Below are 72,089 nucleotides of genomic sequence, written 5' to 3' on the forward strand. Positions count from 1 at the left end.
CATCAGTATGCAATAAGTTTCTAGCTTAGCCTGTGAGGGACCTATGACATGGGTCAGAAGGGGCGTCATGTCTTTTTAAGGAGAGCACCCAAAAAGTATGTGGTGACACCTAGGACCACTTTGAATTGAAGGTATGCTGCCATCCAATAGATGGCGCTGTAGAGGTATTTTTCCATCTTCCTGATTTGAATTGAATGCACATATATATGTATCTGTGCAATAAGGAAGACAATAAAAAGCTGAGGAATTGTACAGAAATTGTAATAGAGAATCTATCTCTTCAATAGACAATCTGTAATTCTAGCAAAGTTTACTGTATTAAAGAGACTTTGTCACCATCTTTCCACATCCCTCTCTGAGAGCAGAACAAGATAGGGACCGGATGATGCAAACACCCAACAAAAATTTCTGTACTTCTCTCATCAATGCAAAACTTCACTCTGGTTTCACTTCTCTTTCAGACTTCTTAGTTTTACCTATTTGACCCCTTTGTGACAAAGCCTGTTTGCGCCTTAGTAACGGAGCCAATTTTTGGAAATCTGATATGTGTCACTTTGACATAGAATAACTCCCTAAAAGTTTTGCATATCCAAGTAATTCTGACATAGTTTTTTCACCACATATTGTACTTCATTTAGGTGGTAAAAATAGACTAATAGAAGATATATATTTCCGGGGTGCTGCTCCTGTTCTACTCCTCCAGAGTGAGGGGGATTCCCTGCTACATCTGATACCTCCGGCACTGACAGAGTCAGTGAAGTCCAAACCTTCCTTCACATCTCTCTTATCTTGCAGCTGAGCAAGCCCCTGCAGAGAGCAGGGCTCTGTAAACACTAGCTCTGCAACTGAGACACAGATAAAGGCTCTGCAGCCCAGAGAAGTGCCATAGTGGGGTTCCAGAGCTCTATGGTCACAGAGCATACCATATGACAGGGCTGAAGATACAGGAAGAGCTGCTGCTGTATCACAGGCGTAAGTTACAGCTTAGCAGGGAGAGGGGCTGACAGCAGCTGCATATCACTACAAAGCACTAGGAGAAAGCCTGCTGCTCCAGCTCTGAGCAACGGAGATCCCTTTCACCCCTCTGATAGTGGTCTGCAAAACACTACTGAAACCCCTGAGAAGCAGAGCCACCATCATAGAAGGAGAGAGACTGGAACATACACACAGAGGCTGCAGCCCAGGACCACCTTACTGTGCTCACTCATCACACTCCAGAAGCAGCACATCAGCAGTTAGGAGACAGTACCTCACATTCTCCCTGTGGCATTCACCTCCCACGTGCTCTGACACTGGTATCTCTCCCTTCTTGCCCATGAAAACACAGTGGGCGACATTTGGTCTCACGGGTGACTGTAAGGCCCTAATGTAGTCTTACCTGTACCAAGTGGCTATGGATGTCGCCAACTAGAGGAGATACCAATCCCTACTCCAACCTTTTAGCTTACTGCCTCACTGCTGTAGCAATCGACATCATGAGTTTGCCAGAAATGGGGAAAAATACTCCATCTCACTCAGCGACCAAAAGATTATCAAAGCTGCTACCAACGCTGACCACCTTAGATGAATCTTCCCGCTCCTCAATGGAGGACTCTATACCCTCCCTAGACTCTGCTTCAGCACGTCCTATGGAGTTGGAAACTACTGCAGCTTCCCTTCTCGATTCACTATTACCCCAAATTCAGCTAATGCTGAAAAAAGAATTATCACAAATCTCTAACGGCATAAGCTTCAAACTCACCAAAGAAATCCGGGACCTCGGATACCGAACAGCTGCGCTGGAAGACCGCATGGATAATGCAACTACGGTCTTGGAGTCTGACTAAAAAGAAGTAGAGAAGCTACACAAGGAAATCCTCCATTACAAGTGGGAAGATGCTGAAAACAGAGCTCGTAGAGGCAACCTAAGAATACTGGGCCTCCCAGAATCCATTCAAGATCTTCAATACACCATAACGGCTATATAAATACAAGGCTGGGGGCCCACCAAGGGACGTTGTCCTGAAAATGCACTACCACCGCACTAAAGAACAACTGCTTAATATGGCTCGCTCCATCTCAAAGCTCTCCTTCCAGGGTCACGATTATCAATTATTTTCTGACCTGGGCGCTTCAACGCTTGCAAAAAGGAGAGCCCTCAAGCCCTATTTGGAAATTTTGCAGCAAAAGCGCATCCAATATAGGTGGGGCTTCCCACTTAAGTTGACATTCCCTTTCCAAGCTAAGACCTATACTATCCTATCCCCGGAAGGAGCTCAGCGCTTCTTCATGGACCTGTGCTTCCAGCTCCCGGCCCAGCAACCAGGCTCACCAGATGCATGGCAACCCTCTAGATCTTCCAAGAGACCAACAACCAACTGCGACCCATAATCTTGGGAGGTGCTCTCTCCCGCCATTCAAGTCGGACTGACCCCGGGACATGTTATGCCCATGGGTATACTTCCCTTTCTTCCAAGGCCCTTCCAACTCCTATGTTCTACGGGCACACTTTATAGCCTCCCAATTTGAACAGGATATGCATGATTGACGCAGGCAACTCGGCAGCAATACCTCTATCACTTATGGACTACCTTCAGATATCCATGTAGAATCGCCACTCCCCCAATAGAAGTAAAAAAGAATGAAGAAGGACAGGAATGAAGGAAGTGGAAGGGTCTGCCAGAAACTACACATGGACTGGAATTCCGGTCAGCTTCAGTTAATGGACTCCAGATTTTAGTTTTGGGGCCTATATGCCCTATGCGACAAACCACCTCTCCTTTTCTAACTCTTCCTCCCCTTCTCTTATTTACCTTTTTTTCCCCCTTTCCTTTGCTTCTTCCTTTCCTCTCTCTTATTTTTTATTTTATCCCCCCCACCTCTCCATGCACTTGGATCTTCTCTTTATATTTTGTGTAAAGCTTAGGAGCGCCTTTTTGGCACTGTTACGGAGTGTCGCTCCAACGTTAGTTGCTGTTATGACCACCAAAACAGCTTTTATCCGCCTCCTTGCCCATCTCACTGTGGGAGGCGCATAAGGTAGTGCTCCGCGGCGCCCTTATCCAAATTTCAGCGCAGCGAAAGAGAGAGCGCCTATCCCGACAACTAGAATTAGAGCAAAAGTTCTACAGTTGGAAGACAAGGCCAAAAAGCACCCATCTCTGGAGAATTTAAGGTTAATCTCTCAGGCTAGGACAGAACTAGACCTATGTATTCCAGAACTTGTTGACTGCAAACTAAGATGGTCCTGCCAACGCTTTTGTGTGTTAAATAACAAACTGTCTACTCCCTTAGCCTGCAAGCTATTAGCCAACTCCATGAAAAGCCCTTTTTTCAGGCTCCGCACTAGGCATAATACAATCACAGCAAACCGACTCACTATAGTATCAGAGTTCAGACAATTTTTGGATAAGCTTTACTCCCAGTCACATCCCCGTCCCTAGAACAGCTAACCTCTTACTTTCACGACATTAAATTTCCCATGCTTCCTAGCACATTCTTAGAACACTTGGCAGACAAAATCACCGCAGAAGAAGTCACAGAAGCTATAAAAACATTGAAAATTAATAAACGCCCGGGACCAGATGGCTTTTCATCTTCTTACCATAAAAAATTTTCCCCAGTTCTGCACGCACATCTTGCAAATGACTTTAACGCCATCCAAGATGGGCAACAAATAGGTCAGACTTCTCTCTGAAAGAGATTTACTGATTAAACAGAACTACTGTCCTATATCCTTAATTAATGTAGACATGAAGCTTCTTGGCCTCTCATTTAAATGCAGTTTTACCATCACTAATAGGACCAAGTAGGGTTCGTTCCCGGACAACAAGTTCCAGACAGCATATATCGAATCACCCACCGCACCCACATTTGTCAAAACAGGGGCATTCCTGCAATGTTGCTCTCCTTGGATGTGTACAAAGCATTTGACAACCTAAGCTGGCCATATATGTTTTCAGTACTGGAAATTTCCTATTGAATTGCTCACATATTACATATTTTATATTCTTCCCCCAAAGCCTTTGTTCGTTAGAAGGGCTTTTGCTCAGATAACATCTCGATCCGGTAAGGCACAAGGCAGGCCTATCCATTGTCCCCCCTGCTTTTTATTCTAGCCATTGAGCCATTAGTGATTAAAATTCAATACAACCCTGACATCAGGAAGATTGAAATTGCCTTTATTCACCATACAATTAGCATGTTTGCTGACGTTATATTGGCTGTAATATTTTATCCTCATACCACAATCCCTAACCTAATGGCAGAACTGTCCAGGTTTGAGTCTCTGTCTGGCCTTATCATCAACAGCGCAAAGTCAAAGCTTTCAACCTCACATTACCCCCAGATACTGTCTCCCTACTCCAAACCAACTTTCCCTTTAAATGGATGACAGGGACATTGGGCTACTTGAGCATTAATTTAACAAGCTTCTACACCTCGCTATATGCGCAAAATTACATGCCACTCCTCCGTAAACTCAGACTACTTCTGGAAAGCTGGGACCGATACCATATCTCATGGATTGGAAGAGTAAATTCCCTAAAAATGACACTTTGGCCTAAACTACTGTACTTTTTCAGAGCTTTTCCGGTACATGTACCTGGGCACATCCTGGAGATACTTCAGCAGATGACCCCTCCGCTTTATTTGGAATAACTCTATTCCTAGGGTGTCGCGCTCTACTTTATACAGATATAGACTGCAGGGTAGGGTTGGGACATCAACACAAAAATATCGATAGTCGATAGTATCGACTATCGCTGAACAAACAAAATTAGGTATATGCTTGATAAAGACTGTGTTTACGGTTGAAACGTTGCTATGCAGTGGAACCTATGCTCAGAATAAACAACTTGATTTGATGATCCTTGTGTGAGTATGGATTGAGCCTAGGACCTCAGCTGCTGCTCTTCAATCTTGGTATATGGACTATATACCGTATATACCGGCGTATAAGGCGACGGGGCGTATAAGACGACCCCCCAACTGTCACCTTATACGCCGGTATTCAGTGGAGAAAAAAAAAAAATTTTATTACTCACCTCCCACGGCGTCCTGTCGCGCTCCGGCAGGATGTCGCTCGCTCCGGCAGGCTGTCGCTCGCTCCTCGTCCCCGCCGCAGCATAGCTTTCTGAATGTGGGGCTTGAAATCCCCGCTTCCAGAAAGCTAATACACACGCCGGCAGCCATGACATCATTGAATGGCTGTGATTGGCTAAAGCACACGTGGCTTCAGCCAATCACACTATTCAATGACATCATTGAATGGGTGTGATTGCTAACACGTGCGCCTTCAGCCAATCACAGCCATTCAATGATGTCATTGAATAGTGTGATTGGCTGAAGCCACGTGTGCTTTAGCCAATCACAGCCATTCAATGCTGTCATGGCTGCCGGCGTGTGTATTAGCTTTCTGGAAGCGGGGATTTCAAGCCCCGCATTCAGAAAGCTATGCTGCGGCGGGGACGAGGAGCGAGCGACAGCCTGCCGGAGCGAGCGACATCCTGCCGGAGCGCGACAGGACGCCGTGGGAGGTGAGTAATAAAATTTTTTTTTTTTACACTTTTTTTTTTTTGTATTACCGGCGCATAAGACGACCCCCGACTGCAGAGCAGATTTTTCGGGGTTCAAAAGTCGTCTTATACGCCGGTATATACGGTAATTTAAAATTAGGGATATGAAAAGAAGTTTTTTTATCATTGGCCACAATAATCGTTATCTAATGAGCTGAACATGATCTCTGTGTGTATGTGTTTGTGGGGCTGCGTGTCCTGCATTTTTTTCAAGTTGCCGCTGAGGGACCAACGGTCTCCATGGCAACTTGTAAACAATGCAGGGCCTGGTAACGCGAACGCAGTGCCCTGAACACAATTGTAATTGCGTTAGATGGGTCTCCTATCTTTTTCTATGGGCACTGCGTTAACGTTAGACGCTGAATGCACGACATGTCGCGTCTCCTTTTTCTGGACGCGACCTTCGTGCGTTCAGCGCAGCCCTCCATCTTTCATTTAGAAAGCATTGCCCACAGCCATCACGTTAGACGCAAGTGTTCAGAGCCTGCGTATAGTGCGATGAACAAACACATGTGGAAAAGCAGCCTAAGACTCCACTTTTTCTGAGAGTCGTCTTGCCAGGAGCAAACCTTATTGGTGACAAAGAGTCACCTCACACTTTCCAAAAGTTTCTAGAACTTGTTTATAAGTTCATTAATGATATTTTTTCGGGAACTTGGAGGTATTTTTGATGAGCCGGACCATGCGGGGTTGGCGGTATCCCATCTCATGTCTCTACGTCAGGGGCAGCAGTGGATAGAAGACTATTGCTCTAAATTTAAACTGTATGCAGGTGAAACCTCTTGGAACGATAGCGCCCTTAAAGATGTGTTTTTGTTGGGTCTTTTTGACGTGGTCAAGGATCTACTCATTTCTTATCCCGCACCCGTGACACGCAATGATGCGATGGAATTGGCGGTCAAAGCTGACAGGAGGCTGAGATCTAGAAAAGAGGAACGTCAGGCCCGTAAGGCTAGGAAATCTGGCAGACCCGCTCCCGCTTCTCCCATGCCAACTTCTGGTGCCGAGCCTATGAAAGTGGATCACCCAAGTCCCGAGGAACGGCAACGGTTCCGGATGACTCATCTCCTCTGCCTCTATTGTGGGAAAGCCGGACATCGTGTAGCGACCTGTCCTCAGAAGCGTCTACAACATCAGTCTGAACTGGTGGAAAACTTTAGATCCTAGGCGATTTTTGGGAGGATCGCCTAGGATCACAGGTACTCCCTAAGTTGTTGGTGCCTTGTCAGATTGGCTTCTGGAATTTCACTCGGTCCGGTCAAGCTTTTATCGATTCAGGGGCTGCCGCCAATTTGATTAGTTTACGTTCTGTCAGACCTCTGACGACTGAATTCTTAGCATTAAAAATTCCCATATGCTTCACTAGTATTGATTCTACACCTTTATCTGCAGGGGTTGTACAATGGAGGACTCCCATGTTACAGTTCACTGTGGGTGTTCTCCATTCTGAGAAACTGTCGTTCTTGGTAATGGAAAGGATGTCTGTTGATGTAGTGCTTGGCATGCCCTGGTTGGCACTGCACAATCCCCGATTTGATTGGGCCACTTGGGAATTGACACATTGGGGGTTGTCCTGTCATAGTCACTTTGCTACTATATCCATGTGTTCAGCAGATACCATACTTATTCCTGAGTATTTGTCTGATTTTCATGATGTATTTTCCAAGAAACTGTCTGAGACTTTGCCTCCCCATAGGGAGTGGGACTGTAGTATTGATTTGATCCCCGACAGTCCCATCCCTAAGGGAGCCATTTTGAATTTGTCTGGGCGTGAGCTCGAAGCCCTTAAGTCCTATATTTCGGAGTCTCTGGCCAAACAACATATCAGGCCGTGCAGGTCCCCTGCCAGGGCAGGTCTCTTCTTTGTAGAGAAGAAGGATGGGACATTGAGGACTTGTGTGGATTATCTTGTCCCTGATTCCTGATTTATTGAATCAGGTGGTAGGGGCCCACTTTTTTTTCAAACTGGGGGAGACTTACAATTTAATTCGCATCTGAAAGGGAGATGAGTGGAAGACCGCGTTCACACCTTGTTCGGACATTTTGAATGTCTAGTCATGCCCTTCGGACTTTGTAATGCCCCGCTGTGTTCCAGGGATTTATGAACGCGGTCTTCCACGACTTCCTGGGGGTATTTTTGGTCATATATCTTGATAACATTCTGGCTATCCCAGACTGGGATTCGCATGTGCGGCAACTGAGGCTGGTTTTGACCCGCTTGCATGAGTACCAACTTTTTGTCAAGTTGAAGAAATGCATTTTTGGTACTAAACAAGTGTCTTACCTTGGTTACGTGATTTCAACCACGGAGATTCATATGGAGTCTGATAAAGTGGCAGCAATCTCCCAATGGGTCAGACCAGATAACCTGAAAGCTCTCTAGCGGTTTTTTGGTTTCGGAAATTTATACCATAGATTCATTAAGAATTATTCTGCTCAACCCCTTACCGATCTTACCAAGAATGGTCCTGACTTAGTAAGATGGTCGCCAGAAGCCCTAGAGGTTTTTAGTCATCTCAAAAGGGCGTTTACTGCTGCCCTGGTGCTAGTACAGCCTGGCGCGCGGCGACCGTTCTTCATTGAGGTCGATGCGTCTAAGGTGGGGGCGGGGGCTGTATTGTCTCAGGAAGTCAGCGGGAGACCTGGGTATAGTCCATGTGCGTTCTTCTCGCGGAAGTTCAGTTCGGCAGAACGTAACTACGATGTGGGTAATCAGGAGTTATTGGCGATTAAGTGGTCTCTAGAAGAGTGACATCACCATCTTCAGGGGGCAAGGCATCCCATTACCGTGTATACTGATCATAAAAACTTGGTATATCTCGCCAATGCTTAAAACTCACAGCTCATCAGGCCAGGTGGGCTTTGTTTTTCACCAGGTTTAACCTCGTCGTTACATATGTTCCAGGGGAGAAGAACGTGAAGGCAGACGCCCTCTCCCGGAGTTTCGGTTCGCCGGAAAGTGAGACAGTGGCTCCCAAGAATATCTTGGCACCTGGGGTGGTGGTGGCAGCTATAGAATCTGATCTCGTTCCTTATCTACAAAATTGTCAGCAGGACGCTCCCTCAGGGGTGCCGGAGGGCAGATGGTTTGTACCAGAGTCCTTGCGTCTCAGAGTCATTGAAGAGTCTCACTCATCTGTTCTTGCAGGCCATCCAGGGGTTCAGTGGACTCTGGATCTTTGCTCTAGACACTTTTGGTGGCCAGGCATGGCTCAGTAGATCCGCGACTTTGTTAAGGCGTGCTCTGTCTGTGCTCGCAATAAAAGCCGTTGGCGGCGTCCGGAGGAGCCTCTGAGACCATTACCGGTACCTTCTCGCCCGTGGTCGCAGGTATCGGTAGGTTTTATCACTGACCTACCAGCGTCTCAGAAGTTCACCACTATTTTAGTGGTTGTCGATCGGTTCTCGAAGATGGCACATTTTGTGGCGTTAAAGAAGCTACCTTCGGCAATAGAATTTTCTAGGATTTTTGTAAAAGAAATCATTCGCCTACATGGGGTTCACCAAAACATTGTATCTGATCGCGGGGTTCAGTTTGTTGCGCAGTTTTGGCGAGCCTTCTGCAGAAACCTGGGAACATCGCTTTCCTTTTCGTCAGCATTCCACCCGCAAACTAATGGTCAGACTGAGCTGAAGAACCAGGATTTAGTGCAATATTTATGGTTGTTTGCTAACGAAAAGGCTCATCAGTGGACAGAGTTCCTGCCGTTGGCAGAGTTTGCACTAAACAACCGTACTAGTTCTTCCACCGGGGTATCTCCATTCCTGTGCATATATCGTCATCATCCTCGCTTCCTTATAGCTATTTCTACTCCGTCTGCCTGTCCTGCAGCTGATGTTGCCACAGATGCGCTCCAGGGGGTATGGAAAGAAGTATAGAAGAACCTGGATGTAATGGGGGTTCATATGCAGTTGCGTAGTGGGAAGAGTCTGTCAGTATCTGAACCTTACAGGATGGGACAGAAGGTATATTTGTCTTCTAGAAATCTCAAATTGAAGGTTCCATCTTTGAAAGTGGCGCCGCGTTATGTGGGTCCCTTTGTCATCACGCGTGTAGTAAATCCGCTTGCTTATGAACTTGATTTGCCAGCTATATGGAGGGTTCATAGGGTTTTTCATAAGTCATTATTGAAACCTTTTGTCCCTTCTTATTCCCATTAGGTCTTGACTCTCCACTGTCCTTTGAGAGTTGGACAAGCAAAGGCATATCCAAAATACACCACTTACTTTCATTAAACGGTATAATTACATTCCCTGCCCTCCAGGAGAAGTTTGGCATACCATCTTCTGAAATATTCCACTATTTACAGCTCTAATATTTCATATCCTCTCTTCTCAAAAATACAAACTCCCCATTAAAAACAACCCCCTTTGAAACATTCTGTCTCAAATACCCACAAGCAAAAGGCCTTACCTCACAAATATATTCGAGCTTTGTGCATACCTTGTACCGTTCCCAACTACCATAAGTAGCAAAATGGGAGTGAGATATAGGCAACATTCTAGACGACGAATGGTCCCAGATTTGGAGATCAACCAATTGTGGTGCCCGCAATACACTGATGTTAGAAACCTCGTATAAAATCCTATTACTCTGGTACTTAGTCCCTACAAGAATTGCTCATGCAGTTCCAGGCCGCTCTAAAGACTGTTTCTGGGGATGCTCCTCCCCAGGAGATATGTTCCAAATATGGTGGTCCTGCGCTCGAGTAAAAAGATTAGGGTATACTTCCTCATATATACAGTAACTAATCATAACCTGCGTAAAAACCCATGGAGAGCCTTTCTAAACAAATGTATTACAAATATATCTCCAAACTCTAGAAAGCTGATTTTGTTCTTTTTCCTAGCCACAAAACTAACTATCGCTTGATCTTGGTAAAAAACCTCATTGGACTTCTCAGAGGTTAAATGCTGAATGAATTGGTAACTGATTAATGAGAAATTAACATCAATATCAGAGGATAGGTACGACAGATTTCTAAATATTTGGACCCCATGGATAGATTACACCTTCAACTGCACTATAAATACAAAGCCAGAAAGCTAAATTTTGGGATCCCTTCCCCCTTGGGTTGCTGCCCCATGAAAAGAAAAGAACCCCCCCACTTCCTGCCCCACCCTAATACCTGCTTACCTCCCTCCTTCTCCCCTTCTGCAAGTTGGCCCTGGCCAGGCCACTGAGGTTTTTGAATTGTTTCTATGACAAAAACAACAATGAAAGGCAGAGAAGAATCTGGCTATAACGAATTAGAATTATACTACTACCACTAACCCTGCCAGCCATGTACGCCTACATACATTATCTTAATGTTAATGTTATATTCGCAAAATGGAAAATTTTCTATAAAAATTATTGTTAAAAAGACAACAAAAAACTATATATTTCCATCTGTTTACTTTATTCTGGATGCACATTTGAAAAACGTTAGTTTTTTTTTAGGAGACTTACAAATTTAACATTGATTAGCAACATTTTCGGGAACACTTTGTTTTTTTGCACCAAGCCAAGATTGCAAAGGCTCATGGGTGTCAGAATGATAGATACCCCCACAATTACCCCATTTTAAAAGCTTCACCCCTTAATGTATTCCCTTAGGGGGGTCATGAGTATTTTTACACCACGATCTTTCTCAGGAATTAATGCAATTTGGAGGAGAAACAATAAAATTTCATATTTTTGCAAATACGTCATTTTAAAGGGGTTTTTTTCTATAGTGCACATAAAAATGAGGATTTACACCCCAAAAGTAATACCCCTGTTTTTCCTGTGTTTAGAAACATACCCATTGTGGCCCTAATATTATGTCTCTATGCCCAATGGGGCCCAAACCGAATGGAGCAGCCGGTGGCTTTCAGAACAGAAATTTTGCTTGAAGGGGATTTAGGCCCCATTGCCCACTTGTAGAGCTCTTGAGTGGCCAAAATGACGGAAAACCCCCACAAATTACCCCATTTTGAAACCTAGACCCCTTAACAAATTCCTCTAGGGGTGTACTGTGTATTTTTACCACACATTTTTTGAATGAATCTAAGCAAAGCAGAAGGAAAAAAATTACGATATTCATTTTTTTGGCAATTGTGTCATTTTAAAAACAGTTTTTTTGTACAGCATATATAGGAATGAAGACTCACACCCCAAAATAGATACCCCCGTTTGTCCTGTGTTCAGAAACATACCCATTGTGGCCCTAATATTATGCCTCTATGCACTACAGGGCCCAAACCAAAAGGAGCAGCCGGTGACTTTTAGAACAGACATTTTGCTTGAAGGCGTTTTAGGCCCCATTGCACACTTGTAGAGCCCTTGAACGCCCAAAACGACACAGAACCCCCACAAATGACCTCATTTTGAAAACTATACCCCTTAACAAATTAATCTAGGGGTGTACTGCATATTTTTACCCCACAGTTCTTGAATGAATCTGAGCAAAGCAGTAGGAAAAAATAATGATTTTCATTTTTTTGGTAATTGTGTCATTTTAAAAAGTTATTTTTGTACAGCACACATATGAATGAAGACTTTCACCCCAAAATGGATACCCCTGTTTGTCCGGTGTTCAGAAAGATACCCATTGTGGCCCTAATCTACTTACAGGACATATGATTAGGCCTATAATGTAGGAAACACCCATTGAATTTCAGGGCACAGCAGAAAAAAAATTGACTCCCCAAAATTAACCCCCCCCCCCTTTTTTTTGGCATTCCCTAAATCTTAGATAAGAGTAATAAATAAAGGCGTAATTATGGGGACCTGGTTGGGATGGGCACATGGGGCAATAAAACCTGGTATCCCTCCTTCTACCATGCTTTTTTGGGGGATATTTCTTGACATCAGAGGCAGGTATGGGGTGTAAAAAGTGGCACTCTGTGAGACTTCGTAAGCTTGCTGCAGTGGGGTGGTCTCACACAGAAAGCACTCAACAAGCTGTTCCTGGAACTGCAGGAAGGCGAACGTTCCCGGGGCTTCTTGTAAATTACTGATTACAGGTAGCGGTCTGAATAACGCCAGTCTTACACAGCTGTATGTGGAATTAGCTTGCTGAGGCCCGCAGCGGATCCAAGCTGTGAGCCCAGCCGTGGCCCTGCCTACGGCCGCATAATGTACTGCACAGAACTGCGTACTCACACAGGTGGTAATGCGCAGTACACCATTTTTTCTTTGTGTTTCCCACAGCGTTGCTTAGCGATGATGCGGGTACCCGCAGCCCGTACACAATGTAGTTACGTATGGGCTGCAAGTATATCCATGACCATGGAGCACAATAGGCTCTATGTTGCGGATATCCGCAGTAAAATGGAACATGCTGCTTTCTGTTTTGTGCTTGTGGATTACATAATTCCAACCTGCTAAAGTAAGCAGAATTGTGTAATCCAATACATTTGATTGAACTGCGTATTACTACGGATCAAACACATGCTGAATCTGTAATTCCTATCCGGTCATGTGAGACCGACCTAAGATAGATCGCTACCTTTTTATCATGTGACCGGAGAACGCTCAACGAGGCCACCGATCACTGTTCCAGGCTCTCGGCGGCCTTTGGTAGCTGGGAGCAAGGAAATAAAAAATTTCCTGGGCTCCCCGGCTCCTGCACATTTGTCCGGCATTTTGCCGACAGGCGCATGCACATAATGCAGGTAAGGTCCGTGGAGGTCCGCGTTGGGGTTCAAATATGGAGGCCTCCGGTGAAAAGTTTCATCTCTTCTCACCAATTGGTGAGAGCAGATGAAACTTTAATTTTTTTAAACTGTTATGTTATTGCCATTATCCATTGGATAATGGCAATCATGTGACCAGGAACCGCTCACCGCAGCCCCCCGCAACATCTCCAGGCTCTTTGCTACGATTAAACTAACTTTTAAAGCTTTTTAGTTTAACTTTTTTTAACTTTACATGATCACTGTTATCAGGTGGACAACAGTGATCATGTAACCGGGAACCTCATACAGCGGTCCCCGGTCACATCTCCATGCACTCGGCTATCTTTGACAGCCGAGTGCAGGCAGATTTTAAATTTGCCAGGTCCCCAGACCTTCTGCACATGTGCGCCACAGTGGGGCATGCGCAGAAGCCCGCAGCAGGTCCTGATCACCATGGGACATCACAGAGGAGCGGGGTGAGTATTTTCAGCTGCCCCCAAAGATCTAATCCATAAGGGCAGCTGAAACTTAAACTTTTTAAAACTTTTTTTTTACTTTTCCGTGATCGCCGGGAGCCAGGAAATTTCAAATTTACCGGGGCTCCCAGCCTTCTGCTCGTAATGTCATACGTCTGGCGCATATGCGGAAGAGCGGCATCAGGTCTGGAGGACCAGATGACCGCTGGACATCTCAGAGGATGAGGGTGAGTACTGTCAGTTGCCCACGGGGCTTTATTCCTCAAGGGATGCATGTTTTAACGTTCCTGAGGATTAAAGCCCACTTAGGCAGGATGTAAATAGGCAATGGGGCCGTCACTAAGGGGTTAAGGGAGTCTTTAAGGCTAGGTTCCCACAGGACAGAAATCCCGCGAAAATCACTTAGTTTGGCTGCACCAAAAAAAGCAAGATTTCAGCCGGATAAGTGCTGCTTCAAAGCCCGCGGCAAACTGCAGTGGGTTTTGGAGACGTTCGGATGCTGGCATTCTGTTGTGGCTTTCTCTCCCCATAGAGAAGACGCAACAAAAGAAAAAAATAATTGACATGCTGCGGCGGTCAATTCCACGCTGCCCCGTGTGGACGAGATGTTTGCAAAATCTCGTCCACATGGGTTACTAATCCCGGGATTAGGAGTCGCAGGTGGATTTGCCGCACAGAAATTCTGCATGGAATTTCCGCAGCAAATCCGTCCCGTGTGAACCCAGCCTAACTATCTTTTTACCAGTCCTCTCTGAGAGCTGCATAAGGTAGTGACAGGCTTGCTGAATATAGTGCTATGTATGCTGCGTGGATCTGTACAGTAGTTTGGAAGAAACCTGTAATCTGTACCTAGCAGCGAGACAGAGAGAACTACAGGAAGTAGTCCCTAATCATGAGAAAACAAACAAAAAGCCTCCAGCACTTCCGTGGATACCAGGATAAAAGCAGTATTTTGTTTTGACATCATGGATAAAAGCATCTTCAAAAAAAAGTTTTTTTGCGCTTACATGTTTCGAAGAGTTCTTATGAATAAAATGAAACATGTAAGCGCAAAAAAACTTGTTTTGGGAAATGTTTTTATCAATAAAATACTGCTTTTATCCTGGTATCCACGGAAAAGCCAGAGGTTTTTGTTTTTTATTGCTGTGGGATATGCCTGCACCTGTCCGCGCACCCGAAGGTTGCTGTATCCTTGCAGTGAGCTGGCATTTTACATTAATGGATTACATTAATGTTCATAAGCTGCAGCTGGCCTCACCCACCATGCCCTCCAGTCACTGATTGGCTGGCAGCTTATTTATATGCATAGAAAGACAACTGCCAACCAGTGACTGGAGGGTGGGGTTAGCTGCAGCTCATGAATATGAAGAACTACTTCCTATAAACCTCTGTGTCTTGCTGCTACTAATGAAACGTAAGTTTCTCCCCAACTACTACACAGATATACACAGCAGATACTCGTACTGTTTCACTGTAACCAGCACTACCGCATGCTGCTCTCGGATCTGGAAAAAGATGGCGAAAGATTCTCTTTAAATAGCTAAAACCAGAAAGTTGGAAAGTGAAGTGAAACCAGTCATGGGCAGCGAGTTTACTATGTTCTGCATTCACATGGCTGGTATGAATCTGTGCAGGGGATAAAGGGCAACCGACGCAAAAGTCACTCTTGCAATTACATATCGGGATAGGGATGTAACCAAAGTTCAGGTCAACTTATGGTGGAATAAGACTGCTTTCATTTTTCCTTCTTAAGGCTAGCTCCACTTTATGTATGCTTAAAGTATCTTTACATTTGAACAATTATTGCCAAATATTTGCAGGAAACAGTGAATTTGGACGATAGTCCTCCTGTATACACACTGCCAGCAACAGGACACTCAGCGAGAAATCATTCATTTGTCGGAGTCTCTTGGTTTTTAACTCACTTAAAAAACAAGCAACTATCGGCCCGTGTAAACAGGCAGACGTTCATCTATGTACGACTGCCTGTTTGCAGTAAATGGAGGTGGGCTGATGGAAGAGATCTCTGGCCTGCTGCGCTTTCATTCTCTGAATGACTATTGCTCCTGTGTGAAAGCACAGGAGAGATAGTTGGCGGGATGGCTGTTGAGCCTGACAGTCATCATCTGTAAAGGTACCTTTATGACGCTGGAAAAATTAACTCTACAATTAATTTTAAATGCCTCCCCACACTTATTCTATTTCTAGATGGGCTGACCAAAATGAGTGTACAAAAAGAATATGATTAGAGATGAGCGAGCATACTCGCTAAAGACAATTGCTCGAGCGAGCATTGCCTTTAGCGAGTATCTCCCCCGCTCGAGACTGCAGGTTCGGGTGCCGGCTCGGGGGAGCGGTGAGTAGTGGCTGTCAGCAGGAGGGAGCCGGGGGAAGAGAGGGAGAGAGAGATCTCCCCTCCGTTCCGCCCTGCTCTCTCCTGCAGCTCCCTGCCCGCTGCCGGCACCTGAACCTGCAGTCTCGAGCGGGGGAGATACTCGCTAAAGGCAATGCTCGCTCGAGCAATTGCCTTTAGCGAGTATACTCGCTCATCTATAAATATGATATGTTAACAAAATGTTAATAGGGTAAATATTTTTCTGCATCACAATCTAGACAACTTGATTTAGAAAAAGCAAGCATAATATACACAATACCAATATTATTTTTAAAGGAAAACTCTATTTTTCTGATTTATATATGGTTGATATACACACATGACAGTGATCCAGGGGTATGTATTTTTTATACTCACCCACTCTCTCATTCCTGTAGTGTCCTCTGGTGAAATCCGCACACTGCACAAAAATCAGACTCTTTTCAGATTGCTGTGCATGCACTCTCCCATATTTTATCTGGCGCATAGAATCATAGAATGGTAGATTTGGAAGAAACCTCCAGTGTCATCAGGTCCATCTCCTTGGTCAATGCAGGATTCACTAAATCATCCCAGACAGATTTGAAAACTTTCATTGAAGGAGAACTCACCACCGCCCGTGGTAACCTGTTCCACTCATTGATCACCCTCACTGTTAGAAAGTTTTTTCTAATATCTATTTTGTGTCTCCTCCCTTTCAGTTTCATCCCGTTGCTTCTAGTCTTTCCATGTGCAAATGAGAATAGCGCTGATCTTTCTGAGCCCTTCAGATATTTGTAGACAGCTATTAAGTCTCCTCTCAGCCCTCTTTTTCGCAAGCTGAACATTCCCAGATCCTTTAACTGTTCTTCATAGGACATGTTTGCAGACAGCTTAACATCCTGGCAGCTCTTCTCTGAACTTGCTCTAGTTTGTCTATCTCTCTTTTAAAGTGGGGTGCCCAGAACTGGACGCAGTATTCCAGATGAGGTCTGACAAAGACAGAGTAGTGGGGGATAATTACCTCACAAGATCTAGACTCTATGCTTCTCCTAATACATGCCTGAATTGCGTTTGCCTATTAGGCTGCTGCATCACATTGTTGACTAATGTTCAGTCTATGATCTATTAGTATACCCAAGTCTTTTTCACATGTGCTGCTGCTTAGCTTCCTCCCATTCTGTATGTTTTTTTTTTTCATTTTTCTTTCCCAGATGTAGGACTTTACATTTCTCCTTATTAAATACCATTCTGTCAGTGGCCGCCCACTGTTCAAGTTTTTCTAGATCTTTTTGAATCCTCTCTCTCTCTCTCTTCTCTAGTGTTAGCTATCCCTCCTAGTTTTCTGTCATCAGCAAATTTCATTGTGGGACACCGCAGGAACAGGGGAGCAAATGAGTATAAAAAATACATCACCTGGCTCCCCATCACTTCCCCAAACAGCACCATAACTTAATTAGTTGTTCTGAAGTGGCAGGTTCTCTTTAAAGGGAACCTGTCAGCATTTTCTGTCCTACTAAACTAACTACAGGAACACACCTAGGCATTACCGGAATTTCCCTAAATACCTTTGTTATACTTCCCTATGAAAGCATACCTTTGCAAATCATGTTTTAAAATCTCCCTAGCTGTATGGTAATTTCTGTGTTCCAGGAAGGGAGCCAAGGAGCTACCAGATGCGTCTAAAACAAGAGTTCAGCGAACCCTACTGCATATGGGGCTCCAAAACAGATGGATGGTCACTACACCAATGCTAACAAAGGTGCATCAGAAGAAAAGTCTTCAGTTTGGACGGCAGTATCAGAATTGTACCACTGCTGATTGGCAAAGGGTTGCCTTCACCGATGAGTCACATTTTCTGTTTCATTGAACGGATGGACATTGGTGTGTTAGGCGAGAAACATAAGAGAACAAACACCCTGCAACCATTGCTGTAACAACACAAGTTGATGGCCGTAGCGTTACGGTCTGGGGAGTTTTTTCTGGCATTCTCTGGGCCGCTCATCCATGTGGAAGGCACTCTGAACTGATTTGGTTATGAATCCATCCTTGCAGATCATGTACACTGATATGTGCTGTTTGTCTTCCCTGGGGCAGATGGGATCTTCCAGCAAGGCAATACGACATGTCACATGGCTAGCAATGTGCGACAGTAAATGGAAAATCATGAAAAAGACTTCCAAGTACTTCCCTGGCCCCCTAATTCCCCAGGATTTAACTCAATTGAACATCTATGGGACCATCTCGATCATCGCTTTCACTCTATGGATCATCCCCCACACCCTCCAGCAACTGTGGGATGCTCTGCAGTCAGTATGGCTCCAGATACCTGAGACAACCTAATAGTACCTTATTGACTCACTCTCAGCCCATCTAGTTGCTGTCCGTGTGGCACACGGCGGTTATACTGGATATTATAATGCTTGTGGTCATAATAATGTGACTCAACTCTAGTTAGTTTGGCTCTTTTCTATATATTCTGGAGCTGCTAAAAGTGCAGAACACTAGGTAAAAGTAATCTGAACCCGCGAATGCAATGTGTATGCATGTCTTCCCTCTTTTCCCCGATTTCATATAATTATTGTCTGTGGCTTGGAAATTTCCAAAAGTGTCCTCTCTATAAGATGTCCTCAAACCATGTCCTGTTGGCATACCTAAGGGCTAGACTCGAGAAATTCTGATTTAGAAGATCCATTTTAAATACCCTATTAGGGAATTCTGAGGGGGTCCTACTACTTTGTCATCCCATAAAGCATTGAGTTTCACACATAACAAGCACAGAGAGTTGTCAGTCCTCATGCCATGGGCGAGGAGAAACAGGTGTGGACCACCCCGGTGACTTGGAGCTTAGCTCTGAGTCAAACATCTAAGTGTATTTATTCTGAAATGTTCCAGCATATCATTCTAAAACATGCATGGGGACAACAGGCATCTCTGTCCTGGGTTCATGCTACCCATGATTCAGGGAGCATGAACTTGATGGCAGCAGAATCCCTTTAAACAGAGATCTTCATTGTAGACTGAATTTCCAAGAGTGTAAAAATATTGCGGTCATATATATTAGTTAATATTGGCCCATATGTATATGCAGAGGCATGACTTTAAGGTGCTGGGTCCCAGTGCAAAATTGGGAACTGAGCCCCAACTATACAGCTTCATTGGTAGTATTTGTTTGCAATATCGGGAAGAAAGACTTTATGGGCCTCATGGGGTTCCTGGGCCCAGGTTCGACCGCACCCTCTGCACCCCCTATGCTTACGCCCCTGTTTTACTCTATTGAACCTAGTAGCTTTCTGCTTGCCACTGCTCACTTGTGGAATTCTGCCACATATTTCCGCAGCGGTAAATAAATTGCAGCATGTTCTATTTGCCACTGATTTATGCTGCGGAAGGTCTCCATTATGATAGCATAAATGGAGACCGAGGAAATCCGCGATCACCAGCAGGCACTAAATTGTTTAGAATCGCGGTACTTCCGCAGTGTAAATCTGTGGGCGTATTTCGCAACGCTCGTGGGCATGAGCCCTTAAAGTGGGGCGACAAAGTACTAACAGTCACGGTAAACAAAAAAGAAAACTCAAGGTAGGCTGAAAAACAATCCAGCAGGAACCCATTGTCCAAGACAGTGAATAACTGGAAACAATTTAACCAATACATTTTCAAAGGTTGCAGGAGTATTATTATTGACAGAGAATGGGCGCACAGTTAAAGGGGTTGTCCCGCGCCGAAACGGGTTTTTTTTTTTTTCAACCCCCCCCCCGTTCGGCGCGAGACAACCCCGATGCAGGGAGGTAAAGAAAGCTCACCGGAGCGCTTACCTGAATCCCCGCGCTCCGGTGACTTCTCTACTCACCGCTGAAGATGGCCTCTTCCTCCGTGGACCGCAGCTCTTCTGTGCGGTCCACTGCCGATTCCAGCCTCCTGATTGGCTGGAATCGGCACGTGACGGGGCGGAGCTACACGGAGCTACACGGAGCCCCATAGAAGACTGCAGAAGACCCGGACTGCGCAAGCGCGGCTAATTTGGCCATCGGAGGGCGAAAATTAGTCGGCACCATGGAGACGAGGACGCCAGCAACGGAACAGGTAAGTATAAAACTTTTTATAACTTCTGCATGGCTCATAATTAATGCACAATGTACATTACAAAGTGCATTATTATGGCCATGCAGAAGTGTACAGACCCACTTGCTGCCTCGGGACAACCCCTTTAAATGCATTTCCATTTCCACGAAGCATCAAATCTGGAGCACCACAGCATTTTTTATGGTAACGTGCCATCTAATTTAATGCGCTTTCCAGTCTCAGAAGCTATAAACCTCATCTGACCAGTTCTGTATTCTTTAAGTAGTGTGATAACTTGTGGCATGTCAACTTCATGAGTAAGATGGTTGGCCCTCACCGGAAAATCCACTCCGCCACACTGGATTCTGGGTTAAAAATGGCCACACTGACTTTTATTCATTTGTCTCTTCACAGCAAAATAAGTTACAACACTTCATATCACAATGCATAAACATCACAGTACAGGAACAAAATAAATCCTAGACCTGTCTGGACACTGGCTATACATTTAGCATGTCTTGCTATTGAAGGTACAGATCTACTGCCTGTTAACTCAAAACACAACAGTTTTTTTTTACCATGGGTGTATAGCACATATATTACATTTAACCATTCTAGCTACCTAAATAACTAAATAAATCTCTTAAATAAAAGACACAACTCGGGAGTGGTGGTTAAAAACTTGGCCACGACCCTTCTTCACTAAATCTTAAATTCAAGTAAATATCTTTACAATTCATTCTAACCATAACTCAGGTATAGAAACGTACGAGGCTTAAGCCTCGTTCTAAAGGTTCTATTAGAATACATCAAATATTGATGCCTTTTCCCCAAGCTCATAATAATAGGAAAAACCATGATTGACCCACTCTTGCTGAGGGGGAGGTAGCTTGCTATAGGTCAAGACCTGAACCAATCAATTTCCCATCTCCAGAGAGTAAACACTCCTGACAGGATCCACAGGAGATGTACATACTCCCATGTAGATCCTTCTTAAATGGGATCCTACCACAATCTTGGTGTTCCTAACTTTTTGAGGCTCTTTGCAAGCTAGGAGCCAAGACTGAGATGTTCACCCTTCTCTTTAAGACTGCCTTGAAAGGTGTGTAACTACAGTAAGGGAAAGAGCCTTGTTATTTGTATAGCCAACTTATTCCCTAGCAAGCTGGGTACTCATTTTACCGACCTTGAGCCAGCTGTCTGCGAGGATTGAACTTGCAACCTTCAGGTCATGAGCGGGAGCTGCCTTAACACTCTGCGCCACAGTATATCCTTTAGTGGCATAAAATACTCCACTTCACTACCTGCACTGTTACAGTGCTTATGACTCCAGTTTAAGGTTTAATATATTTTGATATTTGATATAAATAAAATGTAGATTCCTAATGTAACACTGATAATGAAGATGTCTGAACTAGCTGACCAGGATTGTACAGCAGTAAATAATGCCATACATGTCAAACACTATGTAGGGGTACTAGTTTCAGACGAATTCTTGTAAGTTTGTCTTTTTTTGGCCTCTTACCATCTGAAGAGGGCAATGCTTTTCGACCTCTCATCACCTCTTAGAAGTTATATCCAGCAACTCCTTAGATGTGTTGTCACCCCTAAACTTGCATAATACTGTCTGTAGTAATACTCCTATTACACTCAATTAAGCACAAATGTTTCATCGTTCTCTAAAGGAATATTTGTTTGAATCGCTTCTCGGAGATTAGCCCAAAATAGGCCATGTTTGCCTTTCTCCTTTGGCCACTCCATGTAAGTCCTGTGTTTCATGATAGCTTTTAATTTACTATACTTGTTGGGAATCAGATACTGGGGTATGGGATCTAACAAAATGAGAATTAGATTATCGCATTTCTTGCCAAATAATGTATGCTCTGCAAAATACAGCTCATAGTGACACCATTCACTTTGGATGAAATGTGGAGAGAGTACAAATATAGATTTGAAACTTTTTTCAATGCAGTTGATTATATTTTCAACTATGGTTTTTCCTGGTACAAAATCTCTTTCGTGGTGACAAATTTTTATGGCGTTATCACCTTTTTCAAGGTTTGGAATCAATACATTTTTCACCCACTCATAGTCTTCTTGGCTGTATGAGATGAATGCATGAAGACGTTTACCCATCATTGCGTCATCACTGTTAATATTTTTTACTCTGTACTTTCTTCGAAGCCATTGAAAAATCATTCGAATATACCAGGGCAAATCAAAATATTTGCACAGAAAAAACATGAAGATCAGTAGGACCAACATGATGCCAATGATGAGGCCAACTAAGATGTATACGTTGCAAACTATTTCAGAAGGACTGAAATCCTTAAGGATAATGCCTTTATGTTCTTCGGGATGATCACACATGAAGGATTGAGGCCATCCCATGAGGTTTTCATGTAAGACCTCTGCAGTGCTAATGAATTCTCTTAACTCACAATTGCATTGAAATTTATTTCCTCCAGTGATTATCTGCCTAACATTTTGGCATTTGGTAAGTTCTTCTTTGGATGGGGAATGTATTAAGTTTTCATCGATGTTCAAGTATATCAAGTTCTTACTTATGTAGCTGCAGTCAGGTATATGGCTTAGCTGGTTTGATTTCAAATATAGCTCCTTTAAAGTTTTTAAATGGCGAAGTCCTTCACCGACAATGGATAATTGGTTACTGGAGAGATCAAGTACCTGGAGATTGGTGGGTAGACAATTAAAGATGGAATCTGTGATCTTGTTTCTAGACAGGTTTAGAACAAGGAGGCTTTGAGGCCATACACATATGGTATTGAAGTTGTACTTCAGTCTATTCCCGCTGACATCTAAATGTCTTAGAGAAGTCATTGTGGAGGTCATAGAGGTTACATGTGATAGTCTTTCTAATAAATTGTTTCGAAAATTAAGGAACTGAATATGAGCAAGAGTGAAACAGTCTGTAAAAGTCTCATCTGTGATTCTGTTATTGGTCAGTATTAGGGATCGGAAAATGTTAGACCATGGAGGACATGGAAAGTGTGTAATTTCAGCACGAGACAGGGTGAAGTTCTCTACAATCATTTCTGAAAACATGTTTAAAGGATGTTTAGCGGAGTGATAGAGGAAAACCAGTGGAATAATTATTTCAAATGTTAAAGACTTTAGTGAACCCCTAGAAAAGTCATTATATTCATAATCAAACCGTTCTATGAGCGTAATGCTATGGATGAACAGATGTTCAACTGTTGAATGCCAGGACATTTTCAGAATGTTACTAATTTCGAGCCATGGCATTGTGAAGTTGCTGAGAATGAGCGTGGATATCTTTGATTTCTGGATTATCATACTGATATCTCTAATCTTATCACAAATTCTGTTACATAATATGTCAGAGATTTCGAGAGTTGCAGAGATATTAAAGTCATCGTATAATAGACGAGTAGAGTCTGTCAATGTCCGAGGTAAAACCACATGTAGCTTTTCTGTCTTTAACAACTGCAGGCTACCTGCTTCATACTGCTGCAAATCTTCAAACCCCAAAAATACAGTTTCCAATTTCAGGTGTTCAATATTGACCAAATCATATCGCCGTATCCTTTGTACACTCAATCCAAGATATTTCAATTTTGTGAAAGTGGCAAATTCTTTACATAGGAACATAGAAAAATTATTGTAGGCCATATTTAGATGAGTGATACCTCTGATATATTGTAGGGTGCTGCAGTTTATAGTCTGCAGCTTATTGTGTGAGATGTCCAATTTTTGTAGAACAGTGTGAAACTGGAACACCGAGAAGTCCAATTCTTCAAGTGCGTTGTAAGAAAGATTCAAGATCTGTAAGTTGCGATATTGCTGGAAGGTGCTTGGTTTAAGTCTGGTTATATTACAGTGACTGAAATCCAACTTTGTGAGAGAAGGTTCATCAGGCAGCTTTTGAGATTGTGGACAGTTTTCTCCATTGATACTGGCCATTGATGAATAGATCAGAAGGAAGTTCAGCCAGAATCTATGATGTGCATCTGACATTATGTGGATTTTCTTTGCACCTAAAACCTGGAAAGAAGTAGAGATCATGAAATATCTCATGTTTAATCAAGAAAGAACAGGTTTGCATCTTTTATGGACAATATTTGACTTAATTGAATTTGCTTCTCACATGAATGTGACAATGTATGTAATAAAGAGCCGTAAGAGGTTTTTTACTAAAGCGCCATCTGTTTACATTAGATTTTATATAAGATTATAGATTAGATTTAATGTAGTCATTAGATCTTGTAGATCAGGTTGTAGTTTAAATTATTTATGTTCAAAACATTTTTATTGAAACTTTCAGGGTAATGAAAGAAACATGAATGCAATAAAACATCAAAGATGTAACAAATAAGTTGTAATAAAATAAATTGCGTAACTTGGCGTAGTATCTTTTGCTTAATAACAAATTACTCAAATTTTCAAATACAGAATGTCGCCTACTTACAAACAGGTTCCGTTCCAGGAAGCTGTTCGTAAGTGCATTTTGTTCGTATGTCCGAACAAATGCTTGTATGGAGGGAGTAAGGGGGGCGTTGAGCGCGGTATTTAAAGAGTTAAAAGCTCCAATGAGCGGCATGGCTTACTTGAGCTGTTGCAGGTGGGTGCAGGCTGTGAAAAACAGCCTACACCCGACATTCGAGGGTCCCATATGGCCTCACGCAGGCTGTCTATGCAGAGTGCTTATGGCACGGCCTGTAGAATGCCTGTCTGATCGCTATACAGTATGATGTAATTTTGCTGGTGACTTATGCCACCTCTCCATATATCCCTCTCAATACCTGGGGCCCCTGTTACGATAACCGGAAAGAGATGCTCATATTGTGTTATTCTCCAATTGCTTAAGTTGCATCCAATCCAAGTATAAATTAAAGTAAGAAATCAAGTATCTAAGTTTCAAAAAAATACAGTTAAAAACACGGGGTAGAGGGGGTGGTTATATAGCGGGGTACCTAGGAATGGGGAAGATGAAGTATAGAGAAGCAGAAAAGAAACATGGAAAGGAGACAAAAGGAAAGAAGCAACTCTGAAGATGTCTATTGAGTGCATATGCCAGCTAGAGAAAGATGGTAAGTCTTGAAAGGCTATCTACACCGCCCAGGTGAAAGTAGAAATTTATACATTCCTCTTCAAGATCAGAGCATCTTAGTTCCTCCATATGTTTTATGGCATCGATGGCTTTTACCCATGCTATTCTGGGGATCACATAACTTTGTTTCCAGTATCTGGGGATGATTTGTCGCATTGCCATGATAAAATGTCTTAAAAAATCTTTTTTATTTCTAGATATGGCCAAAAGTGCCATCTCTGGGGTGATATCAATTGTGTAGTTACAATTATTTAAAGGGAAGCTTCATCACAGGCCAGTAAACAGCTGAACTTGCAGGGATCTCGTTTTTTTACATTGTAAATTAAATCAGCATATCTGTCAAGTTCTTGGTAGTAACTAGAGATGAGCGAACGTACTCGTTACGAGTACTTACGCACCCGAGTACCGCCATTTTCGAGTACTTCAGTACTCGGGTGAAAAGATTCGGGGGGCTCCGGGGGGCGGGGAGAGGCGTGGCGGTGCGGGGGGTAGCAGCGGGGAACAGGGGGGAGCCCTCTCTCTCTCCCTCTCCCCCCCACTCCCCACTGCTACCCCCCGTGCCGCCACGGCGCCCCCCGAATCTTTTCGCCCGAGTACTGAAGTACTCGAAAATGGCGGTACTCGGGTGCGTAAGTACTTGTAACGAGTACGTTCGCTCATCTCTAGTAGTAACATTTCAAAGGGATTGTGTCATTAGAAATGGACATCTTGTATAAATTACGTTTTTATCTTAAACATAGGTTTTAAGAAAACTTGGTGTTTGGTGATTTTTTATTTTTATTTTCTATGTCACAATCTGTATCTTTAAAAAATCCCTAAAATCCTGTAGTTTTCACACTGACCACTAAACCTTTCTGTCACTTCCTGTTCCGTAGAGAACACTTTAAGGCAGTCATCTCATTATCATCACAGACAGCATTACAACGAAAGATAACACATATATATATAGATAACACACACATATATATATAGATAACGCAGGATCCTTCATTAGTGATAGTTGATGGTCACAGTTCACTATTTCGGAAGGACTTCCTGTATAATGACCTCTGCACAGGCCCTAGAACATACTTAGAACATTCTCCCATAGAAGTCAATTGGTCAGCTCCTATCCATTGTGTGAATGGCCACTGATTCCACCGTTATGCATATCTCTAAATACTGTTAACTCAGGAAAGATGGCCGCCCCCTTAGTCATATACACACAATAAAATAAGAAAATCTAGAAAATAAAAACAGTTTTGAAAAATGTTCCAGTATCTGGCTTTAATTAGTGAAAAAATATAGGTGTTAAATTCCATTTAAAGTATACATGGGTTCAAAATGTTGTAATTATTCATTATAAGTTGGCGCTAAGTAAAGATTATTATATTATTTTATTTCATCTTTAAATTGCGTCTTACACTTCCTGTGAGTCCTATAAGCTAAATTTTATGGGCTCATAGGAGCTGCCAGGCTGAATCCAGCGATGTGAGTCTTATAGTCACCTTCCATAACATTTCCATGCTATCAGCTGCCAAAGTCCCCACCGAATGCACCCAGCGGACTACTTGTACATGTGCAGAGAATGAGAGGACTACATAGCATGCACAAGTAGTCCTTTGGGTGGATTCAGTGGGGACTTTGACAGCTGATAGCAGAAAAACAGCAAGGAGGGTGAATTTAAGACTCACATCGCTGGATTCAGCCTGTCAGCTCCTATAAGCCCATAGGTTTGGTTTAAAGGGGCTCACGTGAGCTGTCAGACTCCCTTTAAGGTGGTCAGAGCTCAGTTTTTCTGTAGCACTTCCAGTAAACTGTATAAATGCAGGCTTAAAAGATAACATACTGGCACCACTAGAGGGAGATTACTGCATGCTGTTTATTCAATGTACCCAATTATACCCCAGTATACAGTAGGCTCCCTCTAGTGGTGGCTGAAGATTGACAAAATATTACTATAACTTTTAAATCTATAACTATACAGGAGATTTTAGGTATAGGATCAGCTGCAAATTTTGGACTTAAAATGCCGATTATAAAAGGTGATAACACATTCATGTTAAGTTTTCTTGACTTTGCTTTAGAGTTGTATGTAAAATAATCATGTTGCTATGATGTGATTTTCTGTGTAATCATTTTGTTTTAATAGGTATAAATCACCATCATAAATACAAGTAAGAACCTCTTGTTATTAAGCTGTTGCTACAAAAGGTTTCTCCAAGGGAAATTATTTGCATATTTACTACAAAGAAAAACGTGGGTTATATTATAATTGGCACAAATGTACTTCTTGTTTTCAATTTAGGAAGTTGATATTAGGGATTATGTTAGCATGCATGGCTGAACTAAGGCAAAGAGAGGGCGCAGACTGCAGCATCAGAGCGCGAATACTTCAGAAAACTGAAATAGTCACTAAAGCATGCAAATTAGAGATCGGCATCTTCCATTCCCGTCTGATGTCAGCGCTAGGCCTGCACAGTCAGCTGATAAACCCAAGCTGTGTACACCTCAGCTCACCGCACATGATCACATGGGATTTCTACTGCTAGCAACTGACAGTCAGATGGAAATAGGGAAGTTATTATACAGAAATGGGTGTGATTTACAATCCATGACTCTGTGACCTGACACAGCTGGGCCTGCCCGGAAAACGTTAGGTACTTAATTTGCAAATACTGCGGCTCTTGTTAATGTATACTTGAGTGTTCAAAAAATTTTCACCAGCAAGCCAGGTCTTCATTGGCAGCAATGAGCAATTAATAGAATAATCGTTTCCTGTTGGTATCGGGCGGATTTCATAAACATCATCCTGAAACGGATCGGTCGATTCCGACGTCCGTTAAAGTCAAAGGAAATAAAAATCGTGTTCAGTGATATGCTCTCCCAATGCAGCCAGGGTCCCCCTAAATTGCATGGGAATACAGCCACACATTTGGGGAACGCTGCGTTCCTCCCAGAGGTTGGTCAAATCAGTGCACCCTAGTGTGTGGGTCACTCGTAGGAAAGGGGTGTCACTAAAAACAAAAGAAGACCCATGTAGAGACTCCTACATCAAAAATTGCACCAAGGAAGGAGATGGTGGGTATACTGCTTGTTTTGAAAGCAATGTTTTACAAGGAGAAATTCTGCCAGGTGAACACAACACTCAAGCACGGTCCTTCTATTTCTCCTCCCCCTTCAAGGAAAGTCGATTTGATGATTTAGCAAAGTCGCTAGAAAAATCTATAATGATTGAATAGATCAGTGGCAAAAGAAGACCTGACTGCCAAATCGAGCACGATGGCCGATACTGTCAAAGCTGATACTGGCATGGATATCACACAACTGAAGGAAGCATTGCAAAACCGAAAAACATGGAGGGAGCTCACCTCTAGGGTCCCCGAGGATCGCAAATGACTAAACGGCTAGCAACAACAATATGCAAACATTTTGGCAAAAACAATTTAACTTTATGCATGTGAATGCATTCTAAACTTTGGTGAGGACAGTAATATATATTCTCAATCAGGGTGCCATACAGCCTAAAACCAGCTCTGAAGAAAAAAAGGTACCAGGATGCCCTATGGCCAGAAGACAATTCGGTGGAGTTTGTATGATGCTCTAGACAATGTTCTACTTGAAACCTTGGGTCCTGGCATTTATGTAAGAGATACTTCGACATGTACCACTGACCTAAACATTCTACAAACCAAGTATTCACTCTTCATAATAATGCAAAGGTTTAAAAAACAAGACAAAGAGTTCAAGGTAATAACGTGGCCTCCAATTTCCCAGATTTCAATCTTATCAATCATCTGTAGAATGCGCTGGAAAAATAAGTCTGATCCATGAAGGCCACACCTCACAATTTACAGTGCTTAAAGGATCTGCAGCTAATGTTTAAGTGCCCAATACCGCAGAGTGCCTTCAGAAGTCTTGTAGAGTCCATATCTCAATATGTCAGAGCTATTTTGGCTGCATAAAGGGTGGCTTACACTATATTAGGCAGGTGACTAAAATGTTCTGGGGAATAGGTAAATAGTGCCTGTCAATTTTTTTATATTATATCTTCATCTAATAAAAAATTACAAAATTAAATAACATGGGCATGGCATGGCCGTCATTACGAGAGGACGTGCAGCAGGAGAGCTCAGTTCAGCTACCAACACAATCCTATGCCATTGGGCCTCCTGCTGTGCTTCTCACTCTTCTGGGTGCCTCTGTTGTCTTCTCCGCACTGAGAGGAAAAAGTAAGGAGGCTCTGTGGCCCAATTGGACTCCACGGAGGGTTCCGGCCTACAGCGGCCTACGGAAGCCTGTGAAGTCACAGGCTAAATTCCATTAAACATCACCCTAAAATGGCAAGGAACCCCCAAACAGGTGCTGAAGAAAAGAGGCCCTATCATCCATCACTATAATTTGGGCACACCCGCGCAGCTGACTACAGTGGCTATTTAGTCCCTGAGCTGCGTAGCTCCACACCATCACATTCAGCTACGATCAGCATTGTGAATAACCCAAGGAGGCTGCAAGAAAACTAAAACGCCACTTAACAGCGATCAGTTAAAGACTTCCTTGCAATGGCCAATACTCGCTCCAGCATACATAACAGACTACCACCAAAAGAGCAAATGGGTTCAACACAGAGATCTTCCTCAGTACCAAGCTAATTGTCCCCCAATCCCTTTTCTCTACCTCCACATAGGACTCTCTGTTCCAAGATTTCTACTGCCAAGAAGGAATTGATGCTTTACCTGAAACCCACAACAGTCCAGATACTCATTCTTCAACTCCTGGACCAGCTCTTCCACGCAAATCAAATTTCTCACCTGACACCATACTCTTATCCAGATTTAAAGATCTGCTTTCTAGTGAACTTTCCAAGACTACGACAATCATAACCAAAACCCTTAGGCAAGACCTATCAGATATTGGGAGAAGATTGGATTCACTAGACTCCAAAGTAGACTCCACAAGGATCTTGATAGAGCCCACTGGGCCGTTAAAGCACCTTGCAGGGAAGGCCCTCCTTCCCGTGATATTATAGTTAAACCACACTTCTACCCCATTAAAGAAAAAGGTCATCCAAACCTCTAGAGCATGACAAAACATCTCTACCATGGGCCACAAGATTCAAATTTTCTCTGTCATATCCTCGGAGATGAAACAGAGACATAGAACACTAAAGCCCCTATTGCAATGCCTGGCAAACAGAGACATTCATTATCATTGGTCTTTTCCATTTCACCTATGCTTCTCACACAACAATAAGGCCACTCTCACACGTGCCACTTTTTAACATGATTAGCATGGCATCCCAATTGCCATGCTAACTGCGGTACAATACAGCCATTGATTTCAATGGGTCCCCGCAGACGTGCTCAAATGTGGCATTTCTAACGCTGCGATTTTCGAGCGCTGTCTGTTCTATTTTCATGCGTTTTAGCGCTTTTTAATGCACCTCATCACCCATCACAATGATGGGGTGGGTAAAAAAGTGATGTCAAACACCGTGACATGTGTTCCAAAACGCAGCTTAGAATCGCAGTAAAAATGCCGCAATTTTGAGCGGCGCTTTCTGAACACGTGTGAGTGGCATAAGTAACATGGATTTATCTCCTTTGCAAAGGCAAATCCCTCCTCCTTTAACTTGGCCTCCTCACCACCGAGTTTTCCTCTTCGGCCAGCTGCACTGAAGACCCCAGACCACTCTTGCCACTTTGGAAGTTCGCAACCAAGAGGAAAGCTGGACATACACCCTGATTCAAACATGGCAAGTCACATAACAAGGGATTTCGCCCTGAGGCCATAAACACGAAGATCTATTACCCTTGGACTTTATGACACACGACAAGTTATTGAACTTTTCTCACCAATGCAACAGCCCCTCACGCTTCCTACCCTTTGTAACCTTGGTTAGATATTATTTGTTGAATCTATTTAACTTTAAATTTGAAGTTGATACCAACGCACTCCGAATGTGATGAGTGCTCTAATAGCTTCTGCTTCCTAGCATTATAGACTGGCGGATGATATTTATATCTACCGTTCCTCTATCCTTAGTCACACATGTGACACAATTTTGGGTATTTGTTCCCCAGTCTTTAGAGTTAATTTGTTATTGTTTCCTTCTCCTTCCCCTTTTTCTGGTCCAATTTGATCCCTCTTGTTTCCACACACCCTTCTCCTACAGGGCCTAATGCAACATCCTGCATGGATAGGAAACTTGGATGGACTCTTGTGGGGTTGCACCTGCCTCCTGCTCTTGACCGTGAAACATAACAAGGAATATAATAATTCGCATATGTCTACTAAACCAATTTCCTTTCTTTCACACAGCGTCCAAGGGTTCAATTCTCCCATCAAGAGACGCAAAGACTTTGACTATTACCACAGACTTCAGGCTGATGTTTTCCTCTAGTAGATGCACTTTGCCCCCGACTCCAGGCCAACCTTTTACAGATTTCGCCAGCTACAAAACCACTGGACATTTGCGATTGAATGAATCTCTCTTCACTAATAAGGCATTGCACAAAGAATTTCTCGATACCATCGAGGATTTCTTCAAACATGATCACCCCAAATACACTTTATACTCTACCAATTAGGAAGCCCATTCGGCCATGGTCAGAGGGAAACTCATTTAACTAGCTTCCAAACTGAAGGCACAACGGGCTGTGGAACTACAGCAAAAAGAGGTCCACTATTCTCCCCTGCTAGAGCATTATAAGACTAATCCCTCCCTGGATCTCCTCTCTGAGATCTCTAAAGGCCATTTTACACGGGATGATTATCGTTCTGGTTGTTCAGGCTTCCACAGGAGTCTTGAACGAAAATCGTCCTCTGTAAAAGCATGCTGAAACCGAATGACTATTGTTCGGTGTAAACAGCAGCTGTTCAGTACTGAACGTCTGCTGCTTACAGTCAACGGAAAGGGGCAGGGGAAGTGAGGAGAGAACTTTTCTCCAGCCGCCCCATCTCCTGGTGACCACACTGTCAGCGATCAAGTGATACTCACCCCTGTTTAACAGCAAAGGAGTGAGGATACATGAGGACGAGTGTCCAGCATCGTTTGCCCGACACTCGTTACGTGTAAAAGGGCCTTTAAGCGCTCAAAGATTTAAATTTATACCTGACATTCGCTCTTGGAGGAAAACATTAGTTAGTATCGACCTGGTGAAAACTAAATTATCTTAGATTATGGTCAATGAGAAGATGGCAGCCATCCTAAAACACTCTTTCTGTTGGTATCAATATTCCGTTACCATGCGCCTATGGGATTCTGCAGCTTGAATCCAGACCCAGCCAGTTGATCCTAGCTTACCATCTACCGTATCCTCCACTCCGCCAACCTATTTATGAAGAAACATAATCTTAGTTATAGACAATAGAAAGGCCTATTCAAATCCTCCAAAATCCGACATATTTGTATAAGTATTAGAGATGAGCGAACGTGTTCTTAACGAACACTTACGCACCTGGACACCGGCTTTACCGAGGACTTCAGTGTCCGCGTGTAAAGATTCGGGGGGCGTCGGGGGGCGGGGAGAGGCACGGCGGCGCGGGCGGCAGCAGCGGGGAACAGGGGGGAGCCCTCTCTCTCTCCCTCTCCCCCCCACTCCCCGCCGCACCCCCCGCGCTGCCACGGCGACCCCCGAACTTTTTTCGCCCGAGCACGGAATTGCTCGCAAAGTTCGGTGTTCGGGCGAAAAGGGGCGGAGCCGAACACGTTCGCTCATCTCTAATAAGTATCAAGCATAGCCCAACTCACCCCCCAGCCCATTCCTCATGTGTTTCTCCCCCACCCCACCTTTTCTTTGAATCTTTGTCCCCCTTCCCACTTTTTTTTCTTCTTCTCCCTTTTTTTTTCAGGGGACATTGTTAATGAAGAAAAAGTATTTAAAACAACACAAAAACTCTGTTACATAATTTTATTGTCATTTCATTTGATCTTGTAACTCCCTGATTTAAAACATGATGGAAATGATGAAATCGTTTGAATGATATTGCATTCTCAAAATCAATAAAAAACCTTTGTTAACCAAAATGAGTTAACACGAAAAATCCCTCGCTCAGACACAACGACGCTCAGTACTGCCGAGCGTATTTGCGCATTTTGTTTTCAGCCTCAATCAAAAGTCTTTCAAAAATCTTATATTTAGCTAACGTTTTGTCATGTTTACATATACGCCTATAAAGAGTGTTGGGGCTCATTCACATGAGCATATTATCACCATGTATTAAGCACGCGTATATCCCGTACGCAACACGCGGTGCATGGAGGCAATGAAAATCAATAGACTTTCATTCTCTATGTATGGGCTGCGTATGAAACGCTGTCCGTATGCATTGCATGCATTGCATATGGGCAGCAATTCCATACACATCCCCGCTCTCAACAGGGGAGTTAAAAAAATAAAATAAAAAAAATATCACACTGCACATGTATGTGATCACATCAGTCCAGGCATGTGCAGTGCCATACACAGCCCATACGCGGTCTGTACTGTCCCTCTGCCGGCAGAGCGTATGGTCTTTAATGTGTACAACGCTCCGGGAGACTTGCAGCGTTGTACACATATGCCCATGTGAACGAGCCCTTCGCAATGCATTCCTTGCATGCCTTTAGATCTCAGTATCCCTCACATTCTTGCAATTGTCAAACTCTGCTCTGAGAAGTAGCAAAGAAAACAGCATGCCCTCATTCCCCCCATTAGTGGTAAAGTGACTTATGCCCCTGGTACCTTGGGTGCTCTAGTTCCATCGGGTTCTCACATGGTTAAATGAGTGCCTTCAGTCAGGAGACGGTTCACAGAATCTGGTTTCGGTTTCTACGGCTGTTATTTGCTGCTTCCCCTTTTCCTCATACTGTGCAAATTTTATTCTCCACCCTGAAAATCATATTCCCTCCCTTTCATAGAATTTCCCTCAGTAGTAGACGACGCAAGCAGAGCTCCTTCCTGTTAGAGGAGGTCAATGAGTGAGCTAAACTGTTTTTGTAACTCAGGAGCTGCAGAAACAGTGTAGCTTGCAGTGCCAGGCTGCTTACCTCCCACTGACTTCTATGGGAGTTATGTACTAGAAACAGTGCAACTAAATTGAACTCGGCTGTATCCAGCATCCAGACCACCCCATAATCAGCAGTGTTCCTATCTTGGCCATGTGTGGCAGAGACCAGAACTCCCCTTTAACTCTGTAAGGACCAGGGTGTTTTGGTCTTAAAAGACTGGAAACTTTTTAGTGATTTTTCGCATGTGCGGGTTTTATGTCTCTTTTTCTTTTTTTTGGGCTGTTAAAATAACCTTTGCAGCGTTTTTCTTGTAATGTATAGGGCTGTTTTTAATCTTCACTGACTTTTTCAGCTTTCTTTTGCTTTATTAGGGGCAATGTGTTCAAAAAGTTATTTTTTATTTAAAGTTCTTTATTTTTAAAAGGAGTATATTTATACTAAAATAATGCGCAGGAATGGATTCCCCATTTTGTTTCAGATGCTTTGATATAGGATTTGTATAGTCTTGGATTATAGGGCAGCTATTGTGAGGGTTTAGGTTGGCATGGGTGGTGGGTCATTGTCTTTATATACTGTATATAGTTAGTTCTGCGGTCTTTCTGTGCTGCAGTCATGGATGTAAGATAGAAGCACAGATCTTAGCAGTCGATAATTACACAATTAACCCTTTCCAATCCTCTGTCTGACCTCTGAAGACATTATGATTTAAGGCTGTACAGCTCCGATGTTGGAAGACGTCCGTCGGGGGTTCTCATACTGTATATTGCCAGCCTCTCTGCTGTCGGAGCCTATCCAACGTGTCACCTCATGCAGTACTGGCTTTATCCAGCAGATAGCGCCGTTGTATAACGGCAGAGTAAGGCCCCTAGGAAAACTAGGATACAAAGTGGATTGGAAAGGGTTAAGAAACACAGCTGTAAAATATATTTAGAATTTGCAATTAAAGGGATGATCTCATTAGGGCCTGTGGGCATGATAAAGGGGGGACCTCTCTTGAGACCCTCCTTTATGAGCCAAAACAGTCATTCTATGTGTCGAGCTCCCACTCTGGTGGACTCGAGCTGGGTTACATGGACGACCATTCATCTGACTGTTTGCCATTTAATACTGCATTTCACCTGCAGTGGTCAGATAAGGCTTGCCCTGCCAAAATAAGCCACTTGATGAGGGTGCCAAATTCTACAAAACGGTTCTCTCTGACCACTTTAAAGGGGTTGTTCCACTTCCAACATTGATGACCTACCCTTGGGGTAGCTGATCAGTGTGGATCCACCACTGCAGGTAAGCTGCATTCCCTTCAATCAAAGGGAATGGGATGTGTGTCTGAAAGGACTGCAATGACATGTGGGGCCACTGCAAAGTGTATGTAGGTGTCCGTGTCCTGGAAAACAAATGAGCACCCACAGATCAGCTACTGATGACCAACCCTGGACCTCCCCTTTAAGTTTTACTAATACAAAGCAGATTGAGAGCCTCCAATTCAGCTAAAGGAGCATTTTTTACAAAAATTCTACATCTGTCCCATGGACTTATCTACACTATGTTCCATTCACTGGCACCATAGTTTGACGTTATCAATTCTCAATTTCAATCTTCAGCAATTCTTCTAGATCTTTATGTAGTTACTTTTTTTTGCCTTTTTTGTACGTTCAGAAGCTCTCATAGGGATAATTTTTCCATCGTCCCATCATACCTCTTTGTTTAAAAAGTATTATCTATGACTTGTAAAAAATAAGCAGTTCTGGGAATTATATTTCCATAGTAATATTATTGAGTAAGAAAAAAAATCCCTTTATCCAGTACTTGTCTTTCCTGTGAAACTAGAAAGCTGACGGCATGGTAAATAACTATGACGAAGAAGGAAAAGTATGATATGAACATTTTAACTAGCGAATATATTTTATTTTTTATTTCTGAGACTTTGGAAACTGCTATAAAAATGATAGGTAGAGTAATGCTGCCCCCTAGTGGTAATCAACTTCTTCACAGGACAGAATTATTGCTGTATTAAAACCTATACATGAAAGCCTATAAACCCTTCAGAATTTGGCATATTTCTGCTTATATTTGAATTTAAATGATGATCAGATTTTCACAAAAGTCATAAAAGTAGAAACAAGGAACCAAATCAAACAAATGAGTTAATAATTTAGTAATATTCTTAACATATAGAACACCAATATATTTCTCAGCACTTTACAACATGGAGAAAACATGCAAAAAAATAGGTCATAACATCCAACAATAAACCAGCTCACATCTTAAACAATAGCAGTGAGGGCCCTGCTCACAAGAGCATACAGACTATATGGAAGTGCACACATAGGATACTATATAGAAAGCTGTGTGAGCGGATCACTAGTGTTTATTCACAGTGTTTGTGAATAAACAGATAGGAAGTGAGATGGGGTATGTGGGGCATACAGCGGTAAGGGGGTCAGGCTTACAAGGGGAAGTGTAGAAGCAGGGTAAATGAAGAAGAGTTTAGATTAGGGAATATGATAGACTTCACTAAAAAGATTTTTTAGGACACGCTTAACGTTGTGGGCGTTGGGAATTAACCTGATTGTCTGGATTAGCGCATTCCAGAGAACTGGTGCAACTTGGGGGAAATCTTGGAGGTGGGAGTGGGAGGTTCGGAGTAGAGAGAAATGTAAGTCTAAGGTCCTTAGTGCACGGGTAGGGCAGTAAACAGAGATGAGGGAGGAGATACAGGACGGCGTAGCACCAAGGAGGGCTTTATAGATGAGAGTGATGAGTTTAAATATTCTATATCTTACAGGCAGTTAGTGTAGTGACCAGCACAGGGTGGAAGCATCACTGTAGTGACTGGTACAGGGTGAAGGCATCAGTGTAGAAACTGGCACAGAGTGGAGACATCAGTGTGGTGACCGTCACAGGGTGGAGGTGTCAGTGTACTGACTGGCATAGAGTGGAGGCATCAGTGTAGTGATCGTTACAGGGTGGAGACATCAGTGTAGTGACCGTCACAGGGCGGAGGTATCAGTATAGTAACTGGCACAGGGTGATGTCAGTATAGTGACTGGCACAGGGTAGAGACATTAGTGTAGTGACTGTCACAGAGTGGAGGCATCAGTGTAGTAACTGTCACAGGATAGAGGCATCAGTGTAGTGACCGTCACAGGATGGAGGCATCAGTGTAGTGACCAGCACAGGGTGGATGCTTCAGTGCAGTGACCGGAACAGGGTCGAGGTTTCAGGGTAGTGACCGTCACAGGGTGGAGGAGGCATCAGTGTAGTGACTGGCACAGGGTGTAGGCATCAGTGTAGTGACCGCCACAGGGTGGAGGTTTCAGTGTAGTGATCGGCACAGGATGGAGGTATCAGTGTAGTAACTGGCACAGAGAGGCAGCATCAGTGTAGTGACTGGCACAGGGCGGCGGCATCAGTGTAGTGACTATCACAGGATGGAGGCATCAGTGTAGTGTCTGTCACAGGATGGAGGTGTCAGTATAGTGATCGGCACAGGGTAGAGACATTAGTGTAGTGACCGTTACAGGGTGGAGGTATCAGTGTAGTGACCGTCACAGGGTGAAGACATCAGTGTAGTGACCGTCACAGGGTAGAGGTATCAGTATAGTAACTGGCACAGGGTGATGTCAGTATAGTGACTGTCACAGGGTAGAGACATTAGTGTAGTGACTGGCACAGAGTGGAGACATCAGTGTAGTGACTGTCACAGGATAGAGGCGTCAGTGTAGTGACCGTCACAGGATAGAGGCGTCAGTGTAGTGACCGTCACAGGATAGAGGTGTCAGTGTAGTGACCGTCACAGGATGGAGGCATCAGTGTAGTGACCGTCACAGGATGGAGGCATCAGTGTAGTGATCGACACAAGGTGGATGCTTCAGTGTAGTGACCAGCACAGGGTCGAGGCTTCAGGTTAGTGACTGTCACAGGATTGAGGCATCAGTGTAGGGACCGTCACAGGGTGGAGGCATCAGTGTAGTGACCGTCACAGGGTGGAGGTATCAGTGTAGTGATCAGCACAGGGTGGAGGTATCAGTGTAGGGATCAGCACAGGGTGGAGGTATCACTGTAGTAACTGGCACAGAGTGGCGGCATCAGTATAGTGACTGGCACAGGATGGAGGCGTCAGTGTAGTGACCGGAACAGGGTGGAGGTATCAGTGTAGGGATCAGCACAGGGTGGAGGTATCACTGTAGTAACTGGCACAGAGTGGCGGCATCAGTATAGTGACTGGCACAGGATGGAGGCATCAGTGTAGTGACCGGCACAGGGTGGAGGTATCAGTGTAGTGATCGGCACAGGGTGGAGGTATCAGTGCAGTAACTGGCACAGGATGGAAGCATCAGTGTAGTGACTGTAACAGGATGGAGGCATCAGTGTAGTGACTGTCACAGGGTGGAGACATCAGTATAGTGACCGTCACAGGGTGGAGGTATCAGTGTAGTAACCGGCACAGGATTGAGATGTCAGTATAGTGACTGGCACAGGGTAGAAATAGAAAAATGTGCTTTAAAATGCGCCTCGCTAGCAATTTAAAAATGCTTTTATAGTTAAATAAAAGGTGGACTTACCCGGTGCCAGAAGGGTTAATCCGATGGTAAAGGAATCAACCCCTCTGCACCTGTTGTCCACGTTTGCCTTCAGCAGGTTTCTTGCTTCTCCATGTTTCCTTTTTGGAGTGGCGTCCGGGGATATCCTTTCACCGTGTTTGTTAGCACGGTCTGGCTGGGTAACGGAGTATAAAAATAGAAATAAAAACTATCCCGCACCTTGGCAGAAAACCAATCTTTTTTATTCTTGTAAAACAACGCGTTTCAACACAATTTGTGTCTTTTTCAAGTTAATACCATTAAGTATTAACTTGAAAAAGACACAAATTGTGTCGAAACGCGTTGTTTTACAAGAATAAAAAAGATTGGTTTTCTGCCAAGGTGCGGGATAGTTTTTATTTCTATTTTTATACTCCGTGGCACAGGGTAGAGACATTAATGTACTGACTGGTACAGAGTGGAGGCATCAGTGTAGTGACTGTCACAGGATGGAGGCGTTAGTGTAGTGACCAGCACAAGATAGAAGCATCAGTGTAGTGACTGTCACAGGATAGAGGCTTCAGTATAGTGACTGTCACAGGATGGAGGCATCAGTGTAGTGACCGTCACAGGATGGAGGTATCAGTGTAGTGACCAGCACAGGGTGGATGCTTCAGGGTAGTGACCAGCACAGGGTGGATGCTTCAGGGTAGTGACCGGCACAGGGTGGAGGCATCAGTGTAGTGACTGACACATGGTGGAGGCATCAGTGTAGTGACAGACACATGGTGGGGGCATCGGTGTAGTGACTGGCACAGGAATGAAGCATCAGTGTGGTGACTGACACATGGTGGAGGCATCAGTTTAGTGACCGGCACAAGATAGAAGCATCAGTGTAGTGAGTGGCACAGAATTGAGTCATCAGTTTAGTGACTTGCACAGGGGGAAGGCGTCAGTGTAGCAGTTTGACAAGAAGATTAGCCTGGCTGCTGCATTCAGGATGGATTGTAGAGGGGAGAGTTTAGAGAAGGGAAGCCCAATAAGTATTGAGTTGCAGTAATCAAGCCGAGAGTGGATAAAGGTGACAGTAAGAGTTTTTGATGTCTTCATAGTGAGGAAGGATTGGGGAGACGTTTTTGAGGGACAGGTGACATGAGCGAGCAAGTGGCTGAATATGCGGAGTAGAGAAAAGCTTGGATTCACATATGACCCCAAGACACAGCCGCGTGCTGCCGAGGAGTTATGGTGGTACCACAGACTGAGATGGAGATATCAGTTTTGAAAAGTACTCGGGGGCGCTGTGGGTGAGCGGGGGGTTGCAGAGGGGAGTGGGGGGGAGAGGGAGAGAGAGAGGGCTCCCCCCTATTCCCCGCTGCTACCCCCCGTTCCGCCGCGCCTCCCCCTGCCCCCCGGCGACCCCGAGTACTTTTCACCCGAGTAGTGAAGTACTCGAAAATCGCGGTGCTCGATTGCGAAATCGCCCTTACCGAGTACGTTCGCTCATCTCTAATGTTTTTACTTTATATATGTGTCTATATCCATTATGTGTTTGAGCTTGATGTAGATCGATACCATGTCGAAATGTCGTCTTTTCTTATCGGGTTATGGAGGAATAAAGATTTTGTTTTATATACATCGTATGCCGCCATAATTTTTTACTATTTCTGAATATTTTCTGGATTAAGGTTCAGATCCCTTTATGGCGTAGCAACTGATCCTCCCCACTGTGTTGTGTTACATCTTGGAATCTTTTTTGCTACGGATCAACTGCTTTATTTCTCAAGTGCAATAATGGACCATTATCAGCGTGCAACAGTAAGACGAGACGATATAAATTCCCTTCTGGACAACGATGTTCCAGAGACCTCCATACTTTTCTCCAATACTAAGGTGGATGCGGAAAGAATCTAAGCTGGGACCTCAAGTGAAGGTACATTTCTGAATTCCCCTCCTATTGGGATGTTGTGTAAGAAATGGGAACAGGCGACTAGACATTATTTCTCGGAACTTACACTCGATTACTCTTAAAGAATATTACAAAATGAGACGCATCCCAAGAGGGACACACACCATAAAAGACTTGAGATTACCATGATACGATATATAGAGAAGATCTGGAGACTACAAAGAGAACCAAATGACTACAGCAACGGGTGTGTCTTTAATTGACATACGTCCAAGACCCTTCCAGCAGGTACACAAGGAACACTGCAGAATAGAAAAAGGCAACCGAGACATTATAAAAAAACGTCTTTTTATCTAATGGTTCTATTTCATCTGACGATTCGTCTAGGGGACCCATGGCAACCAGTTATTTTTCAGGACAAACGCAACCGATGAGACCATCAAGGGGAGATGGCACAGATATCACAAAAGAAGAGGAGGCGTTAAACACGACAGGACACACAAGAGGAGGAGCTATTATGAAAACTCAGTCAACAAATCACCAATTACCATTGAAGTTCAGGAAGAATGGTGATGAATTTGCGGTAAATATATCATCAAGGCCCCTTTCCCTGATCAAAATATCTGTCTTATCCAAGGGTCTATCTTTCTGCCCTACGAAGACAACTGTCTGGTTTCAGCTAGACCTTGATCTTGAAAGGTTTTAAAGAATCAGTGCCTTAAGGTTATGTTTGTGGCAGGACCATCTGGGTCTGGCGTTGTTGCGCAGTCCAACCCCCGAGAGGGTTTTTTCTTGGTGGAGGTTGGACTGCATAACAATAGCTGTTTCCAGCCGCCCAATACTAACCACATTGTTGAAACGTATATAGACTTGGTTGAGAAGGATGTTCGTAAATGAAGAGCAGAACAGTATAGAAATATGAACAAGATGAGTTGGAATTTGCATAAGGATGAAAATGTTGCGTTAAATCTATTGACTAATGATAGGAGTATTGTAATAAAACCTGCGGATAAGGGGGAGCAGTAGTTATGTTGGACTCAAATAAGTATAATATAGAAATTCTTAGACAACTTGAGGATAGCAATGTATATGAAAGACTTGATGCGGATCCAACTCCAAGATTTCAAATAAATCTGAGGGTAATGTTCAATGAAGCCCTAATAGAGGTGGCTATTGATGAGGGTTTGGTAAAATATTTAGATATGAGACATCCTAGAATTCCCACCTTATACGTACTCCTAAAAATCCATAAGGATCTGATGAATCCACCTAGGAGGCCTATAGTCTCTGGGTGTGATTCATTATTCTGCAACATTTCCAAATACTTGGATAAAACTTTGTTTTGCAATTAACACAACCTCTTACATACGAGATGCAAGCCACTTTTTGAGTAAAATCAAGGATATGGAGGTGACAGATACCACCTTATCGGTCTCACTTGATGTTGTGGCCTTATACACTTCTATTAAACATATTAATGGCCTTGAGGCAGTTGAACATTATATCCAAGACTCTGAACTTTCCCAAGGCTGCATGGACTTTGCCCTGTCGCTGCTGGAGTACATTCCCACCAATAACTATTTTGTGTTTGATGGGGTGTAGTACCGGCAGTGACAGGGTACCGCCATAGGCTTGAACGTTGCTCCTTCGTACGCTAATGTCTTCATGCGATGGTTTGAGGAGAACCATGTATATAGTTCCATGCAGTCTCACATGATCAAATGCTGGTGGCGATACATTGATAATGTGTTTGTTGTTTGGGGAAGGGGGGGGGGGGTCGGAGGTTGAATTACTGTCATTCAGAGATTTGTTGAATAGCATTGACCCGGGATTGCAGTTTACACTCACCTACTCAATTGATAGGATACAATTTCTAGATATGATGGTAATTAAACGGCAGGGTAAACTCTCTACTGACCTCTACATGAAATCAACGGATAGAAATAACATTCTTCTATTTGATAGCAATCATCCGAGAAAAATGATTGAATCACTACCTTGGAGTCAGTTACTAAGAGTGAGGAGAATTACTGATGAAGATTTGACTGTAAGGAATCTAAAAATTGCTGAGTGTAAACGGCTTGCAGATTTCTGCGTGTGTGGTAGGTAAGAGTGTCCTTAGACAGACAAGAATACTTGACAGCAAAGGAAAGGAAGCTGGGATCAGAGAGAAGGAGAAAGGAGTTTGCAAAGACAGAAACAGAACAAAGATGGAGGGAAAGCAAATCAAACGTATTTCCATCTTTGTGCATGTGGGAAGCTGTAAGCTGTGAGGCAGAATCTGAGAGGCAGATACAAATATTGGGTTGTCAATAAGGATGTTAATGTCAGGATAAGAGTTGGAATTTCACAAGATAATAAGTAGGGGAGACAGGTGTCAAAATGATCCAGAAACAGACTGCGAGGGCCCAGAGGGCGGTAGATGACCGTCACTTGCATGGAGAGTGGATGGAAGAGTCTTTGGCTGTGGACCTCAATAGAGGGGAATGTGAGTGATGGTACCAGGAGGATTACCTGGAAGGTACATTGTGGATAGAGAAGAATGCCTATTCTTCCACCACGCCTATTCGCAGGTCTGGGGGTCGGGGAGAAGTGTAGGCCACCATTAGATAGACCAGCAAAGTAAATGGTGTCAGACTCTTCCATCGATATCTGTGTCAGACCTAGCAGGTTGCAAGATTTTGTAATGAAGTCATCATGAATGGTGGGGAGTTTGTTGGAAACTGGCTGATATAATGGCCCGGAAGGTCCTACGGAATAGTCACACACTCAGAAGTCCTCAAGCACATGGCTATGTGTTCCTGCGGAGACATAGAAGGTATCATATGGGAGAGAGACCCTGTCTTTCCCCTACTTCGTGGGCTAAAGCAAAACTTGCTCTTGATTGGCTGCTTGCCATAGAATTCCCTCATTGGTAGTGGGGGGGGGGGGGGAGGAGTTGAGTCAAGCCCAGGAAAGTAAGCAGGGTGAGGCAGGATGCGAGGGGGAGAGGAGAAAAAGTGCAGGAAGGCATCTGGAAGTGAAGGTCAAGTTAGGGAGAGATGTCGTCAGAAGGTGAATGAGAGAGGAGGTGCATTGCAGTGCTGTAGTAGTTAACGTGCCCTGACTGATGAGTGGGAGTACACAAGCTACCCAAACAAGTACAGCGTGAAGAAGAAAGATCTGGGAACCGTGTACACAACAGTGAGTTGTACAAGCACCTGTTAAGTCAAAGTCAGGGAAAGTGGAAGCAGTCCTATCTCAGTCACTACGTCTTCTACTAAGTAATCTTCTGGAAAACAACCTTCAGATAACTAGGACTGGTGGGATTCTTTTCTGAGTAAACTTAAATAGAGAGTGTTGAAGAAAAACTGTTTCTGGTAATCTTGTGCCTGTTTCTGGTAATCTTGAATGCAAAACAAGTCTGCCACACTGGGAATTGTAAATTTGCTAAGTGTTATGGGATCCTACCCGATGATACGCCAGCCAGGGTTGCCCTAAAATTTACCCGCAACCCCTGTCCCTGCCTACTTGCTTCCACTCCTGGCTAACCCCAGGCGGGCAACTGGGCGGCGGTCCCTACACTCACTAGGGACTGAGAGGAGGGACTGGCATACCAAGATGTCCGAAGGGACAAAAGGTTTCAATTAAGGCTTATGAAAGACCCTGTGAACCCTTCATGCAGCTGGCAAGTCCAGTTCATAGGCGAGAGGATTCACTACACATGTGACAACAAAGGGCCCCACGTAACGCGGCGCCGGCTTTAAAGACGGGATCTTTAACTTGAGATTTTTAGAAGACAGGTATACCTTCTGCCCTACGCTGTAAGGTCCAGACACTAACAGACTCCTCCCATTATGCAACTGCATACGAGCCCCCATTGCTTCCAAGTTTTTCTGTACCTCTTTCCATACTCCTTGCAACGTAGGAATTGCTGTAAGGAAGCGAGGATATTGCCCGTATACACAAAAAAATAGAGACACCCCAGTGGAAGAACAAGTGCGATTGTTCAGCGCAAACTTGGCCAACGGCAGAAACTCTGCCTACTGATGAGCCCTTTCGTTAGCAAACAACCATAGATATTGCACTAGATCTTGGTTCTTCCACTCAGTCTGACCATTGGTTTGCGGGTGGAATGCTGACGAAAAGGAAAGTGACGTTCCCAGATTTCTGCAGAAGGCTCGCCAAAACTGCGCAACAAACTGAACCCCGCGATCAGATACAATGTTTTCAGGAACCCCATGTAGGCGAATGATTTCTTTTACAAAAATCCTAGAAATTTCTGTTGCCGAAGGTAGCTTCTTTAACGCCCCAAAATGTGCCATCTTCGAGAACTGATCGACAACCACTAAAATAGTGGTGAACTTCTGAGACTCTGGTAGGTCGGTGATAAAATCTACCGATACCTGCGACCACAGGCAAGAAGGTAACGGTAACAGTCTCAGAGGCTCCTCCGGAGGACGCCGACGACTTTTATTGCGAGAACAGACAGAGCATCCCTTAACAAAGTCGCGGATCTCCTGAGCCATGCGTGGCCACCAGAAGTGTCTAGAACAAGGATCCAAAGTCCCCTGGCCTGCGAAAACCGACGAGTGAGATTCTTCAATGACTCTGAGACGTAAGGTCTCTGGCAGAAACCATCTGCCCTCCGGCACCCCCGAAGGAGCATCCTGCTGACAGTTCTGTAGTTGAGGGACAAGGTTAGTTTCTACAGCTCCCACTACCACCCCAGGTGCCAAGATATTCTCAGAAGTAACTGTCTCACTTTCCGGCAACCCGAAACTCCGTTACAGGGTGTCCGCCTTCACATTATTCGCTCCCGGAATATAGGTCACGACAAAATTAAACCTGGCGAAAAACAACGCCCACCTGGCTTGACGAGCGGTGAGTCTTTTAGCATTGGTGAGATATACCAAGTTTTTGTGATCGGCATACACGGTAATGGGGTGTCTAGCTCTCTCAAGATGGTGTCGCCACTCTTCAAGGGCCCATTTGATTGCCAGTAACTTGCGGTTACCCACGTCATAGTTACGTTCTGCAGAGCTTAATGTCTGTGAAAAGAACGCACATGGGCTATACCCAGATCTCCCACTGACTTCCTGAGACAACACACCTCCTGTTCCAACCTCAGACGCATCTACCTCAACGAAAAATGGTCGCCGCACGTCCGGCTGTACTAACACCGGGGCATTAGTAAATGCTCTTTTTAGATGACTAAAAGCCTCTAGGGCCTCAGGTGACCATCTTCTCAAGTCGTCCCCTTTCTTGGTAAGATCGGTCAAGGGTTGAGCAATAACTGAGTAATTCTTAATGAACTTTCGGTAAAAATTTGCGAAACTCAAAAACCGCTGGAGAGCCTTAAGGTTATCTGGTCTGACCCATTGAGAGATTGCTACTACTTTATCAGACTCCATCTGAATCTCCGTGGGCGAAATCACATACCCAAGAAAGATACTTGTTTTATACCAAATATACATTTCTCCAACTTGACAAAAAGTTGGTACTCGCGCAAACGGGTCAAAACCAACCTCAAGTGCCGCACATGTGAATCCCAGTCTGGGGAATATACCAGAATGTCATCAAGATATATGACCAGAAACACCCCCAAGAATTCGTGGAAGACCGCGTTCATAAAACCGTGAAACACAGCGGGGGTGTTACAGAGGCCGAAGGGCATAACCAGACATTCAAAATGTCCTAACGGGGTGTTGAACGTGTCTTACATTCAGCTCCTTCTCGAATGCAAATTAAATTATAAGCCCCCCTTAAGCCCAGTTTGGAAAACCAGTGGGCCCCCACTACCTGACTCAATAAGTCCGGAATCAGAGGCAAGGAGTACTGGTTCTTCACTGTAATTTTATTCAGAGTCTGATAATCCACACAAGGTCTCAATGTTCCATCTTTCTTCTCTACTAAGAAGAGACCTGCTCCAGCAGGGGACCTGGAAGGCCTGATATGTCGTTTGGCCAAAGGCTCACGCCCCGACAAATTGAATATGTCTCCCTTAGGGATGGGACTGTCGGGAATGAAATCAATACCACAGTCCTACTCCCTACGGGGAAGCGAAGTCTCAGACAGTTTCTTGGAGAATACGTCCTGAAAATGGGACAAATACTCCAGGACAAGCACAGTATCTGCTGAGCACATGGATATAGGAGTTAAGTGATTATGACAGGATGATCCCCAATGTGTCAATTCCCGGGTGGACCAATCAAACTGGGGGTTGTGCAGTGCCAACTAGGGCATACCAAGCACCACATCAACAGACATCCTTTCCATAACCAGGAAGGACAGATTCTCAGAATGGAGAACACCCACAGTGAACTGTAGAATAGGAGTCCTCCACTGGACAATACCTGCGGACAGAGAAGTTGAATCAATACTGGTAAAGTATATGGGGGACTTAAGCGTGGAGAATTCGGTTATGAGGGGTCTGACAAAATTTAAATTAATCAGATTAGTGGCAGCACCCAAATAAATAAAGGCTTGACCGGACCAAATAAAAATCCCGGAAGCCAACCCTACAAGGCACCAACAACTTAGGGAGTACCTGTGATCCTAGACGATCCTCCAGACAATCTCCTAGGATCTGTAGTTTTCCTCTGGTTCAGACTGATCTTGCCATTGCTTCTGTGGACAGGTTGCCACCCAATGTCCGGCTTCACCGCAGTAGAGGCAAAGATGGTGAGTCATCCGGAACCGTCGCCGTTCCTTGGGACTTAGCTGGTCCACTTCCATAGGCTCAGCTCCAGGAGTTGGCATGGGAGAAGTAGGAGCCGGTCTGTAAGACTCCCTAGCTTTACAGGCCTGTCATTCCTTTTGCCTTGATCTCAGCCTCCTGTCAGCTTTTACTGCCAATTCCATCGCCTCACTAAGTGTTGCGGTAGCGGGATGGGAAATAAGTAGATCCTTGACAGCATCAGAAAGACCTGACAAAAACACATCTTTGAGGGCACTATCGTTCCAGGAGGTTTCACCGGCATACTGTCTAAGCACACTGCTGCCCCTGACGTAACGCCATGAGTTAAGATATTAATAATAAACTTTATTTGTATAGCGCCAACATATTCTGCAGCGCTTACATAGACAGGGGGGATACAGAAAGACAAAAGTACAAACATTACAGAACCACGGTTACATAGTAATCAATTGATGAAAACAATAGGGGTGCGGGTCCTGCTCCAAGGAGCTTACATAATACGAATAGTGTGGTGATACAGAAGGTAAAGGGGCTGGAGATGTGCACGGTATGGCGAGGTGGAGAGTGAGGGATGCTATATACAGACAATGGTCAGACATTCAGCCGTGTGACGGCAGAAACAGTATGACTGCAGGAGCGGTTTATGATGGCTAGCAAGCATTGCAGTCAGTAGGTCAGGGAGCATGTTATCAGGCGAAGTACAGAGGGGTTTGTTTAGGGAATGCGGTATGCCTCCCCGAAGAGGTGCATTTTTAGAGCACGCCTGAAGTTCTGCGAGTCCTGGATTGCTCAGGTAGCCTTTGGTAGTGCGTTCCAGAGGACCGATGCTGCTCTGGAGAAGTCTTGGAGGCGGAAATGAGAAGTTCGAATTAAAGGGGAGCTCAGTCTGGTTTCGTTAGCAGAGCGGAGAGCCTGGGCTGGTTGATGGAGTGAGATGAGGGAGGAAATATAGGGGGGCGCTGTGCTGTGGAGGGCTTTGTGGATGAAGGTAGCGAGTTTAAATTGAATTCTGTATTTAACGGGCAGCCAGTGCAGTGACTGGCACAGGGCAGAGGCGTCCGAGTAGCGTCTGGACAGGAAGATGAGCCTGGCTGCCGCATTCAGGATGGATTGGAGAGGGTAGAGTCTGGTGCAGGGGAGGCCGATCAGCATCGAGTTGCAATAATCGAGCCGGGAGTGGATGAGGGCAACAGTAAGCATTTTTAACGTTTCCACAGTGAGAAAAGAGCGGATTCTTGCGATGTTCTTGAGGTGCAGCTGACATGTTCAGGCCAAAGATTGGATGTAGGGGGTAAAAGAGAGATCAGAGTCGAATATGACCCCAAGGCAGAGGGCATGTTGTCTAGGAGTTATGGTGGCGCCACACACTGAGATGGAGATGTCAGGATGAGGTCGGTTAGTGGAGGGTGGAAATACCAGTAAGTCAGTTTTAGAGAGGTTTAGTTTTAGGTAGAGAGAGGACATGGTGTTAGAGACAGCAGACAGACAGTTGGTGATGTTTTGGAGTAAAGGTGCAGAGATGTCACGGGAAGAGGTGTATAGCTGGGTGTCATCAGCATACAGGTGGTATTTGAGGCCAAATCTCCTGATGGTTTGTCCAATAGGGGCTGTGTAGATAGAGAAAAGAAGGGGGCTGAGGACCGAGCCCTGGGGGACCCCAACAGCATGGGGAAGAGGAGGGGTGGTAGAGCCAGCAAAGGGGACACTGAAAGAGTGGTCAGATAGGTAGGAGGAGAACCAGTAGAGGGCAGTGTCCTTTAGGCCAATGGAACGTAGCATACTGAGGAGGAGTTTGTGGTCCACAGTGTCAAATGCTGCGGAAAGGTCGAGGGGGATCAGTAGGGAGTAATCGCCCCTTCGATTTGGCTGTCAGTAGGTCATTGGATACCCCTGTAAGGGCAGTTTCTGTCGAGTGTTGAGGTCGAAAGCCAGACTGTAGGGGGTCTAGGAGAGAGTGCTCTGATAGGTAGCTTACAAGGCGGGAGTAAACCAGGCGTTCTAGTAGTTTGGAGATGAAGGGGAGGTTTGAGATGGGCCAGTAGTTGGCAGCATCAGTCGCGTCCAGAGTCGGCTTCTTTAGCAGTGTGGATATGATTGCGTGTTTGAAAGAAGAGGGAAAGATGCCAGAGGTCAGAGAAGATACTGCTAACCCCGCCCGGTCCGACTCATCAAAAATACCTCCTTGTTCCCGAAAAAACGAATCAACAGACTGCAGGCAAGCCGAACTCTCGGGTAAGGAGTAGGCTCAAATCTGGGGGGGAACCCCGAAGTAGGGACATAATTAGAGATGAGCGAACACCAAAATGTTCGGGTGTTCGTTATTCGTAACGAACTTCCCGTGATGCTCGAGGGTTCGTTTCGAACAACGAACCCCATTGAAGTCAATGGGCGACCAGAACATTTTTGTATTTCGCCGATGCTCGCTAAGGTTTTCATGTGTGAAAATCTGGGCAATTCAGGAAAGTGATGGGAATGACACAGTGACGGATAGGGCAGGCGAGGGGCTACATGTTGGGCTGCATCTCAAGTTCCCAGGTCCCACTATTAAGCCACAATACCGGCAAGAGTGGGCCCCCCCCCCCTCCCAACAACTTTTACTTCTGAAAAGCCCTCATTAGCATGGCATACCTTTGCTAAGCACCACACTACCTCCAACAAAGCACAATCACTGCCTGCATGACACTCCACTGACACTTCTCCTGGGTTACATGCTGCCCAACCGCCCCCCCTCCCCCCCACAGCGCACACCAAAGTGTCCCTGCGCAGCCTTCAGCTGCCCTCATGCCACACCACGCTCATGTCTATTTAGAATTGCGTCTGCCATGACGAGGGACCGCAGGCACACACTGCAGAGGTTGGCACGGCTAGGCAGCGACCCTCTTTAAAAGTGGCGGAGCGATAGCCCACAATGCTGTACAGAAGCAATGAGAAATAGAATCCTGTGCCACCGCCATCAGGAGCTGCACACGTGGGCATAGCAATGGGGAACCTATGTGCCACACACTATTCATTCTGTCAAGGTGTCTGCATGCCCCAGTCAGACCGGGCTTTTTAATTCATAGACACAGGCAGGTACAACTCCCTATTGTGAAGTCCCTGTCGACCCACAGCATGGGTGGCTCCCTGGAACCCACTGGCGGTACACAGAAATATCCCATTGCATTGCCCAACACAGCTGAGGTAGTAATGTCGTGCTTAATGCAGGTGGGCTTCGGCCCACACTGCATGCCCCAGTCTGACTGGGGTTCTTTATAAGTGTACAGATGTAGTAAAAACTCCGTGTGCACCTACAGCATGGGTGGGTGCCAGGAAGCCACCGGCGGTACATAGAAATATCCCATTGCATTGCCCAACACAGCTGAGGTAGTAATGTTGTGCTTAACCCTTTCCAATCCAATTTGTATATGGTTTTCCTAGGGGGCTTACTCTTTTTCTGCTGTTATACAACGGCGCTATATGCTGGCTAAAGCCAGTACTGCATGAGCTGACACGTAGGATAGGCTCCGACAGCAGAGAGGCTGGCAATATACAGTAAGAGAACCCCGACGGACGTCTACCAACAACGGAGCTGTACAGCCTTAAACCCTAATGTCTTCACAGGTCACACAGTGGACTGGAAAGGGTTAATGCAGGTGGGCTTCGGCCCACACTGCATGCCCCAGTCAGACTGGGGTTCTTTACAAGTGGACACATGTAGGTTTAACTCCCTGTGGACCCACTGCCTGGGTGGGTGCCAGGAAGCCACCGGCGGTACATAGAAATATCCCATTGCATTGCCCAACACAGCTGAGGTAGTAATGTCGTGCGTAATACAGGTGGGCTTCGGCCCACACTGCATGCCCCAGTCAGACGGGTTCTTTAGAAGTGTACAGAAGTATTAAAAACTCAGTGTGCACCTACAGCATGGGTGGCTCCCTGGAACCCACCGGCGGTACACAAAAATATCCCATTGCATTGCCCAACACAGCTGAGGTAACGTCAGCTGTAATGCAGGTGGGCTAAAAATTAATTTGATTACACTGTAGGCGAGGGCCCACAAAAATTGCTGTATCAACAGTACTAATGTACATCCCAAAAATTGGCCATGGCCAGCCAAGAGGGCAGGTGAAACCCATTAATCGCTTTGGTTAATGTGGCTTAAGTGGTAACTAGGCCTGGAGGCAGCCCAGTGTAACGAAAAATTGGTTCAAGTTAAAGTTCCAATGCTTTTAAGCGCATTGAAACTTATAAAAATTGTTCAGAAAAATTATTTGAGTGAGCCTTGTGGCCCTAAGAAAAATTGCCCGTTCAGCGTGATTACGTGAGGTTTCAGGAGGAGGAGCAGGAGGAGGAGGAGGAGGAATATTAGACACAGATTGATGAAGCAGAAATGTCCCCGTTTTGGATGGTGAGAGAGAACGTAGCTTCCATCCGCGGGTGCAGCCTACGTATTGCTTACGTATCGCTGCTGTCCGCTGGTGGAGAACAGAAGTCTGGCGAAATCCAGCCTTTGTTCATCTTGATGAGTGTTAGCCTGTCGGCACTGTCGGTTGACAAGCGGCTACGCTTATCTGTGATGATTCCCCCAGCCGCACTAAACACCCTCTCCGACAACACGCTAGCCGCAGGACAAGCAAGCACCTCAAGGGCATACAGGGCTAGTTCAGGCCACGTGTCCAGCTTCGACACCCAGTAGTTGTAGGGGGCAGAGGCGTCACCAAGGATGGTCGTGCGATCCGCTACGTACTCCCTCACCATCCTTTTGCAGTGCTCCCGCCGACTCAGCCGTGACTGGGGAGCGGTGACACAGTCTTGGTGGGGAGCCATAAAGCTGGCCAGGCCCTTAAAGACTGTTGCACTGCCTGGGATGTACATGCTGCTCGATCTACGCACATCCCCTGCAACATGGCCCTCGGAACTGCGCCTTCTGCCACTAGCGCTGTCGGCTGGGAATTTTACCATCAGCTTGTCCGCAAGGGTCCTGTGGTATAGCAACACTCTCGAACCCCTTTCCTCTTCGGGAATCAGAGTGGGCAGGTTCTCCTTATACTGTGGATCGAGCAGTGTGTACACCCAGTAATCCGTAGTGGCCAGAATGCGTGCAACGCGAGGGTCACGAGAAAGGCATCCTAACATGAAGTCAGCCATGTGTGCCAGGGTACCTGTACGCAACACATGGCTGTCTTCACTAGGAAGATCACTTTCAGGATCCTCCTCCTCCTCCTCCTCCTCCTCCTCAGGCCATACACGCTGAAAGGATGACAGGCAATCAGCCGGTGTACCGTCAGCAGCGGCCCAAGCTGTCTCTTCCCCCTCCTCCTCATCCTCCTCCTCCTCCTCCTCCTGTACGCGCTGAGAAATAGACAGGAGGGTGCCCTGACTATCCAGCGGCATACTGTCTTCCCCCGCCCCCGTTTCCGAGCGCAAAGCAGCTGCCTTTATGGTTTGCAGGGAATTTCTCAAGATGCATAGCAGAGGAATGGTGACGCTAATGATTGTAGCATCGCCGCTCACCACCTGGGTAGACTCCTCAAAATTACCAAGGACATGGCAGATGTCTGCCAACCAGGCCCACTCTTCTGAAAGGAATTGAGGAGGCTGACTCCCACTGCGCCGCCCATGTTGGAGTTGGTATTCGACTATAGCTCTACGCTGTTCATAGAGCCTGGCCAACATGTGGAGCGTAGAGTTCCACCGTGTGGGCACGTCGCACAGCAGTCGGTGCACTGGCAGCTTAAAGTGATGTTGCAGGGTGCGCAGGGTGGCAGCGTCCGTGTGGGACTTGCGGAAATGTGCGCAGAGCCGGCGCGCCTTTACGAGCAGGTCTGACAAGCGTGGGTAGCTTTTCAGAAAGCGCTGAACCACCAAATTAAAGACGTGGGCCAGGCATGGCACGTGCGTGAGGCTGCCGAGCTGCAGAGCCGCCACCAGGTTACGGCCGTTGTCACACACGACCATGCCCGGTTGGAGGCTCAGCGGCGCAAGCCAGCGGTCGGTCTGCTGTGTCAGACCCTGCAGCAGTTCGTGGGCCGTGTGCCTCTTATCGCCTAAGCTGAGTAGTTTCAGCACGGCCTGCTGACGCTTGCCCACCGCTGTGCTGCCACACCGCGCGACACCGACTGCTGGCGACATGCTGCTGCTAACACATCTTGATTGTGAGACAGAGGAGGAGGAGGAGGAGGAGGGTGCTTTAGTGGAGGAAGCATACACCTCCGCAGATACCAGCACCGAGCTGGGGCCCGCAATTCTGGGGGTGGGTAGGACGTGAGCGGTCCCAGGCTCTGACTCTGTCCCAGCCTCCACTAAATTCACCCAATGTGCCGTCAGGGAGATGTAGTGGCCCTGCCCGCCTGTGCTTGTCCACGTGTCCGTAGTTAAGTGGACCGTGGCAGTAACCGCGTTGGTGAGGGCGCGCACAATGTTGCGGGAGACGTGGTCGTGCAGGGCTGGGACGGCACATCGGGAAAAGTAGTGGCGACTGGGAACTGAGTAGCGCGGGGCCGCCGCCTCCATGATACTTTTGAAGGACTCCGTTTCCACAACCCTATACGGCAGCATCTCAAGGCTGATGAATTTTGCGATGCGGACGGTTAACGTTTGAGCGTGCGGGTGCGTGGCGGCGTACTTGCGCTTGCGCTCGAACACTTGCGCAAGCGACGGCTGAACGGTGCGCTGAACTACACTGCTGGATGGGGCCGAGGACAGCGGAGATGAGGGTGTGGGTGCAGGCCATGAGGCGGTAGTGCCTGTGTCCTGAGAGGGGGGTTGCATCTCAGTGGCAGGTTGGGGCACAGGGGGAGAGGCAGGGGTGCAAACCGGAGGCGGTGAACGGCCTTCATCCCACCTTGTGGGGTGCTTGGCCATCATATGTCTGCGCATGCTGGTGGTGGTGAGGCTGTTGGTGTTGGCTCCCCGGCTGAGCTTTGCGCAACAAAGGTTGCACACCACTGTTCGTCGGTCGTCAGGCGTCTCTGTGAAAAACTGCCAGACCTTAGAGCACCTCGGCCTCTGCAGGGTGGCATGGCGCGAGGGGGCGCTTTGGGAAACACTTGGTGGATTATTCGGTCTGGCCCTGCCTCTACCCCTGGCCACCGCACTGCCTCTTGCAACCTGCCCTGCTGATGCCCTTGACTCCCCCTCTGAAGACCTGTCCTCCTGAGTAAGCGTTGCACACCAGGTGGGGTCAGTCACCTCATCGTCCTGCTGCTCTTCCTCCGAATCCTCTGTGCGCTGCTCCCTCGGACTTACTGCCCTTACTACTACCTCACTGCAAGACAACTGTGTCTGATCGTCATCGTCCTCCACAGAAAGTTGTTGAGACAGTTGGCGGAAGTCCCCAGCCTCTTCCCCCGGACCCCGGGAACTTTCGAATGGTTGGGCATCAGTGACGATAAACTCCTCTGGTGGGAGAGGAACCGCTGCTGCCCAATCTAAGCAGGGGCCCGAGAACAGTTCCTGGGAGTGTTCCCGCTCCTGAGCAGGTGTTATTGTAGTGGAGTGAGGAGGCTGGGAGGAAGGAGGAGCAGCAGACAGAGGATTCGGATTGGCAGCAGTGGACGGCGCAGAACTGCGGGTAGACGATAGGTTGCTCGAAGCACTTTCTGCCATCCAGGACAGGACCTGCTCACACTGCTCATTTTCTAATAACCGTCTCCCGCGTGGACCCATTAATTGGGCGATGAATGTGGGGACGCCAGAAACGTGCCTCTCTCCTAATCGCGCAGCAGTCGGCTGCGACACACCTGGATCAGGAGCTTGGCCTGTGCCCACACCCTGACTTGGCCCTCCGCGTCCTCGGCCACGTCCACGTCCACGTCCTCTAGGCTTACCCCTACCCCTCAGCATGCTGTATTACCAGTGATTAGATTTCCCAGGCAGGAAATAAATTGGCGCAAGACTGCAGGCCAAATATAATTTTTGCCCTTTTTGGAAAACGAAAGGCCCCACTGCCTCTAGTGAATGAATAATCTAAGTTTAATAACTGTGCTGTGTCCCTGCTTATGTGTCACAGAACGTGAGGGTAGCAGAGTTATTATAACTCTTGGAGAGCAGGTATTTTTTTTCCCAATTAAGGAAAGCAAATGGCGAACCCAGCAGTAAAGCGTAGCTGGCTGCGTATGATTTAGCAATGTTTTTCACGCAGCTCACACGTGTCCACCGCCCGTAAGGACGGACACAGGCTGGACAAATAGATTTGTTTTCAGTTTTTTCCCACCAACAGGCAGCACTGCGTATATTCAATGAACCTGAGAAGTTTAATAACTGTGCTGTGTCCCTGCTTATGTGTCACAGAACGTGAGGGTAGCAGAGTTATTAACTGTGGCAGAGCAGGTATTTTTTTTCCCACTTAAGGAAAGCAAATGGCGAACCCAGCAGTAAAGCGTAGCTGGCTGCGTATGATTTAGCAATGTTTTTCACGCAGCTCACACGTCTCCACAGGCGTAAGGACGGACACAGGCTGGACAAATAGATTTGTTTTCAGTTTTTTCCCACCAACAGGCAGCACTGCGTATATTCAATGAACCTGAGAAGTTTAATAACTGTGCTGTGTCCCTGCTTATGTGTCACAGAACGTGAGGGTAGCAGAGTTATTAACTGTGGCAGAGCAGGTATTTTTTTTCCCACTTAAGGAAAGCAAATGGCGAACCCAGCAGTAAAGCGTAGCTGGCTGCGTATGATTTAGCAATGTTTTTCACGCAGCTCACACGTCTCCACAGGCGTAAGGACGGACACAGGCTGGACAAATAGATTTGTTTTCAGTTTTTTCCCACCAACAGGCAGCACTGCGTATATTCAATGAACCTGAGAAGTTTAATAACTGTGCTGTGTCCCTGCTTATGTGTCACAGAACGTGAGGGTAGCAGAGTTATTATAACTCTTGGAGAGCAGGTATTTTTTTTCCCAATTAAGGAAAGCAAATGGCGAACCCAGCAGTAAAGCGTAGCTGGCTGCGTATGATTTAGCAATGTTTTTCACGCAGCTCACACGTGTCCACCGCCCGTAAGGACGGACACAGGCTGGACAAATAGATTTGTTTTCAGTTTTTTCCCACCAACAGGCAGCACTGCGTATATTCTATGAATAATAACTGTGTTGTGGCCCTGCCTATACAATTCTTTCCCTGCAGTATCAATGGAGGGTGGAATGCTCTGCAGAGGCGATTTTGAGAAGCCCAAAAAAAATGCAGCACAGCCAACAGCAGCCTGGACAGTACTGCACACGGATAAATATGGCCCTAGAAAGGACCGTTGAGGTTCTTGAAGGCTACACTCACTCCTAACACTCTCCCTGCCTATGCAGCACTTCTGTCCCTAATGCCAGGTGCAACGGTCTGCAGAGGCGATTTTGAGAAAAAAAAAATCCCACTGCTAACAGCAGCCAACACACAGCTATCAGTGGCCCTAATAAGGACCTTTGGGGGGTCTTGAAGCCTACACTAACTACCAATTCTTTCCCTACAGCAGCTCCGGTATAAACAGCACTGTCCCTCATCTAACTCACACCGCATCTGAGGCGAGCCGCGGGAGGGGCCGACTTTTATATTAGGCGAACACCTGATCTCGCCAGCCACTCACAGCAGGGGGGTGGTATAGGGCTTAAACGTTGCAGGGGGAAGTTGTAATGCCTTCCCTGTCTTTCAATTGGCCAGAAAAGCGCGCTAACGTCTCAGGGAAGGAAGTGAAAGTAACCAGAACACCGCATGGTGTTCGTCACGAATAACGAACATCCCGAACACCCTAATATTCGCACGAATATCAAGCTCGGACGAACGCGTTCGCTCATCTCTAGACATAATCAATCCCACCTTCTGGGACTCTGAACCGGAGGATCCGGGCCGCATCCGGAAATATGTGAGCATATTAACTATAAGCCGGGCCTAAGATACCACCCGGGAGGATCTAATAAATAGAGTGATCTTTGACTACTGAGTCTAACTCCAAAGACTTATATCCAAAAGACGATTGGGAGCACACCACAGGAAGCTCCACTATCGGTTCTACCCCAAGTATATTATAAGGGGGACCACTATCTGAGTGAATGAGCCTTTACTGACTGGGTGTGCATACCACAATTTTTTTGTTCTTTTTCTGTCCTGTGGTTAATCAAGTTTTTGTTTCTGACACTATTAGGTATCAGAAAGTATTGTTCTCGGTTCTGTGTTCGTGCCCTACAATTTATGTGTTTTAAAGAATTCGAATAAAGAGTTGAAATTTAAGTTAGGTCCTAGCTGTGAAGGGATATATGGTCTGCATGCCTGCTGAAAAGCAAAAAACTTATTTCTCTCCCCGGAAAACACCTCAGGAAGAGGACACTTAGGCTCAGAGCTGGAAGGTTTGGCAGAAACATGCACATACTGCCGCTGCTCCTGGGCCACCATACGACCGACAGGTCTTGGATTATGCCCACTAAACCCTGCAACTGACTTGTGAGGTTACTCACGGCCTCCATTGGAGAGCAAAAATAAACCCCGCTGGGCAATTTTAAGGGCCAGTTATTATGTTACAGAATCCTACCCGATGATACGCCAACCCGAGTTGCCCTAGAACTTACCCGCAACCCCTGTCCCTGCCTACTTGCCTTCCCTCCTGGCTAATCCCAGGCGGGCAACCGGGTGGCGGTCCCTACACTCACTAGAGACCGAGAGGAGGGACGCTGGCGTACCAAGATGGAACAGGGTAGAATACTGACAGGAAGGACAGATGAACTAACCCAGCAGTAAATAACCGCAGACCGAGGCAGATGGGATGACCTGGCAGAACGAGCAAACAAGCTGACAAACAGGAGACTGACAGAGACAGGATGCACGCGTGCTGAGAGAAACCAATAACTGGCAGTGAATGCACCTCACTGCCAGCCTTATAAACAGAAGTCTCCGCTCAGGGGCGGAGAGAGGGAGGCACCACCTCCCAGCAGGATCCAACATACAGGAACTCGTGCACAGATCAGCAATCACAGGCGCGCACGCGGCGCCGCCGCCGCCCGGGCCTACGAGCGTGCGCACTGCACCGACCAACCACTCGCGCCCCCAGCAGCCGGACAACAAGCCGGGGGGACGTGTCCTGAACACGGGACCCAGCACACAGCTGCCGCATGGTGACACTAAGTGTGTTAAAAAGTGCTAAGTAAACTGTGTACCTTCGGTTTACAACAAAGGTATGGAGTGGACTCGTTTCAGTTATTTCGCTATCAATAACCCGAATTCACCCCACAAAGGTACTGACATCAGGCGACAAAACCGATAAGAATAGTGCAACCATCATTGTGCCTGTTCCACTGTTCCACTGTGCATGACCGAGCTGGGCCCTTTTCAGTCATTGTCGGGAGAGATCGCAGAGCCACTCGTGACATCCATCTTGTTTACCCGTGGTCTCCTCCACAACAGCTTGCCTCTGCTCGGGCACAGTACTGACAGTTCCAGATTGCACATTTAAAGAAGGCAGGAAGGGTGTACATTAGAGATGAGCGAGCGTACTCGTCCGAGCTTGATGCTCGTTCGAGCATTAGGGTACTTGAGATGCTCGTTACTCGAGACGAGCACCACGCGGTGTTCAAGTCACTTCCATTTTCTACCCAGAAAAGTTTGCGCCGTTTTCTGGCCAATAGAAACACAGGGAAGGCATTACAACTTCCTCCTGTGAAGTTCTAGCCCTATCCCACCCCCCCTGCAGTGAGTGGCTGGGGAGATCAGGTGACACCCCAGTATATAAACTGGGGCTGGCCGCGGCTCGCCACAGATGCACGCTGACAGACATTAGGGAAAGTGCCGTCCTGCTGTAGCTGCTATAGGGAGAGTGTTAGGCTGTTATCTTCGTCTTCAAGAACCCCAACGGTCCTTCTTAGGGCCACATCTGACTGTGTGCAGTACTGTTGAGGCTGCTTTTAGCAGTTTTGCACATTTTTTTTTTTTGTATATCGGGCGTGCAGACCATAGCGTCCTCAGTCTGCAGTCATTTTACTGAGCATAGGGGCAGTACTGCTGAGGCAGGGACAGTGGTACAGGGAAAGAGATATACTGGCTATAAAGGCAGTGGGCTTTTTCAAAAAAATTGGAAAAAAAAATCTTTGGGCTGCCTGTGACCATGTGACCGTGTTCAGTTTACTGCGTGTCTGCTGGGGGTAGTAGTCGCTCACTATTACCCAGCTAGGTGTTACTGCAGCCTTGTGCATAATTTTTTCTGGCTGCATTGTGCTTTCAATAACCACAGTCATCCTCCAACAGGGAAATCCATATACAGGCTATATAGGCAGTGGGCTTTTTCCCAAAAATTGGAAAAAAATACTATATTTGGGCTGCCTGTGACCTTCAGTTTACTGCGTGTCTGCTGGGGGTAGTAGTCGCTCATTATTACCCAGCTAAGCCTGTGACCGTCTACAGTTTACTGCGTGTCTGCTGGGGGTAGTAGTCGCTCATTATTACCCAGCTAAGCGTTACAGCAGGCTTGCGCATAATTGTTTCCTGGCTCTGCTGTGTCCATTACATGATCGCCGTCATCCCGCCAGAGGGAAAGAGTATACATATATACGCTGATACGGTGTCTGGTTTTTCACCTCACCATTTTGAAAAATTGAAGCAAAATACTTAAGGCCTACCACTGGCCTTTGGTCACTTGACTGGTTCTGCCCTGTGAATTCCAGTAGCTCAGTCATACGCACCTAGGTCTGACGACAGGCTTGCGCATAATTGTTTCCTGGCTCTGCTGTGCGTTCCGTAAGCGAAGTCAGCCTCCAACTACAGGCCAAGAAGCGGCACATTTAATTACAGCGTTCTGTTTCTGCTCTACTTGTAATACACCATGCTGAGGGGTAGGGGTAGGCCTAGAGAACAGGGACGTGGACGCGGGCGAGGACGCGGAGGCCCAAGTCAGGGTATTGGCACAGGCCGAGCTCCTGGTCCAGGTGTATTAGGAGAGAGGCACGTTTCTGGGGTCCCCAGATTCATCTCACAATTAATGGGTCCACGCGGTAGACCTTTATTAGAAACTGAGCAGTGTGAGCAGGTGCTGTCGTGGATGGCAGAAAGTGCATCCAGCAAACTATCCACTGTCACCACCCAGTCTTCTACGCCGTCCACTGCTGCATCCCTGAATCCTCTCGCTGCTGCTCCTCCCTTCTCCCAGCCTCCTCCCTCCCAGCAAATGACATATTCAGAAGAGCAGGCAGGCTCCCAGGAACTGTTCTCGGGTCCCGGCCTTGAGTGCGAAAAAATGGATCCTCTATCACCTGAGGAGTTTCTCATGACCGATGCCCAACCTTTGGAAAGTTCCCGGGATCCGGGTGAGGAGACTGGGGACTTCCGGCAACTGTCTCAAGAGCTTTCAGTGGGTGAGGAGGACGATGACGATGAGACACAGTTGTCTATCAGTGAGGTAGTAGTAAGGGCAGTAAGTCCGAGGGAGGAGCGCACAGAGGATTTGGAGGAAGAGCAGCTGGACGATGAGGTGACTGACCCCACCTGGTTTGCTAAGCCTACTGAGGACAGGTCTTCAGAGGGGGAGGCAAGTGCAGCAGCAGGGCAGGTTGGAAGAGGCAGTGCGGTGGCCAGGGGTAGAGGCAGGGCCAGACTGAATAATCCACCAACTGTTTCCCAAAGCGCCCCCTCGCGCCATGCCACCCTGCAGAGGCCGAAGTGCTCAAAGGTGTGGCAGTTTTTCACTGAGAGTGTAGACGACCGACGAACTGTGGTGTGCAAGGTTTGTCGCGCCTAGATCAGCCGGGGAGCCACCACCACCAGCCTCACCACCACCAGCATGCGCAGGCATATGATGGCCAAGCACCCCACAAGGTGGGACGAAGGCCGTTTACCGCCTCCGGTTTGCACCACTGCCTCTCCCCCTGTGCCCCAACCTGCCACTGAGATCCAACCCCCTTCTCAGCACACAGGCACGACCGTCTCCCGGCCTGCACCCACACCCTCACCTCCGCTGTCTTCGGCCCCATCCAGCAATGTCTCTCAGCGCAGCGTCTAGCCGTCGCTAGCACAACTGTTTGAGCGCAAGCGCCGTACGCCGCCACGCACCCGCATGCTCAAGCGTTAAACGTGCACATAGCCAAATTGATCAGCCTGGAGATGCTGCCGTATAGGCTTGTGGAAACAGAGGCTTTCAAAAACATGATGGCGGCGGCCCTGTGCTACTCGGTTCCCAGTCGCCACTACTTTTCCCGATGTGCCGTCCCAGCCCTGCACGACCACGTCTCCCGCAACATTGTACGCGCCTTCACCAACGTGGTTCCTGGCAAGGTCCACTTAACAACAGACACGTGGACAAGCACAGGCGGGCAGGGCCACTAAATCTCCCTGACGGCACATTGGGTGAATTTAGTGGAGGCTGGGACCGAGTCAGAGCCTGGGACCGCTCACGTCCTACCCACCCCCAGAATTGCGGGCCCCAGCTCGGTGCTGGTATCTGCGGCGGTGTATGTTTCCTCCACTAAACCACCCTCCTCCTCCTCCTACTCAACCTCTGTCTCGCAATCAAGATGTGTCAGCAGCAGCACGTCACCAGCAGTCAGTGTCGCGCGGCGTAGCAGCACAGCAGTGGGCAAGCGTCAGCAGTCCGTGCTGAAACTACTCAGCTTAGGAGAGAAGAGGCCCACGGCCCACGAACTGCTGCGGGGTCTGACAGAGCAGACCGACCGCTGGCTTGCGCCGCTGAGCCTCCAACCGGGCATGGTCGTGTGTGACAACGGCCGTAACCTGGTAGCGGCTCTGCAGCTCGGCAGCCTCACGCACGTGCCATGCCTGGCCCACGTCTTTAATTTGGTGGTTCAGCGGTTTCTGAAAAGCTACCCACACTTGTCAGACCTGCACGGAAAGATGTGTCGGGTCAACGCACATTTCCGCAAGTCCAACACGGACGCTGCCACCCTGCGGACGCTGCAACATCGGTTTAATCTGCCAGTGCACTGTCTGCTGTGCGACGTGCCCACACGGTGGAACTCTATGCTCCACATGTTGGCCAGGTTCTATGAGCAGCGTAGAGCTATAGTGGAATACCAACTCCAACATGGGCGGCGTAGTGGAAGTCAGCCTCCTCAATTCTTTACAGAAGAGTGGGCTTGGTTGGCAGACATCTGCCAGGTCCTTGGAAACTTTAAGGAGTCTACCCAGATGGTGAGCGGCGATGCTGCAATCATTACCGTCACCATTCCTCTGCTATGCCTCTTGAGAAGTTCCCTGCAAAGCATAAAGGCAGACGCTTTGCGCTCGGAAACGGAGGCGGGGGAAGACAGTATGTCGCTGGATAGTCAGAGCACCCTCATGTCTATATCTCAGCGCGTTGAGGAGGAGGAAGAGGAGGGGGAGGGGGAGGAGCCTGAGGAGGAGCAGGGGGAAGAGACAGCCGGGCCCACTGCTGAGGGTACCCATGCTGCTTGCCTGTCATCCTTTCAGCGTGTATGGCCTGAGGAGAAGGAGGAGAAGGATCCTGAAAGTGATCTTCCTAGTGAGGACAGCCATGTGTTGCATACAGGTACCCTGGCACACATGGCTGACTTCATGTTAGGATGCCTTTCTCGTGACCCTCGCGTTAGACGCATTCTGGCCACTACGGATTACTGGGTGTACACACTGCTCAACCCACGGTATAAGGAGAACCTTTCCACTCTCATACCCGAAGAGGAAAGGGGTTCGAGAGTGATGCTATACTACAGGACCCTGGTGGACAAACTGATGGTAAAATTCCCATCCGACAGCGCTAGTGGCAGAAGGCGCAGTTCCGAGGGCCAGGTAGCAGGGGAGGCGCGGAGATCAGGCAGCATGTACAGCGCAGGCAGGGGAACACTCTGCAAGGCCTTTGACAGCTTTATGGCTCCCCAGCAAGACTGTGTCACCGCTCCGCAGTCAAGGCTGAGTCGGCGGGAGCACTGTAAAAGGATGGTGAGGGAGTACGTAGCCGATCGCACGACCGTCCTCCGTGACGCCTCTGCTCCCTACAACTACTGGGTGTCGAAGCTGGACACGTGGCACGAACTCGCGCTGTATGCCCTGGAGGTGCTTGCTTGCCCTGCGGCTAGCGTCTTGTCAGAGAGGGTGTTTAGTGCGGCTGGGGGAATCATCACGGATAAGCGTACCCGCCTGTCAACTGACAGTGCCGACAGGCTTACACTCATAAAGATGAACAAAGCCTGGATTTCCCCAGACTTCTCTTCTCCACCAGCGGACAGCAGCAGTACCTAAACAATACGTAGGCTGCACCCGCGGATGGAAGCATCGTTCTCTATCACCATAAAAAACGGGGACCTTTTAGCTTCATCAATCTGTGTATTATATTCATCCTCCTCCTCCTGCTCCTCCTCCTGAAACCTCACGTAATCACGCCGAACGGGCAACTTTTCTTAGGCCCACAAGGCTCAGTCATATTACTTTTGTAAACAATGTTTATACGTTTCAATTCTCATTAAAGCGTTGAAACTTGCACCTGAACCAATTTTTATTTTAACTGGGCTGCCTCCAGGCCTAGTTACCAATTAAGCCACAGTAACCAAAGCGATTAATGGGTTTCACCTGCCCTCTTGGTTGGGCATGGGCAATTTTTCTGAGCTACATTAGTACTGTTGGTACACCAATTTTTTGGGGCCCTCGCCTACAGTGTAATCCTAGTAATTTTTATGGGCTTCGCCTGCACTCATGGTACAGCAAGGTGTGTGGGGTTGGCCTACACTTTTGCTACATAAATGTAACTGGGGCCTTGTGTATACTGCAACTACTGAAATGTGAAAGAGACTGTTATCTCCCTAAACTGCTGCAACGGGAATGTTACTGTGGCCTGTCTTGACTGCTACTATTACTGAAATGGAACTAAGACTGTGCTCCCCTATACTGCTGCTAGTGATATGTTACTGGGGCCTGTCTAGACTGCTACTACTACTGAAATGGAACTAATACTGTGCTCCCCCTATACTGCTGCTAGTGATATGTTACTGGGGCCTGTCTAGACCGCAACTACTACTGAAATGGAACTAATACTGTGCTCCCCCTATACTGCTGCTAGTGATATGTTACTGGGGCCTGTCCAGACTGCTACTACTACTCAAATGGAACTAATACTGTGCTCCCCCTATATTGCTGCTAGTGATATGTTACTGGGGCCTGTCTAGACTGCTACTATTACTGAAATGGAACTAATACTGTGCTCCCCCTATACTGCTGCTTTGGAATTGTTACTGGGGCCTGTCTTGACTGTTACTATTACTGAAATGGGCGGTTGGGCAGCATGTTACCCAGGAGAAGTGGCAGCGGAGTGTCATGCAGGCAGTGATTGTGCTTTGTTGGAGGTAGTGTGGTGCTTAGCTAAGGTATGCCTTGCTAATGAGGGTTTTTCAGAAGTAAAAACTGTTGGGGGGGCACTCTTTTGTGGCTTAAAGGAGATGTCTCGAGGAAGCAGTTAATTTTTTTTTTTGCCCAGTCCCCCCCATTAAGTACACATTACTAAGCCCCCCTGTAAATGACATTTCTAGCTGGTTTGTACTTACCGTTCCAGCGTTTCAGCAACTTATAAAAGTTTTCTCAAGATGGCCGCCGGCTCTTTCCCCGTCGCTCGCTGCAGCCCGACGTGCGCGCTCCCGAGACGCCGCCAGCTGTGTCTCCATGGCAACCGGACGCATCGCAGCCGCCGACCAGACGCCCACCGCCAGGCAGCAGGTAAGGCGCTAGCCCCTCAGCCCAGGTGAAGGCCCCGGAGCCCAGCGCTAGTTCCCCCGGCCTAGCGGCAGCCCCCCCGGCCTAGCGGCAGCCCCCCCCGGCCTAGCGACAGCCCCCCCGGCCTAGCGACAGCCCCCCCCGGCCTAGCGACAGCCCCCCCCGGCCTAGCGACAGCCCCCCCGGCCTAGCGGCAGCCCCCCCCGGCCTAGCGGCAGCCCCCCCCGGCCTAGCGCTAGTTCCCCCATCACAGCGGCAGCCCCCCCCCCCCGGCGCAGCCCGGCGCAGCGGCAGCCCCCCCATCGCAGCGACAGCCCCCCCCGGCCTAGCGCTAGTTCCCCCATCGCAGCGACAGCCCCCCCCCCCCGGCGCAGCGCTAGTTCCCCCGGCGCAGCGCTAGTTCCCCCCCGACCCATCACTTACCTGGGCTGGGCTGGGCTGGGCTGGGCAGCTCCAGTTTCTGCACCTTCCTCTAACAGAGGAAGGTGCAGAATGGCCGCTGCAGCGCGCTCCCGAGCAGTGACAGCTCGTCTGCGCATGCGCAGAAGAGCTGTAGCGGGGAGCACACTGAAGCGGCTCGTGCTGAATAGAGAAGACCGGACTGCGCAAGCGCGTCTAAAAAAGCAAGCTGCCGGCGAATTTAGACGGAACCATGGAGACGAGGACGCTAGCAACGGAGCAGGTAAGTGGAATAACTTCTGTATGGCTCATATTTAATGCACAATGTATATTACAAAGTGCATTAATATGGCCATACGGAAGTGTATAACCCCACTTGGTTTCGCGAGACCACCCCTTTAAAAGTGGGACTTGGGAACTTGAGATGCAGCCCAACATGTAGCCCCTCGCTTGCCCTATCCGTTTCTGTGTCGTTCCCATCACTTTCTTGAATTTCCCAGATTTTCACAAATGAAAACCTTAGCGGAGCATAGGTCCCATACAAAAATGCTCGGGTCGCCCATTGACTTCAATGGGGTTCGTTACTCGAAACGAACCCTCGAGCGTCGTGGGAAGTTCGACTCGAGTAACGAGCACCCGAGCATTTTGGTGCTCGCTCATCTCTAGTGTACATCGAATGTTGACTAGATTGGGGGAGTTTCTTAGTGGGGCAGATACGAAGTTAAAGCTTGGGAAAACAAGGCGAGCCCAGGGTTAGGAGAGAAGTCTCCCCGCAGCTAGTAGTAGGAGGATAGAGAGGGTAAGCAGATGGTTGACAGATCTGTGCGAGCAACTTTAATGTTTAACAGTGGAGTCAGATGGTTTGAGGCAGTTTAGGAAAGTGAGTGTGAACTGTGCATGGGCGAGGGAAGCAGAAAGAGGCTGATGTGGTTGGAATGGAGTACTAGAATTGGTCATTTATTTATTAAGGAAAATGACCGAATATCACATGTCTGCGAGTGACAAAAGTATGTGAACCTTTGCTTTCAGTATTTGATGTGACTCCCTTGTGCAGCTACAAGTGCGACTAACTGTTTCATCGGCTTGGAGCAGAGGTATAACTAGGAGCCCTTGGGCTCCGATATGAAATATATAACAGGGCCCCCTATCTACCATGTGCCATTTATAATACTGCTGTCTTGGTATGTAACAGGGGAGCCTTTGGGCCCCTTAAGGCTCTTGGGCTCAGTAGCGAATGCTACCTCTGCACCCCCTATAGGTATACCCCTAGCTTGGAGAAATTATCAGTCTCTTTGAGGGTCTAGGTTTAGGAGAGTGGTGGGGCATATCAAGATCACGATAGGTTTATTTACGAACAGAGGATTAGGAATTATGTATGCTAAAATATCTCTGATAACCCTGAAATATCTGGGAATGCCAGAAATTGCCTTTTCTGATATGTCATTTGCATAACCTTTAGGATTCCTTCACACTGGCGTATTTACGTGCAGTTTTGTGCGAGCAATACATAGAGAATAGAACCCATTGACTGCAATGGGTTCATTCACATTTACTTTTTTCGCTTGCGAAATGTGTTTGCAGAAAATAATACAACATTTGTGCGTATTTGCGCACCGAAGGTCCCCATAGACGTCTATGGCATTACGTAAATGTGTGCGCAATGCAAAAGGAGATGCGCAATACGCTGCACAATTCCGCGGGAATAAGAACACATTTGGGACTCATTACTCTACATAGCCATTTAAATGTCCACAAAAACCCCTGCCCCGTGGATGCAAAAGTACAGAAAAATATGCTGATACATGCGCAAAAAAACATTGTTCATAGTGCAAAAACGTTGCGCTGCATAACGCGCAATTGCGCATATACCCGTTAGAAGGGGCTTTATCCATATTTTTTTTGGCTTGTTGTTTACATTTTTTTTAACAGTTGTTGATTAGGCATGTTTTACTTGCTTCTACTCCATTTAAGCGGACATTGGTCGTACTTATCCTATGCGAGTGATGATGTGTAGTGAATTTTCACAATTCTTACATTTTTTTCAGTGATTTTAGTTTGTTTTGACCAGGTTACATTGTATCCTTTTCTTCTGCTTCTTGCAGTGATACAGCCATTAATTTATGTCAGGGAAGTATAAATCCTATGGCAAGAATTACATGATATTTCCTCTCATTTTCCTTGTAACGGTGAGAAATTGTTGGGATGTTACTGTATAAGATGTAAAGCAGCGCCACCAAGTGACCAACTACATACAGTAATGCTTCAGCCCTGGTTACATACAGCATTGAAGAGATGTTACTTTCATCCAGTATTTATGGTCGTTGTCTCTGGATGAATAAAAGGGAATGGGAATATATAAGTATACAACTCCTTGCGATGCACTGAAATAGTATATGTAGTATATGTTAAAGGAGTTTTCTGGAAAAAAAAATACTATGTGCTGCAATGCAAGAAAATAAGCCATACTCACCTCCTTAACCCCGTTCCACCCCATGACATACATTGTGGATAGGAATGGGTTCCCACAGAATGATATGGATGGTGCAGGCTTAGGAGATGAACCCATACCATCTGCAGCAAGAACTGACTATGACTGGCAGTGGGCATATCGCTGCAAAGGCGGGGATTGACTGAACAGATTGATATATAGTTTTATGGGGAAAGATTTAGTATAACTTATATTTTAATTATTTATACCTTAATAAGTCCAATGGGCGGTCCTATCAGTGATTGACTGCTATTCACCGTATATACAGTTATACAAATACTCCCCTACTTGCGAACAGGTGTTAACAATTGTGTTAACAATTCTGAGGAGTGGCGGGGGCTTGTCGGAACTGCTGCTGCCGGGGGTCCGCTGTAAGAACAGCCGGCACCTGACGTTGTATGGATCGGGATCCACCCGCGATCCCACTCCATACAAACATTCAGACGTTCAGGGGGCCCGTACAGTGTCTGCGGCGGGACGCTGTGCGGTTGCCAGGCAGCTGGGGGCCTTTCAGAAGACCCCCGGCTGCCTAGCAACCGCACAGTGTCCCGCGATCTGACCGGACAGGCCTCTATCAGGTCTGATAGAAGCCTGCCCGATCCCTGCACAGTATGATGTAATGCCATAGCATTACATCATACTGTGCAGGACAGATAGTTCGCATCTTGCAAAGTTCGTAACTCGAACGTTCGCAAGTTGGGGACTATCTGTGTACAGACGGGTGTCAATTTCTGTACATTTATCCACAGGATATGAGATAGATATATGATTGCGAGGTTAACAGTTAACCCCTTAGTGACACCGCCTATTTTGGGTGTAAGGATGCAGTGATTTGGGGGGGATTTTCCTCTCCACTTTTTAAAAACCCTAATTTTAAAATTATTCCGTTGACATCGTTATATGGGGACTTTTTTATTTTGCCATCAACGAAGCTCTGTGAGGGCTTCTTTTTTACATGAGAACCTGTTATTTTTATTGGTACTGTATTGGGGTACATACAGCTTCTTTTTTTACTTTTATTTTGTTTTTTGAGAGGCACAATGAACAAAATAGGCATTTTGTCTCATTTTTTTAGGTTTTTGTCATGCAGGATAAAGAGTGTGTTCAATTTACTGTAACGGTTGTTACAAATGCAATGATTTATTTATAAAAAGAGAGGAAAGTGTGCATAAAAGGTTTATTTTTTATTACTATTTTTTACATGTTGTTGTTTTGTTTTTCTTTATTATTTTTATTTATTTTTCACATTTTTTTTACCCTGCAGGGGATTTGAACCAGAAAGACTATGTTCGCTCTGATAATGAATTGCAGTTCTTTTGTACTGCCATGCATTTTTGCTTACAATACTGATCACAGGCCATGGCAACCCATTGGCCTTCTGTGATTACAGTGGAGGGCTGATGACGTCACAGATGGAGTGCACTCCCTCTGAGAACCCTTTACGTGTCACGATCTGTGGGATAGCAATGGGGTGAATTAAATTATATGAGCCAAAGCCAAAGTATTCACCATCACCTGTTGTGGAGTTTGCTGTTGGCATCTGCCAGCTGAAAGAAGTCTTGCGGCCAGAAAGTATCGGCACCAAGCTCTCAGAGAATCCTGTGTAGCATCAGGCCAGCACTGAAATCATGACCGGCACATGGTTAGCCGATAGGCCTCTTCATCACCAAACTGGTATCGATCCACTTGAAGGCTCTGAATTACCAGACAACCAAATCCATTGTTGTGTCGGCAGCTTCTTCACCACTAACAATAGGTTCACAAACACCCTGGTCCAATTTCGGAGCAGTGCCGCATTGACAACCTGCGGTAACGCTTCACCTACTCTATACTCACCCCGAAGACCAAGGATGATAATGTGCATCCTTGGTTGTTAGGGAATTAATACATAGTCCCCAAGATTGAAACTGCAACACCAAGAAGGAAAAATTGTACGGTTACACAAATTGAGGAAGTTGAAGGTGTTGCTAAATTATGCAAATGATCAAATTTCAAGCACCTAGCTCCAATCTGTGGCATATGCGAGGGGCTTCAATGATATTGAAGCCAGACTGAAAGCAAGTTTTATCAGCTACATGAAACCTCAAAAATCGGATAAAGTCTTGTGATATGGTCCTTCAATGCCTCCTGTTCATTAACATGCCAGTTATCTCTACCAAACTGAGAGGGACAAAATCCTTGAACTGTTAGACCTTGGTTAATCTCTTGGGCAGATATCTAAACTTGTAGGCACTATTGAACGTGTGTCCTAGTGGTTGGGAGAACTGCAATGAACTCTAATGACAGCAAGAGGTGCACAGAGGCAAATCTCTGCATGGATGGATCATCAGATTTGAAGAATGCCACATAGTGTTCCAATGTATACTGTGAGGGAATTAGACATCACCTCATAAGCCTGGGTGTTTGCACAGTATCTACACAAACCATTAGAAGGCACTTGCACGATACTGGGGTATGAGCGAGATATCTAGTGACAGGTGTTCCATTGACTTCACAAAGGCTAGCATGGTGCAGAGCAAGACAGCAATGAAAGCTGGAATGGAGGTTTATCCACTTCAGCAATGATTACTGCTTTTCTCTAGGATGCAATGATAGTCAGAAATTGGTCTGGAGACCACGTGCGCAATGCCAAAAAGAGGCCTTCACGAGGGAACATCATACCGACCTTACTCCTGGGATTTCAGTGTGGGGTGGCATAAAGTACTGTAGCTGCAGCCCTCTAATCTTCATTCCAGATGCACTAATAGCTCAGCATTATATTGGTTTGGTTGTGGAACTAGTGGTACGGCCATTTCTCCAAAGTATCCCAGGAGCCGTCTTTCAACACGACAATGCTAGGGTGCATGTTGTTCAAGCAACTGTGAGCAGCCTGCGTGGCCTAAACGAGATACCATGGCCTACAGCATCTCTGAATTTGTCTTCCATGGAGAACATCTAAGAGATATGATTGGTCGGCAATTGCAAAGAGAACTGCCAGCAGTGCATCTTCATAATTTGCATGCAAAACTGCATTTAATGCGGCAGAACATACTGCAGCATCCTAATGGCCACCTAGACACGAGGCCCACACTGAGGAGCTGGGAGGGTAGAGTTGGCACTTGTCATAGTGGCTCTACCAGACTCCTTCCCGGAGGGACGCACGGAACTTCGTCCGAAATACCGCTAATCCTCTTCCAGGCAACGCTGGGACAGCAGTTACCTGTATATGTGTGGTAGACTTTAGATTTGTCACGCGTGACGCCACCGTCCCTTCACACCGTAGCTTGTACCCGGCGGTTGAATGAAGAGACACAGTTGAAAGTTGATAACTCGATCACTGGGTACGGGCAATAACCGGGGAACTTTACTTGAAGCATTGCAGAGTACAACGTTAGACACACCAGTGCAGGAAAGACAGACAATGTGAGTTCAGGGAGGAGACACAGGATGACACTGGTCTTACAGGCCAAGTAATCTGTAAGGTACCGCTCCTGGAAAGGGAACACTCTGGAGGAGGATGGGGGTAGGAACACTCCACAGACACTCACTCAGTACTTGAAGACAGCTCTGCACGACGGACTCCTCACTTCATTCTCTCTTCAGGGGCGGTTCCTGGCATAGAGGACTTCAGAATACCTCTCCTCTTCTTCCATTTCTTCACCACATGAGGGTTGAAGGTACCCCCATGTGCCTGGAACTCCTCTCCACTCTCAACCGTAGAAGATGATGAAAGACTCTCTACCACACCCCAATCACTCACATTTATAAGGTGCAGATATCACGTGACTAAACAGATATTGATACTTTCCCAGACATATCCCAGCCACTTTCAGACATTACCTCTCACATGCTGCAGTTGTGCAATGTACATAACAGCAGACAAGACACTTTGCACAGTGCATCCACATTGAAGACATGACATGTATGACACTTATGGAGGGGCCAGAAATAGGTGTTTCGGGCCACTACAATACCACAGACAAACCATAAATAGCCTCATTGATAGCATGCCTATATAATTAAGTGGATTTCTGCACATGACACTAATACTCTATACACTCAATAAATTGAGATGGTTTTAATATTTTTTTTGAATTTTTCATCATTTGTATATCATTAATATGTTTTTTAATCCTGCAATTTCTATACTTCCACAACTTTTACTTCAGCGTATTACAATTTCAATGTTGAAGAGTATATGTCTAACTTTCCAAAAACTCTGAAAACGGGACAAGGCAAACTAGCCTGCAAGATTTGGAGATGAACCAAGTAGTGGGGCCCGTGTCAGGTCGCCGACAATAACTATACGGGCTGCAAATGATTCTCCTATGCTAAACAAAGATGG

General features: G+C 46.3%; 1 protein-coding gene across 2 annotated transcripts; it reads right to left on the reverse strand.

Annotated features, from left to right (window-relative positions):
* Nucleotides 1–20,353: 20,353 nt before the first annotated feature.
* On the reverse strand, nucleotides 20,354–34,009 carry LOC136572532 (toll-like receptor 6). Of its 2 annotated transcripts, XM_066573192.1 has the most exons (3): nucleotides 33,891–34,009; nucleotides 32,412–32,498; nucleotides 20,354–24,119 (listed from the first exon to the last, which is right to left on the reverse strand). In XM_066573192.1, the coding sequence occupies exons 2-3, from the start codon at nucleotides 32,412–32,414 to the stop codon at nucleotides 21,744–21,746; spliced, it is 2,379 nt and encodes a 792-aa protein (XP_066429289.1). In that variant the 5' UTR covers nucleotides 32,415–32,498; nucleotides 33,891–34,009; the 3' UTR covers nucleotides 20,354–21,743. The 2 variants fall into 2 exon arrangements, with proteins under 2 accessions (XP_066429289.1, XP_066429290.1); XM_066573193.1 differs by lacking the exon at nucleotides 32,412–32,498 and having other exon boundaries at nucleotides 33,891–34,003.
* Nucleotides 34,010–72,089: the final 38,080 nt, after the last annotated feature.

Source organism: Eleutherodactylus coqui, chromosome 7, assembly GCF_035609145.1.
Source record: "Eleutherodactylus coqui strain aEleCoq1 chromosome 7, aEleCoq1.hap1, whole genome shotgun sequence".
NCBI lineage: Eukaryota > Metazoa > Chordata > Amphibia > Anura > Eleutherodactylidae > Eleutherodactylus > Eleutherodactylus coqui.